A 71789-nucleotide genomic window follows, 5' to 3' on the forward strand; every position below is an offset into this window, starting at 1 on the left:
CGCTCTCATATCCTCATTTGATAGATGGAGGGAAAGTGGTTCCAGAGGGCAAATTATACCCATTTCTCCCCCAGTTAAGACTGAATTAAGTGAGAGAGAGTAGGAAACAAGAAGTAAATGAAAATATCAACGTTATTACTGATGAAACAGGACTGGGAAATAGGGCATAGATTTGTGCTAACAGTGGCTTCCTAGTACTTTCCCCCGCTCAGCACAGCCCCCTGATGAGCCAGGGCAAATTTGTGGAGCAGATGCCTTCACTCAGACTGCTGCCTCTCTGGCAAGACACTGGTCTCTGAAGGCTTTGGTCCTCTGTGTTTGAGCGAGTCTGGCAACTTCACGAAGTCCTGTTGATTGCTGATGGCCGCAGGTCCGTTTATAAAGCAGGGCCGATTTCCTAGAAGACAGGCTTCAGGATAATCATTTCAAGAGAACCTAGCCTTCAGCAGGCAGAGGGGGCTGGGGGTCAGGGCACTGGAACCACCTGCTGCCTCTTCTCGGTGGACTGTCTCCATGGACTTCAGGAGCATCATGGCCTTAGGCGTCACTACACCAAGGGTGGCCTCTGCACCAGTGGCTTTAGTATCACTGGTCCCACTGGATGTGAATCTGCATTTTAACATGGTTCCCCACATAGCGTGCATGCACACTGAAGTTTGGGAAACTGCTGAAACTGTACCTAGGAGCTGCCTTATCCGTGTAGGAGAAGCTTGTTTTTCTCCTGCTTGCTCCCCACTCTTAGGAAGCCTTGATTAATATTCTCCTCCCTGCAGAGGCCTTCCTGCTCTGAAGGCTGCTGACCACCCCTTCCTTCGATCATCATTATATCAACAATTTGTCCGTTATTTGGGAGCAGTGAAAAAAGCCTTCTCAAAACATGCCCTGGAGCTCATGGGGCTTATGTGATAACTTACTCAAACCAACCCGATACTTACTTCATTTCCCCGCATAGTCCACTCCAAAGTGTTTTTAAAAAGCAATTTTCTGAAACCTTTGGATAGGCCATTTGTTTCAGTATGAGACTTTACCCCAGAGGGATTTGTGATTATAACTGGAGTGAGAAAACTCTGTTATTAGAAATAATATTTGGTCCTAGAAAACTCTAGAGACTTGGGTTGAAAGGAGGGTGGTAGAAAGGGCAGGAGGAGTCAGGGTGAGGATGGGGAGAACAAGGACTCTTGCTGTATCCCTAAGTTGCCATTTTTGTACTTTAACAAAGAGGCAGAGAAATCCAAGGAAAAATAAAGGTTCAGAAAGGTGCTGGTTCTAGAGCTACACTGTCCGGTATGGACATCAGCTACATATAGCTATTAAAATGAATATATTAGTTAAATTTACTAAAATTATGTTCAGTCATCCTAGCCACATTTCAAGTGCTTAAAAGCCATATTTCCACCATCAAGGAAGTTCTTTTGGGCAGTGCTGTTCTAGAAAGTCATATAAGGTTGACATACTGGCTGCTGGCATGTAGTAGTAGTTTTTTCTTTTTAAGATTTTATTTATTTGAGAGAGAAAGCACAAACAGGGGGAGGGGTAGAGGCAGAGTGAAAAGGACAGGGAGACTCCCCACTGACTTAGGGTTCGAAGTTGATGGCCAAGAAAGCACTCTTGAGACGTCTTTGGTGCAAAAAGGGTGGTTTTGTGAAAGCACAGGGACAGGACCTTTAGGCAGAAAGAGCTGCACCAGGGTCATGAGGAGTGGCCCATTATATACCCCCAAGTTGGGAGGGGGTTAGGGGTAGTATAAGTCTCTAAGGAATTTGGAAGCAAGGTTTCCAGGACCTTGAGGGGGCTGGCTGCTGTTGGGAAAAGGTCATTTATTACCATCTAATAAAACCTTAGTCATGAGACCCTTCAGATGTGTATCGGTGGGCCATATATGCTTGGTGGATGATTGCCAACAGGTATCTTGGGGGGCTTAGAGATAAAAGAAATTTCTAAAGGAATTTTTGTATGTTAAAGTAGACTTACATGATCCTGTCCAGGAGCAGGAGGCCCAGCGGTTTGGGCTAGGATTGCCTTTTGCCCTTAGCAAAGTATTGACATTGAGACAGTTGAGTCCCTAGGGGAATGTCACTCTGTCTGTTTCAAGGACTTGCCAATGGGCAGTAGGTAGTAAGGAAATTTAATAATTTCTCTTTTGCCTTTGTTTCCCATATCAAGGACCTGAGCTAATGTCAGACTGACTAATCAGCTGAGCTGCCCAGCCCCCTAGTAGTCACTTATTTCTAACTCAAAACTGAATTGTACAAGAGGAGATCTGAAGGTCTGCATGGTCTTCCCTCGACATGGTGGGCTAAGTGTGCCTTTCAGCTCTGTGATGGTTGGAAGACAAAACAAGGGCATCTGTGCTCATTTTGTTGAAGTGATAGGGAGCTGTGGGCCTTGTACTGAGCTCGAAGACCTGGTTTCATTGTCTTGTGTCACACTGTGTGTCACACACACGCAATAGGGAATGTTAGTGGTCTCATTATGTAAGGACAGTCACTGACTAGGAAGTGTGATTGGGCACCGGAGAGAGGGAGAGAGAGATGGTGTGGTTCTGGATTAGGCACAGGGCTTAGAAGTTGAAAACTCATGCATCCTTACTCAGTTAAATGCAGCAGCAGCAACAAAAGCAAAGACAACAATAACAAAAATGCGCTCTTGTCTCCCTGCCCTTTAAATAACTTGCATATTATTCTCTCTAGAAGAAAACTGGCATGGTGAGCAAGGTGGAGGTGAGTGTGTGACTTATTTATTTATTTTAGTGAGCATGGACAAGGCGGGGAAGAGGAGGAGAGATAAGCAGACTCAGCGCTAAACATGGAGCACATGGGCTCGATCCCACGACCCTGAGATCATGACCTGAGCTGAAATCAGGAGTCTGACACCTAGCCGGCCAAGCCCCCCAGGCGCCCCAGAAGTGAGCTCTCTAAACTGTATTAGAATATGAAGCTGTCCAAGTTTAGCATTGCTTTTGAGGTTCAATTTTAACGGGTTCAAAACTAATCTTGAGGCAGGCTGATTTACATAACAAAACCTTAGTCTGGCCTCTCAGCAAAAGGGTATTTTCAAACATGGAGGTATTCCCTTTCTTCTAGAGCTCAACAATTTATGTAGGGGTTTGCACATATAAAATATGTCTGTACATTGCCTGCCTAAAATGCAAAGCGCCTTGTCTTTGCAGTTTTTATCCTCTGTTGATAAGCTTTTTTCTTTTGACTCATTTTGCAGCCCTGTTGGTTGCACACAAGTACAACAGCATCCCAGAATTCACTCTGTGCACGGGGCTTTGATAGCCTTTTTCAGTGTATTTCAAACTCCGTTGAGATCACGTGGACTCGGTGTGATCTCAGGTGCAAACTCACTTACTCAGCAATACTGAAGTGGACGGGAGAGAAGGAATGCCCAAGTCAGGCTCCGCAGCGGAAGACGAGATTAGGGTGAGGACAAGGGTTATGGGGCCTTCACAGTGCAGCCTACTTTTCAGTCTCGTGTCTGCTTGGCCATCTCAGGCCCGGGGACATGGAGATTGCTGCCAGAGGACAGTTTTCAAGCGAGCCCAGCAAACGCCGATCCATCTGACAACCTGGGTATTTCCCCACAGCGCATCAAAGAGAGAGTGATTGTTCTCTGTATTTGAGAGTCCGTGTGGGGCATGCAGACCTGTCTAGGCCCCCTAGGACGTTTGAAAAGGGCAGAAGAAGCTCGTAGACCTTAATTTCTACATTTCCTCAACTACACGAACAGGGCATATACCGTATCGCGAAGCTGGAAAGCAGCAGGAGGGCAGTTCTGGGGCTGTCTCAGCACTGGCAGAAAAACAACACCCATTCCTGCAGTGCGGAGTGGGGTAAGCATGCCCACACACTGCTCTTTGAGGAAGCAATCAGACAGCTCTAAGATTAACCGCCTACGGCTGCAGCCACAGCACGTGGGAGGTTCCGCGCCGTGCTGTGTCCCGGGGCCAGCCGAGATGTCCACAAAGGGATTCCAGTCATCACAGCAATACCCACACCATGGAACACTGTGCGGGCCTCTGTCCTGCCCTCTCACCCCTGTTTCGGGCTGGTCTTGTCTTTGTCCTCTCGCTGGGCCCCATTCAAGTCCAGCAAGGCCAGCTTCGGCTTGCCTTCCTCCACTCAGCCTTCCTCTGTCCTCCTCGGTGCTGACACGCATTTGGTTTCATGTATTCTAGACCTCGTTTCTGCCCCTGCCTCATCTTAGCTCTTCAGCTAGATCAAGAGCTTCTTTGAACCACGTCTTCTCAGGGATCTTCTGGGAAAGATTCTTGTGTATCTAAGTATCTTGCTCACTCTTTTTCTTTGGATCTGACTCTGTTTCTCTGCCTCTGTGGGTCTCTTTCCCTTCTCCCTCTTGTCTCCTGGCCCTTCTGACCCACCGACACCAGATCCCCTCGTCAGCAGATGAGTCTTAAATCTGGAAGTCACCTATGACTTCCACTGCACTGAACAGAAGGGGAGGGGAAGAGGGAGTCATTGAGGAGAAATTTCCTGGGAATGAGAGCAAGCTCTATTCCTAGAGTCACAAGTCCTGGCTTGGAGTCCTGCCTCTGTATAGTGTCAGGCTGTGTGACGTGGGGCAAATGACTTGATGTCTCTGAACTTCTCTGTGTGAGAGGCAGCTGTTCTGCTCTTGTGGATTGTCTCGAGAGTCTGGTTAGTGTGGCTTCTGAGCTCCTGAGCGCCCACAGCAGCACGATGCCTTATCACCCATGCTCTTCATGACTTCTTGATCGTGGTTCATGGAGAAAGACACTGGAGAAAGCCTCGTGCCATGTTCAGAGCCAAAATACTGTTCTGCGGAGGAAAAGGGGCCTGGGGAGGGGGCGGTGGGGGGGACTGTGGGGGAGGGCCTGCAGATGCGTCATTCCACAGTGTCTTGACTCAGAAGTCCTTGGCATTGGTTTGTATCCGAGTGAGTGGATGTGCTGACTAGTTGTCCTTGGTGAACCAAAATACGTTCCTTTGTGGGATTTAAACAAATTAACAGGAAGAGCAGTGTGGGGGATGAGTGTGGAAACACATTTCAGTTTGCATTTTCAACCCTTCACATGTATGTTCTGAAAGTCACGCTCCAAAAACGTGCCCCTGTCAACTGCACAGTTAGCTGGGTGGTGACCTTCCTCCCTTATGCTGATGGGGGAGATAAGGGGGAGACGTCTGTCCCCCGAGGGGCAGGCCGCAGAGCGGGAAGAGCTTTGGATTCGTGCTGCCTCTACCACCAAGCAGCTGGGTGACCTTGGGCAAGTGACCTACCTTCTCTGAGCACGAGTCTCTTGTCTTGTAAAGTGGGGGTCTCCTGTGAAGATGAAATGTGAAGTGTCGGGGCCCCCACAGGTGTGGAGCAGGCCTCCAGTCCCTGGTAGGTATTATCGTCGCTTACCACGTCTAGAAACGGGAAATGGGACCAAACCGCTGTTACGTTGGGGTTTTTCTCTTAGAGCTGAACTTAATCCTAATACACTTATTTCACAAATAGATTCCCCACGTTTCTTAGGACAGGCATCCAAAGTTACAAGCCCCAGACTGCCTACACGTGGCCTAGCCTTTAAGCCTGTTTTGTATTTTTCCAAAATAACTCCCACTTTCTCAGTGAACATTTCCAGCGGGAAGTTTTCAAGTCCACGTATCAAAGACCTATCTGTCTTGGTTTGGGCCTGTGGGACTCAAACAGAAATGGAGGTGAGAGACGAGTTCTTTTTATTTATTTATTTGACAGAGAGAGACACAGCGAGAGAGGGAACACAAGCAGGGGGAGTGAGAGAGGGAGAAGCAGGCTTCCCGCTGAGCAGGGAGCCTGAGGCAGGGCTTGATCCCAGGACCTTGGGATCATGACCTGAGCTGAAGGCAGACGCTTAACAACTGAGCCACCCAGGCACCCCAAGAGATATGTGTTCTTAAAAAGAGGTCACGTGTCCCTCTTCCCTGTTTCCCCACTGTTTTTACTCACAGCACTTAGGACATGAAACGCATGGGTTTGGTTTCCCATACCAACCAACTCCCTGGTTCTCTCGACACCAACTGGGTGTCTGGCAATTCAGTTCAGCTCTGACACTACCGATCAGGGTCGGCATCCGATCCTGTGGGGTGAGGACTCTGTCGCATGAGACCACCACCACCTGATGCCAGTCACAAGTGCCGGGCTGTCACCTGCCCTTCTGACCCACCTGGCTGCACATCAGGGGTTCCCCTGACCCCCTGTTTTGACAATTTGCTAGAATAGCTCACACAACTCAAGAAAGCACTTCACATACTATTACTGGTTTATTATAAAGGATATGATAAAGGGTACTAGTGGATGGCCAGAAAAAGAGGTACGTAGGGTGAAATCTGGAAGGGTCCCAAGCCCAGGAGCTTCTGCCCCCGAGGGGTTGGGTTACCCCACCTTCCCAGCATGTGGATGCATTCACAATCTGGGAGCTTTCCAAATCCTGTCATTTAGGAGTTTTTATGGATGTTCCATTACGTTGGCGTGATTGATTTGATCATAACTGATTGCATTCAACCTCCAGCCCCTGCCCCTCGCTGGAGTGTGCGGGGGGGGGGGGGGATGGGCTGAAAGGTCCACTCCTCTAATCACATGGCTGGGTCCTCTGGCAACCAGCTGTCCACCCTGAAGCTATCTAGGGGACCACCAAGAGTCACCTCATTAGCATAGACTCACATATGGTCTAAAGGGGTTTGCTATGAATAATAGAAGATGCTCCTATCACCCTTACCACTCAGGAAGTCCTAAGAGGTCTTAGGAGCTTGTGCCAGGAAGTGAGGACAGGGCACAGTCACCTCTGTGCTGCAAGGAGCTGCTGAGCAGGGAAGCCGGGCTGGCAGAGAACAACATAAGAGGCTACTAGGTCCCCGACACCAGGGAAGGCTACGTTAGCCCCCGTTTGACCTCCTCTGGACTTCCCGAACATGCAGAGATAGCCTTAAAGAGGCTGATGATGTCTCCCAGCGCACTACTGAAGAGGTCAGTAGGTGTAACCAGGTTTCAGCACCCGATGAGGGTGGGCCAGTGAATGAGCGAGAGAAACAGGAAGAGGAAGTAAGCCTTATGGGCCAAATGTAGCAATATGGTCCACGAGATGAGGGCGGGTGGTGGAATTCCTGATGTGGGTCCCATACACCAATGGCCTCAGTATAATTCTCACTGCGGGGATTGTGTTGAGTTGTGCATTTGGGGGCAACTGGCCATCAGCCAGAAGAGACTCAAACACTGCAGATGGGAGAGCCTGTTGAGGAAAGAGCTGGTCGGATGGGACGAAATGAGGCAACAGCCTTGTGTTAGTTTCCTAGGGCTGCCAAAGCCAAGTTCTGGCCCAATGGAAATGAATTGTTGCGTGGTTCTCAGGCTAGAAAGCCAAGATTGAGGTGTTGGTAGGGTTGGCTCCTTTTGTGCCTCTCTCCTCACTTCTGGTGATCTACCAGTGATCTTTGGCATTCCTTGGCTTGTAGACACATCAGCCCTATCTCTGTTTTTATCTTCATATGGTGTTTTCACTGTGTCCAAATCTTCCCCCTTGATGAGGACACAGCCACATAAATTAGGGCCCACTCCACAGTGACCCCATTTTACTTGCTCATCTGCAAATTCCCAAAGATATTCCCAAATAAGATATGTACAGATACTAGGGGTTTGGACTTCAGCATCTTTTTTGAGGGGGAATACAATTCAACCCATAACACGTCTTCTTCTAATACTTGGAGGGCCGTCACGTGAAAGAGGCTTTTCTCCCCCGTGCCCTCAAAGGGCAGGAAGCAGGCCAGGGTGGCAGTTCCACGGAGACAGATGACAGAGGCGCTGGGCTGTGCCTCAGGCTGTTCTCTGTGTAGCTCCATGCTTCCCTCTGCTCCCGCTGGTACCCGAGGGCCATTTTCTTCCCCCACCCCTGGCCCCATCTAAGCAAAAACAAAGATGCAAATAAATTATTGGCCAAATAATGTATCCTCTGAACTGGAACATTTCTGAGCAAGATGGTGGTGTGCGTGGTGGGAGCAGTCAGCAAGGGGGTACACTGACTCAAGTATGAAAGTATCAACAGCAACAACAAAAGCAAATAAAGACTGGCTTTTCATGATCCCCATGCACGTTGGTAATAAGTAATTCCAAACCATGGCAGTGATAACTTATTCCTTGAAAAAATGTTTTGTTGGCTTAAGTCATAAACAATTGCTAGGTTACTATTGTCGTAACATACATGTAAGCTTCAAATGAGCTTGTTTTAATTTTTATCCTTTATTTTTTTTTAAGATTTTATTTATTTGAAGGAAAGAGAGAGAACCATGAGGGGCAGAAGGGGTAGCAGACTCCCCGCTGAGCAGGGAGCCCAATGTGGGACTCGATCCCAGGACCCTGAGATCATGACTTGAGCCAAAGGCAGACGCTTAACTGACTGAGCCACCCAGGTGCCTAATTTCTTCTCCTTTAAGAAATAAGTATTATATTCTACCTGGAAGTTAATTTGGAGAGCATCCTGTTCTAAGGTTGGCCTCCGACCCATGGGGACTCAGTGTACACATTCATTTGGAGAAGTTTGCAACTACTCAGTCATTCAGGCTTGGTGAGCTGTTCATGTCTCCAACCCCTGGGTGAGTCGTCCTGCTTTTATTTATTTATTTATTTATTATTATTTTTTTAAAGATTTTATTTATTTATTTGACAGAGAGAGAAATCACAAGTAGGCAGAGAGGCAGGCAGAGAGAGAGGGAAGCAGGCTCCTTGCCGAGCAGAGAGCCTGATGTGGGGTTCAATCCCAGGACCCTGAGATCATGACCTGAGTCGAAGGCAGAGGCCTAACCCACTGAGCTACCCAGGCTCCCTGTCCTCCTGCTTTTAAATAATAGATTTGAAATGAACAATGATGGTGTGATGATTATAAAGACAAAGAAACAGAACTTGAGTCACGTTAAGTCTGCCATTCTTCAGAATGACAGAATAAATTAAAACATCTACTCTCTTTGATTCATTTGTAGCACAAATGGTTCATCGAACACATCTGATAATTTCCAAATTACCTGTTCACATTTAGAAACTGTTGGTGTGGGCTCGTGTTCATTGTGGCCGACCCTCTTGAGGTGATGCTCCTGTCTGGGTCATGATTTGATGCAGGAAATGGCATCAAGCTCTTCCAGCAATCTCCCTATTAAACTCCCTAAATTAGGTAACTTGTAACCTCCATAGGTAAAAAATCTTTCTGAATGTCTGTGATATCATAAATGATGCTGATCTCTTCTCAGATACTGCTAACCTAAGAGCAATTAAACATTTTCCAGGCCTTATGAAATTATCTGAGCTTTCTATATATTCCATACTTTTAATTATTGACAACATCATTGAAAATTGTTCCTTGGAAGGTCATGTTTAGTTAGGTCAAGTCCAATGTTGCGGGCAGATGAGAAGTTGGGGGTGGCATGCTTGGCTGAGAGTGTGGGCTCTGTTGCAACTGCTAAGTGTGAACTCTCATTTCTATTAATTAAATTAAGATTATTCATCCCAGTGATGGGCTGGGGCTTAAGGAGTTTTAATACACGTTCCATTCAGAGGAGCTGGAATACACCAGGGACTATGGAAGGAGGGACCTACATCCTACAGATCTGGGCATCCTATATCATCTCCGCCTTCCTCATGGGTGCCCAGTTCTCCCGCCTCTCACTGTCGGTCCCTCGGAGCCTGCAGTTCCTCCATGTGGCCATGGGAGGGCAACTCCAGATCCTTGGCAGTGGGCAAGAGGCAGGAAGCCTCTGAGAGTGGGGCTTGGGGCTGATGGTTTACATGCGGGATGGAAACCCCACTGAAAGAGAGTTCAGTCTGCTGTGGCCGAGGAGGCAGGTGGGGATGGCATCGTGCACCGGGGAGCTCCAGAGAGCTGACAGAGCAGGAACCTAGATTCCCCGGGCCCTGGGCTTTGCCAAGTCCTGACTCTTTAGGTGCTGGGCTGTGGACAGGTGCAGGAGTCCCAGGTAAGATCCCAGGGCGAGGGGTATTTGCCAACCACTATACAAGAACTTCAACTTTCTGCCAACCAGTACAGTTGGGAACTGCTCAAATACAGATCCCTGTCACAAATCTCTAAGCAAAGCCCAACAGGCACGATCATCATGGTTCATACCTCGCAGTTATGTTCCCTAGAAAATGAACAATCCATTTCAGTGTGCTGTGAATATGAGTGCTTGGTATTGTTCTCTCTAATCTTTTGTACTGAATGAAAAAAATTCTCAGAAAGAAAATTTAGACCATCTGAAACATTTCTGGAAGATTCGATTGTGTGACATCTTTTTAAAAAACAGCAAAAACAAGTACACCTGCTAAGGGGTCGTTTGGCACCAGTGGGTTTTTTAGAAAAATTGCAAATTAGGTACATTTTATTTTCAAAATTCCTCATTCCAGTTTCTTTCCCCTGTTACCTCTGTCCCCGTGGCCACTTCTGTTCCCCACTGTCTGCCCTTGACCACCCCTGACCTTCTGTACAACACGGCAGGTGATTGACAGGTGTGCCTTATCTCTTTCTCTTATACCCAGACTTTGGCTATCTTATTTTTACTTTGAATTGCTTCTTGAAGAAACAATTTTCCTTGAAGATATCTGAAGGACATGAATATCCAAAGTTTTGCTCTGTAATAGCAAAGATTTCTTCTTTTGCTATGAATTTAGTGGCTTTTCAGAAATTGACAAAAGTCAACACACTACATTCATAAAGGCTCAGCAGCTTGTAGCTCTGTTTTTCACACACCAAGAAGTAAAAAATGGAATTCAGTGAGCATCTCTGTTGTTACTTTCTGACCAAATTATATGTTGAAATTGACTACATCCAACTTACATGGAGTAACGAATTTATCCATTGCCTGAGTCCAAAACCGATCAGAGAAAATAATACCGAATGAGATGATTCAGTGAGCAAAATAAAACGCAAGCTAGGGTCATAAATAAAAGTGTTTCAGCTCTCTGTCTCCATGCTGCCTGTGAATCACACAGCCCACCTCCTTTTCTCCCAGCTCTTTTTCTCCTTTTACTCTTCATCTTATCTCCTAGACCGGCTGCTTTGTGGCTTGGTTCCTCTGATGTGCCTTCTTTGGTCCCTTCTGCCTGACACCACCACCTCCTTTCCTATTCCCCATAGGCTTCTGGAAACCCTCCAACGTTATCCCTTCCTGGAGCGTTTGTATTGAAAAAGGAGACAGTGAGGCAGCTGGAGAGGGCAACGTTCCAAAGAAGTGAGGACTACGGTGTAATGAGCACCTCCTGGGTGTTGGGGTGCAAGCATCACCTCATTTCATCTCCACCACAAATGGGTTCACTTCCCCATTTAACAGGTAGGGAAGTGGAGGTTTTGGGGCTAGAGCAGGTACAGTTACTGAGTCGAGGACACAATGCTGACGGTTCTCTGGTGGGGCTGCTCTTAAAAGCACGTTTGGTAGGATCTCTAGCCCTGGCCCGTTCTCAGGACCGTGCCCCTTCCTCTTCCCTCCTCTCCCTCCCTCCACCTGGGAGCCAGATCCCTCGTCCCTTGCCCACGTTGCCCTGGCTGCGGTGGGTGGCAGAGGAAGGGCTCCCCGGGGCCCAGCTGCCCATCTGCGGCTTGAACAGGAAAGAGACAAAGGTCCCATTTGAGGACTGCTGTCTGTTTCCATGTCTAGTTGCTGAGCCACCAGGAGGAAAAGCATTTGAAGTATTTCCACGGGAAATGGTAGCCAACAAAAGCGCCGTTGGGTGGTATTCTAGTTAATTGCAGGAAGGCGGGCAGCCCTCCAGGATATTACCTTTCTTGGGCTGGAAAGTGTTTCTTTGAAAAACGTTTTGGTTCAGCCGAGGCCTCCTAAGTTTTCGCAGATTTGCTTGTTCATAACTACGAAGAGAGTCACCAAGTCGGTCCTTCGGGGGCTGGGAGGGGGTCCGGAGGGAGGCAGAACTGGGCGGGAGAAAACCACTCTGATGACAACTTTCTGCTAAATGATGGCTGGAAAACACTGGATTATATTTCCCAGCCGGTATCAATTCCTAAAGGGGGCCCATTCCCCCGAGGTCCGCCTCCCCCAGACGGAAACAGAATCAGCGACCCTGAATGAAATGTCTCATGGCCCCGTGAAGGGGAGAGGGCAGGAAATGAAGAGAAGCCATCACTCTTCTTATACACACTTAAAAAAAAAATATATATATATATATATATATATATATATATATATATAATGAAAAGAAAAGCATTTGCAAAGGTGCGTGAATCCAAGTGTGTTACTCCTGACACATTGGGTTTCCGTGTGCTTTTTGCCTTTTTCGGGGGAATGCTTCAGTTCACAGCAGCCCCGGGAAATGAGCAAGGCCTCCATCCATCTCTGCACCCGAGAGATGAGGATGCCATGTTCGTGACTCACAGTGCTGGTCGCCCTGCACATCCCATAAGTCTGTCATGACCACGCCCTCCTCCTCTGTGCCCCGCTCTGGGCTGCTGGCGAGGACTTTGAGGTGGCTGCTGTCTAGCCGTGGATACACACTCCTTGCTTAAGTGGAATAGTCCAGAACAGCCCAAGGTGAGCTGGAGCCCACGTGGCGCTCTGAGAAGGGAGGGCTGAAGGTGGTTGGAATGGGAAGCCTGGCAGGACCTCTTGTAGGAGGTGACCCTCCTTCCCCCACGGGGCTCTTTCCATCAGAGCTCACTGAAGTCTAAGGGCTGTTCCCAAAATGGAATACATGCATTCTTGTCAGTGAGTGTACGTGTCCTCTGCACTACTTGTTATCAATTCCAATGTGAAGGCATAGAAGTAAAAGGTCAACATGTCATTTCCCTGACTGCCTGCAGTTCTGGTCCCCTGTCCCCAAGATGAACACTCAACATTTCAGGACGTTGCTTTTTATCGTTTGGGACATTTTCATCTGTATACAACCTGCCTGATCTCTTCCCTAAACACTCCTCCAGGTGTGTGCCTCTCCTCCACCCTGCTATGCCTCTCTCTGTCCCTGCAGGGCACCGTGAGTGCGGGTGTATTCGCTCCCTGGCTAGCTACCTCTCTGCCAGGTGTCTCTGCACCGGCTCACAGCTCCTGTGGGCTGCTTCCCCAATTCTCTGCATTCCCACCACCGCCTCTTCCCTTTACCTTAGAGCAAGCGTGCGCGTGCGCTCACCCTGGGCGCATCCTCATGCCTTGCAGGTTCCCTCAGCCCTATAAAGAACCCTTTTTATGAAATGCTCCTCAGATCACCCCGCTTCAGGTTTTGTAGGACCTTGACTGACAGTAGGGACGTATATTGTTTTGCAGCCTGCATCTACAGATGGATATGGATGTGTGTGCGTGGGCAAAACGTAGCAGTGTATCTATCTGTGTAGCTGTCCCTCCTGCTTTTTAAGGTGAGCACAGAATTCCACTGAGTGGAGAGGCACTGTTTATGTCATCAGTTCCCCCACTGATAAACATTTAGGGTTGTGCTCAGTTTCTCTCTGGTATCATGGCATCCCCAAATATGTATATGACTTCTTCCAGGAGCCTAAAACTTGGCACCGAGTCACTCCACTTCTCGTCGCCTCCGTTTCCCCATCGGTCCAAGGGGCACAGCCTACTATATGGATCCTTGGCCCTGCAGGCGGGCGATGGCTGGGATCTTGCGGCCTCATCTTCTGCGTAGCTGCTGTTGCGAGCGAGGCCGCGCGGGGACAGGGGGCAGCGGTGGCAGCTCCCCACAATGCTCATTCCCTGCGAAAATAGTACTTTCTGGAAGAAGCCCCGAAGAGAGAACCAGCTATTAGCTCTAGAACTGAAACAGAGACGAAATGAAGATGCAGAGAACTGGATGATTCTCACAATTCTGAAGTGTTCTGGCGGAAAAGGACGTGTTCTTGGGGAATCTGGGGCGCTCCGAGGGGCGACGGGGCCGTCCGGGAGGGGGCGTGGGCGGCTGAAGGCCCAGCGCTGGGTCCCGGCCCGCAGTTCTCACGCTTCTGGGCTGGGGGAGGCCGCGCCTGCCCGCCCCAGGGCCTGCCGTGGGCGGCGGGCGAGGGCGCGGGGGCTGGGCGGGGATCGCTGCGGCGGCGGCGGCGGCGGCGAACTGCTGTCCCGGGCCCCCGCGGAGCGCGGCCTCAGCGGCCCCGACCAGCAGGTGTCGCTGCTGCCCCAGAGGACGGCCGCGCGCACCGCCCAACCGCTCGGCTCCCGCCTGGTGGGGTCTGCTGTCCGCAGGCACCGGGTCAGAAGCCTGTTCGCCCCCACGCCCCGACTGCCGCCTGCGAAGAGCCGTGGCAGCCCTCTTCCTCCTCCCCGCCAAGAGGCTAGGAAGGTGCTCTCAGAAGAGAATTCCTTGCGGGTTGGCTGCGCGCTGCGGTGTCCCTCGCCCACTGGCCAGGGCCTGTTCAGCACGCCGGGCCCCAGGGCACCGCTGCTGCCGGGCTCTGCATGGAGCGGTCGGGGTGCTCGGATGAAGGGTGTTAAGGACTGCAGAATCCAGCGGGGGGATGGACAACTTGAAGGGGAATTTGCAAGTGTAACAAAGAGGGACCTAGCCTGGGTCCGACAAGCCCAGTCCATCTCCTTCCGGAAAAGAAGAAAAACCGGCTGGTTTTTCTTGACTCCAGAGGCTGTGCTAAGTAAGAGTCTGTTCTAGGTTTTCAGTCATTCCTCTGAATAATAGGAGAAAAGGAAGTAGCTCACCTGAATGGGGTTAGAGGGTGACTGATGGTGTCGTTTCCTCAGCACTTGGGAGGCTGCTGGGATGCACGACTTTGGTGCTAAACCTTAGGGATCTCTATGCGGCTGAGAACACCTTGGTCATCCTAATTGGGTACCAGCCAATGTTCAGGCTTTATCTCATTTAGTCCACATCAGTGGTAGCATGGTCTTCTCTATTGTTCAGAAGAAGAAACCGAGGGTCAGAGAGGCTCCACAAGCTGGCCAATGTCTCCAAATGGGGAGGGAAGAGCTGACATTTGAATGAAAGTCCCTTTAACTGGTGTTCTTTCCATGTCACTCCATGGTCTCCTGGATGCCTCCGAAGTTGGGAGTAGAGAAGCGACTTTCAAAGGCAAATCTGGGAGGCTCAAACAGTAGGCAGCTGTGTGGGTCGTGGGCATAGATAATTATAACCTGTACTGTGGTGGTTGCCTGAGCTGGGGCAGCAGCCCAGGAGCTCCTCAAGGGCTTGGAGTTGCGAGGGAAGCAACATGCTGGAAAGTGGGGGGAGATGGGGACTTGTCATGAGTGCGCAGGTAGCAGAAATGTGTGTGGTGGGCCAGGCCAAGGGGGCACTGCTGGGGCTGCTGGGGCTGCTGGGGCTTGGGGGAAGATAAGACCAGGTTATGTCAGCTGGAGAGGGGGCAGACCACACAAGGCCTTGGTAACTTCATCTATGTCCTCAGTAGCCCGGACAGTTTTTGGAAATATCCTTTAGTATAAGAACAAAAACCCCAAGCCTGGTGGGCTCATGACTTCCGTGTGCTGAGCTGGGCAGGACCAGGTGCGTGGGCAGAAGGAGATCCCGAAGGAAGGTCACCATTCTCTTCCTTGCGAGGCTGGTTACCTCCACGGTGCGTCCTGAAATGATGTCGGGTTCTGACAGAGAAGCTAGGAAAACACTCGAGCTCGCGTGAAAACCCAAATGAAATGATCCATAGGGTCCTGGATCCATCCGGTAAAAGCAACTCTTGTCAACCCAGGCTGAGTGCTGTGCTCAGGCCCAGTGTTACAGACAGCAGCCCAGGCTTTCCTGTCTCTGTCTTTGAGAGCTCCCAGTCCTACAGCTGGCAGACTCCACAGCAAGACACTGCAAGCAGGATGAGTGATGCAGGAAAAATGCACCATAGCATAGCTCTCAGCAGCACTGCTTTGCAAGTTCAGACCCCACAAGCCCCCTCAGCTGGGTGCCTTTGTGCAGTGCATAAACTGCACAACTGTGCATGGCTGTCCTGCAGATGGAACCCTGTTTGCATCAGGGGTTGAGAAGCCCTTTGGGAGAGAAAGCATCAAGAGGGAAAAGAGTGTCAGGCAGGAGTGGGTTCAGGAGTGAAGCTGGAGTGTGCTCAGAGTGGTCACCTCTGCCCGGGAAGTGCCAAGGAGAAGTTACTCAGGAAGACAAGGAGAAGGAGGGGCCTCCTGGGCAAAAGGAATAGCATGTGGAGAGGCAGAGAGGCATGAAATCTCCAGGCTGCCTGGAGGGTAGGGTGCAAGGTGGGGATGGTGGGCGACAAGGTGAGCCAGGGCCAGATGGCAGAGGCCTGGGTGTCTCTTCGTTGTTCTGTAGTTGAGGATGGGGTGAGCCGGACTGCAGAGAAGAGGGCAGCAAGGTGGGCGGCAGGGTGGGGAGGAAGCGCTTTTCTGTAGGCTCCCTTCATATTTAATCCCATCCCACATAAATGCTATGCCCAGAAACCTCCAGCTGTAGCTCTGAGCTCCACCTTCTGCCCATCGTGCCTGTTCCTGCTGGGAGTCTTGGGAATAAAAGCTGGGAACCCGACTCTCAACAGTAATGCCACGTCTGAGGAAAAGAGTTCTGATACCACCCGTGTGTCTGCTGGGAGTAACGGGGGGCAGAGAGTGCCGGGCGGGGGCTGGTACTTGATAGGAGCCAGCCCGGTGCTTGGGCTGGTCTGGAAGGACTCCTGGTACCTGCCCACGGCTTGTGTAGATCGGGCTGTGGGCACGGTGTCCACCCCTGTGGAGGGCCCCGGGTTCCCCTCACCTGCAGAACAGCCCAGTGGCTCGCACTCTCCCCATGGCCAAGGCATAAGCTTCCCAGATGTCGTGGGCGGCTGTATCTTGAGGACCCACTCCTGCCTCTTGCCCACGTGCATACCAGCTTGGACCTAAGTTTGGTTTTCTGTAGCCAGAGAATTTAGCAATTTTCTTTTTTCTCTTGTGTTCTGGTTTCTCTTTTGGAAGGCATAGGAAAGAGGCTGGAAAGGGCCCCTTTGACTGACGCAGATCTGGAAGGGCTGAAAGTATGCAGACAATGGTTGGTGGGCCAGGCTGGCTGTGTCCCACAGGCCTAGCCCCATGCTGGGCTGCTCTAACAAGAACTTGAACTGAGGTGCAACTAGGTGTCTCAGTTGGTTAAGCCAATGCCTTAAGGTCATGATCCTGGAGTCCAGGGATCGAGTCCTGCATTAGGCTCCCAGTTCTGTGGGGCGTATGCGTCTCCCTCTGACCTTCTCCCATTTCATGCTCTCTCATTCTCTCTCTCTCTCTCTCAAATAAATAAATAAAATCTTTTTTTTTATAAATAAATAAAATCTTAAAAAAAAAAGAACTTGAACTGAACCATGACCCCCAAATTGGAAAACACTGCCCTGATTCACTGAACCCAAAACCGAATCCAAATATTATTATTTTTCGACTGAACTCTGAATTGAACTGTTTTTTTCTTAAATACCTACCCAGTCAGTTTGAACTAGACACAAACATGTGTGTTTTCTGAAACTATTGAACCTGAACTTCAAAATAATCTCCTATCCGAGGGCGAAGTGAGACTTACTTGCTTGAGAGTGTCCTGTTCCCAGCAGGCCAGCAGACTCTTATGGCAAGAGTCGTGCTCATTTGTTCAGCATTTTAACCTTATTCCTCAACTTAAAATGTAGTGGAATGTACAGATCTTAAATGTGCAGCCTGATTGGTTCTGACAGATGCGAGGACCTGGACCCGGAGGACTGATACCCCGGTCAAGATCTGGAGTGTTCGCATCTGCCCAGACATTTCCCTTTGCCCCTTCCCGGTCCATCCCAGCCCTATCAAACAACTTCTGTTCTCATTCCTGCCTCCTTCTGCTTCTCATTTGAGGCTTAGAAACATCCCCCAGCTCCCGCCATCCTCACCATCCTGGAAAGATGGAAAACAAGTAGGATAATACCCATTTTATGGATAAGAGAACTGAGGCTCAGAGAAATGCAAATGGCTTGCTTGAGTTCACGGAGCTAGGTGGTGGCAGAATTCAAATGACCCACGTTTCCAGTTTCCCAGCCGAGTGCCCTCCCTCTTCTGTTTCCAAACAGCTGCTGAACTGAGAAGTGGCTTTGGTGCCTCTGTGGGCTTTCGAGGGCCTCTGGCTTCCAGGGCACGGTGGGAATTGCTTGCCTCACAAATAGAGTGGTTTCACCTATTTTCAAAGATCTCTTGGCAAAGAGGGCCCAGCATGTCCCGGCCCGGGGTTGGGCCGCCCCTGCACCTAGGACCTACTCGTGGGGCTTCTGCATCCCCCCGCGGTGGCAGCATGCACTGGGGTGCCTGTTCCCTGTCTCCAGCCTGCCTGTGTGTGGCTGTCTGTCGGTGTCTCTGGCCGCGGGTGTGTAGACGAGCTATATCTGACCCCCGAGGAGAGGTGTCTGTCTCCTCCAGCCGTGGAGCTGGAGAACATTGACCAGGTTCCCAGGCTGGTTTTCCTGGGGAAACATTTTCCAGAGCCTACAACAATGTTGCATTTGATTTGATTCTTTCCCCCCTTTGCAGGCCGATTGTGTGGTTTGGGGTGTTTTGCTCCTAGTTATAATCCAATAAAGAGCAGCTGCTGAGATTTTTCCAAGAGGGCTGCTTTCAACCGCCCTCGTTGAAAATGCTCTAATTTATTTCAGTCGCTTGTGGGAATAGCAGGCTCAGCTCAAAACAAAGGCGTCCTGTGCTGATGTAATTGCCCCGTGAGTCTCTCGTCAGGGCTCCAGGCCTGCTGATGGTCACTGAGGCGGCCCAGGGAGAAGACTCCTTTCTCGATGGTGTGGCCATTATCTAAAAGAACCTCTCTTCCGAGCCCTTCGGGGGGGTGCGGGCCCCCAAGCCCAGAGAGGGGCAGGAACCAAGGTGTTTTTCGTGGCTCGCCCATGTCCTGTGGCTCACAGGGATCCATTTGCGGGTCCCTCACACCTTCATGTGAATTAATTGGATCATTTTTCTTTCTGCTTAATATGCAGTCAAGCCTGCCCACCAAGGGGCTTTCTCTTGGGAGAAAGAACAGATTGAGAGATGGAATTTTGGCTAAACAGACCTGTAGGGGGGCCCAGGTGGTGGCACCTGTGGGAAGGCATTTTGGGCACTTTGGTATGTGGTGGGGAGGGAAGAGATGCCAAGGGCAGGGGTCGACTTCAGGAGTCCACCTTTTCTCAGCTCTCCGAGCTGGTCTCTTCTGTCTCCCATTCTGTCCAGGCACCACCAGACCCCTGGCTAAGATGATCATAGGCCACCTACTCACTGACTCGGTCCGACTGTGCGTGGATTTCTTCTTGTGAAGCCCAAGGGCCTCCTGGACTCCAAAGGCCAAAATGGCGGCCCCTGTGGCGGAGTGATGTGTGAAACATTTGTTGCTTAGTCAGCTCATAGATAAGACTCTGATTGAATTACACTGGGTTGTGCCACCTGTTTGGTGATAACTGTGTTTCCAAGGGAGGGACTCTGGGTGCGTGCTGTGGGGCTGGCTGACTCAAGGGCCCTGTTTTCCATTTTGTTTGCAAAGTGATTTCCATAGAGCCACAGAGCTCTGTTTTCTTCAAGTTAGAGGAAGTCACATGCTGGTGAGCATTTGCCTGGGAGGTGACCTTCCTCCCCGATGGGCCCCCCTCTCCCCTAAGGCCATTCCTTCCCTAGAACCACCTGGAAGGACAGAATGAATCAAGTGGGCAGAGACTTGCTCAGGCAAGCCCGCTTCCCGCCATGGAATCCCAAACACTCTACAAGTACCGATTTCCAGGATTCACAGACTTTAGAGATTCTGGTTTAGTCTACCTCATGTGGGACTCAAGCATTTTTATTTTTATTTTAAAAAGTATGTAAGTGTGCATGTTCATTTGAAACCTTTAGAGAATTAAGAAAATATCAACCCATAAGGTTTCCATCCCCTCCAACAGTCACATTGAACGATTTTGCAAACTTTCCAGTCTTTCTCCTTGTCCATACCGTCTTATCTGGAGAAGTGTCACACCCCCACTTTGGTGTCCTTTCCCTTTTGTGCATCACGAGTATTTCCCCGTGACATTCAGTGTTTTCTGAAAGCATGTTTTGTGCAGGCCACACATAAGGGAATCTTTGTCTGCATGTCTGTTTACTTCCGCCAACTGGGTTTTGGGTGTGTGACAAAGCTCGAGAGTTTGAAATACTTAGCTTTGCGTGTTCCCTTGTGCTGGGTCCCACTCCCCCCAAATCACCCACCACCAATGGGGAGCATTTGCCCATTTATTTTCGTAGTTTTAACATCACAAAAGCAGCACATGCTCAAGGAGACCAAGTCCAACAGTGTGAAGGTGTGTGAAACCAAACACCCAGTCCTTGGGTTTCCCCAGCTGAGCATGTCCCCCCGTGAGGACCCTGCGTTAGGGATGCACCTCTCATTTTTAGTGTTACTAAGTTCCCCAGCTGGTTCTACTCCGTGGGAAGATGAGGAGCTATTGTGGGGGACAGGGTAGGCTGGGAATCTGAAAGCTGAGTTTCTGTCCTGGCCCCATCACTCACCAGCCCTGGGGATGCGAGCATGGTAAGAAATCCTGGACCTCACCTTCTTCTTTGCAGTGGAAGGGTGTTGACATCCTTGACGGCTGCCTGCCCAGAGATTGTTCTGGAATTGGATTTAGCCCCACTGAGCAAGCAAACAAGCAAACAAGACAACATAAAACCCAGCAAGAGGGCTAGTTAAATTTGAATTGCAAATGAACCATGAGTAATTATTCAGGAGAGATATGTATTTCATTTTATTTTCTCTGGCAACCCTACCTGGGCTGGAGCATGTGGAAGTGAGTTGGAGATAGGCTCTGGCAGGATGATTGCTCAGGGCCCCAGCAGGCCCTGTCCTTTTGGGTCAAGAGGGCTCCTTTTTCCCAGGGAGGTCAGGGCTCATCCATCCTTGAACTTGAGACAGCTCCTCTAGCACTGACAAAGGCAGGAGGGCAGAGGCCCTGGAGCAGCAGGGGTAGGGAGGGCGCACTGCTGTTTCCTGAGGACGTCCTGAGTGCCAGGCAGGTGGTAAACACTCCAGTCTCCACGTTTACCCTCTGTTTGTAGGTGTGAGCCCTGCTTCTGACTCCCTTGGCCTCCCAGACCTCACCTGCACCCAGACCCCATTCGGGACTCGTTAGGGAGTATATTTGGAAATAATTCTGGGGCTTCAGCCATTGGCTTTCTATGCTTGTCTTCAGGTAAGCCCCGGGTCAGGAGTGGTTTTCCCCAAAGGCCTTACTTATCCAGCCTCCCCTTGTCTCCTCAGATCCCACCGAGGCTCAATCTTTTGTGCAGGTGTGAGTGGACAGCAGCAGGGCTGCCATTTGAGAAGGCCTTGGACCCCAATCTTTATCTTCCCTTTTGGGGTGACTCACATAGAACTGACTTTCCTGGGCATCTCTGGGCAGATGCTGGGGTCTGCCAGGTTGCCCTTCCTCTTCTGGGGCCCCTTCCTGGGCCTCCTGGGCATGGCAATCTCCTGCAGTGCCCTTTGACCCCTCTGTGGCCCGCCTGGCATCCCCCAAACACCCCACAGACCTCTTGCCACCTGCTAGCCACAGCTGTGGGGCTCAGGACATTGTGGAACCCCGTGAGATACAGATAGATTCAGGTCAGAATGACAGAATACCATATAATTCTGCTCTAAACTGGATGCTGTTTTAACCTGTATGCTCTTAGAGATCGAGGATATTTTAGTAGAAACAAGCGCACAGGGAGGGCAACACTTATATTCGGAAACATTCTACACTCCGAGAGTTATTTCAACCAAGGGCAACATACCTGATCCCAGGAACTGAGTCTGAGAACCTCCGGGAGCCTCACACTCTCCCCGTGGCCCCAGTGTCTCCATCCCGTGGATGTTAGTAATGCAAGGGAGAGAACAACTCTCTGAATGTGTTCTCTCTCCTGGGTAACCACTGTGTTACTCTGTCCCATCAGTACTGATGGTAACAATACTTTAGATTTATGCAGCATGGTATATTTTTTCTGATCCATTTTATTTTTTAAAGATTTTACTCATTTATTTGGGGGAAAGAGAGCACAGAGGGAGAGGGAGAAGGAGAAGCAGTCTCCCTGCTAAACAGGGAGCCTGGTGCAGGACTCGATCCTGGAGCCCTGGGATCATGACCTGAGCAGAAGGCAGACGCTTAACCAACTGAGCCACCTAGGCACTCTTTTTTGATCATTTTAATATTTGAAACAACACCGAGGAAGCAAAAGCCTCTTCTCTGCCCCCCGTTTGGTTCCTCTATTTCTCTGTTATCCACACAGAGCAGTTTGGGTTATAATTTTCCAGACTTTTCCATCTGTACATAAACATGTCTGGGTGTGTTTTGTTTTTGACCTAGTTGGCATCACACTACACATATCGCAATTCTGCTTTTTTCACTTAGCAAACAGCGAGCACATAGACCTCGCTTATCCTTCTTCAGGGTCTGTCCTGCCCAGTGTGGCCTCAGCTCTGTTCCTGCAGCAGTCCCCTCCCGACTGACGCTGAGGGTGCACCCAGCTCTGCTTCTGGCCGGCACCTAACTGGTCACAAGTTGACCTAGAGAAGCTCTTCCCCGTCTGGCATCTGATGGGTGTAGGTCAAACATCATCCCTCTTCTTTACAGACGTAAAGCCACAACACAGATGTGCCAAAGTCCTGGGGCCACGCAGCTAGTGAGGCACAGAGCCTGCTGGCCTTGGGTCCCTGCCTGGGGCCCTCTGGCTTGGAACCCGCTTCTTACGTGTCAGTGTGCATACGCATGCCCTGGGGATGGTGTGACGGTGGGGAGTCTGATCCACTTGGTCTGGGGAGGGCACCTCTCTGCTAAGCTCCCACTTGGTGCTCATGCTACTGGTCTGGACTGCTCTTGGAGCAACGAGGCTTTGGTGTAGGGTAGCTTTATTAGTGTCTAGAAGATGTTTGCAGTGTGGGAGCCTTTGCTGAGCTCTGGTCTGGTGGGCACTTGGACCACAATCACTGTACCCACGATGTTAGTGCCGGAAGGGCCCCAGGAGACCAGCTAGCTCAGAAGACTGAAGCTCAGGTTGGGGAGCCAAGGCTGAGCCACCTGCCGGGACTCAGGATCCCACGTGGGTCTTTTCTACCCAGGATGCCGGGGACTGGGGACTGGCAGCTGGTAGCTGTAGGATCCCAGTCCCTGTCCCCTGTCCAAGTTCCTTCTTCCTATATCTCACCATTGTGGCAAAGCTTGGTTTGAGGAACTGACCAGGGAAGATGGATTGGTTCTTAGACAATGAAGGTGTCAGGTGTGGCCCTTCTATGCAGAGAGGTTCTTTACTGGGCTTTTTTTATTTTTTATTTTTTTTAAATTTATTTGACAGACACAGAGAGATAGATCACAAATAAGCAGAGCAGCAGACAGAGAGAGAGGAGGAAGCAGGCTTCCTGCTGAGCAGAGAGCCCAATGCAGGGCTCGATCCCAGGACCCTGAGATCATGACCTGAGCCGAAGGCAGAGGATTAACCCACTGAGCCACCCAGGAGCCCTGGACTTTTTTTTTTTTTTTTTTTTTTTGAAAGATTGGTTTGGCATGTCATGATGAGCACTGGGTGTTATATGCAACAAATGGATCCTTGAACACTACATCAAAAACTAATGATGAGGGGTGCCTGGGTGGCTCAGTGGGTTAAGCCTCTGCCTTTGGCTCGGGTCATGATCTCAGGGTCCTGGGACCGAGCTCTGCATCGGGCTCCCTGCTCAGAGGGAAGCTGCTTCCCACCCCCACTCCCCGTCTGCCTGCCTCTCTGCCTACTTGTGATCTCTCTCTGTGTTAAATAAATAAATAAAATCTTAAAAAAAAATAAAAACTAATGATGTACTATATGGTGGCTAACTGAACATAATGATAAAAAAAAAAGACTGAAGTGAATTTAATGACAAATATTCCATACTGATTGCGGAACTACTAGAATGCCATCCAGTGCTTTTCACTGGGCCTAACTTCCAGGCCTCGTCCATAGGAGGGCTGGCCACTCTCTGTGTTTGGCAGTCAACGTTCCTTCATCTTGGCTGCACCCTCCCAACCGTGGAGCCAGCCATCCACCCATCTATCCAAAATATCCTTTGCTTTCCTACCATGAGCCAGGAATGGTCCTATGCTCCTTAGGGAGATTCAAAAATGAAAGAATCAGGCCCTCACCCTCAAGAGAGGGAGAGAAGTCAAGATACAGATAACTCTTAAGAACATTGCTCTCACTGTCCCAGTTTCCAAATCATACTCACATCCTCCATTTCATTTAGTCTTTAAAATCAGAGTTTGGGCCCTTGGGAGAGAAGGTGGCTGGCCGGAGCCACCTGCCCCCAGCGGTCACACCCCCATCACCTGGGATTTAGTTCCGTGTGGGGAGGCGCTGAAGGCCCTCAGTGATTGGGGCCCTTGGAGGGAGGAGGGTTGATGGGACAAGGGGAGTTGGTGTGAAAGGTCCTGTGAAGGGTTCAGGTTCAACATGGGAAGAGGCTCACAGCCCAGGGGATTCAGGATTCTAGAAACGTGGAGGTTTCTAGAGGACGGAAAGATCTGTCTGTTCCTGGGCAAGTGGGATTGAGGAAGATATTGGCCCAGGGTCATGCTGCATCCAGGGCAAAGCTGAGGCAGGTGCACTTCTCCCTGCCCCGTCCCTGTACAGCTCCTCCAGCCGCGGAACCTGAAGGTCCCTGCTAGACCCTGGTTGGCAGACCCATGCTGGGCTCTGCAGGCCTCTTCTGGCTGGTATCCTCCTGCTCCTCCTCCTCTCAATTTAGACTTCAATTGCTTTTTTAAGCCATGACTTTGGGTTAATAACCTTGAACGAGTCAGGTAAGGGGTCAGCCCCTCACTAAGCTGGTGGCTACTCCAGTAAAGTCTCTGAGGGCTTTGAGGGGAGGGGGCGACTGACCATCCCATTAAGGTCCAATGGATGTCTGGGCAACCGGGGGCATGAAGATGCCGGCTGGGCATGTTGAGAGGTGGGCGGCTGCTTAGATGGCATGTGCGAGGTGTTTGGCAGAGGGTGGTGCTTGCCCCGAGGATGTGGGTGTGGTGAAGAGAAGGGGGGTGCCCCAGAGCAAATCCTGCTCTCCTCACACGCACTCCCCGCGGCCGTGCATTCAGGCCTGCAGGTGGGGGCTTGTCCAGCGGCTTCCGTGGGAGGCGGTAGGGGGTGAAGTGGTTTCGTTGGTGTTGACACCCCACCTCCCACTCAAGCCTGGGGTGGTGCTGGGGGGGTGGTGAAGCCAGGGGTGGTGCTGAAAGGGGTCCCCACCTGGGGTGCTGATGGGTTCCAGCTGTGCCCCTGACTCTGTGAGCTGCCAGGTGGAGTTGGGGGTCGGGGAGGCCTGGCAGACCTTTGAGTTCTCATGTGCTGTGTAATGAAAACCAACACTCAGCCCATCCCAGAGTTTTCCCCAGGCCTCCGGCCTCACGCTTCCGGGGTTCTCAAGGGTCTCTTCAATACGGAGGTTTCGCCAGCACCACCTGGAGCGCCACCTGCGGTAGGTGCACAAGCCCCAGTCCAAGGGCAACACGTACCTCCCCTCGCTGGCTGCCCCCTGTTCCCCAGATGAGGAAGGCCAGGCTGAGGGAGGCCCAGGGCCACAGGGCCACAGGGCCACGTCGGGTCTGCACGCCTGGAAGAGGCAGCTGGGCACCATGCAGGTCCGCCTGACCCTCCCTCTGACGCTTCCTCCACCGTGGTCAGATTTCTCGCATTTAGGCTAGCGGGCGGGGGGATGCGCTCACCGTGATGTGCGCGGTACCGCCGGCGCAGGTTCCTGTCTGGTGTCTGTAGCCATTCTGTAGCGGATGCCCATAGTCTCTAGGCCTGGGACGGGGAAGGGAAATGCGGAGTTGGGGTCGCCTGCCGTCTCTCCGTTTCCAGCTTCACGGAACCTTGGACTTCCGAGAGGGAGAAAAGAGGGTATTACCACGGGTGACTCCCTCCTGCCGCCTGGGTCCTGCTGCTATTTCACACTGGGGAAACTGGGGCGTGGGAGGGCGTGGTTTGCCCCAAAGCAGCTTTCAGGAGGGTGGCGAGAAGTTCTAGCTCCACGGGAGTCTTGCCTGATAACTACGTATCTGGCCCCAGTCATTCCATGCTCGTTGGGTTATTTGGTTTACTTAACCCGTGTGTGCGTGTGCATGCGTGTGCGTGTTGACATGGTCATAATTCGTGTACAAGGGTGTATGGCGCCTGAGGACTTAAGCTATTGATGTATCTTGGAGCAGGTGGGAATCCTTGGGAATGAAGGTTTCGTGGAGGCAGGAACTGAGCTCTGAGTTTCCTATAGCCCTGCATCGCGTCCGGACAATGGGCCACTTGCCATAGCACAGATGTGCATCTAAAACATGTGTGTGTTATTAGGTTTTCTGAATGCCCATAACTTAATGCACTCGGGGAAAAGGGATGGGGTTGGTTCCCCTGCAAAGAGAGAGATCTTTTTTTGTATTTGGGGCTAGCCCTTCTCTAAAGTGATCTCTGCAGGAAACACTTGAAAACTGGATGTCCTAAAATGAGAGGCATCATGACAATAACAGGGCTTCTCGTCATTACGGGTGCGGTGTGGACTCTGGTGAGGTAGGAGTCCTGGGTTTGGGGCCGTGACAGTCTTTAACTCAGGGTGAGTTGTGTCACTCTGGGGCTCGGGGCCAATGTGTCCTCTGAAGTGAGGCAGTGAAGCCCGCACTTCCCAGATTTTCCTGTGCACATCAGTTCCCTGGGGATCCTGATGAAACGCAGGCTCTGATCTGGTAGATCTGAAGGGCTTGAGAGCGTTTCTAACCAGTGCCAGATGAAGCCGCTGCTGCTGCTCCACAGGCTACACTTGGAATGGCAAAGCTCTAGAAAGTTGCCAAGAGTCCTTTCTTCTCTCTTTTTTTTTCCCTAGGGAGGGGAGGGGCAGAGGGAGAGGGAGCATCTCAAGCAGGCTCCAGGCTGAGCGCGGAGCTGGACTTGAGGCTCGATCTCATGACCCTGAGATCATGACCGGGACCAAAGCTCAGAGTCAGACACTTGTCACTTAACTGACTGAGCCACCCAGGAACCCCAAGAGTCCTTTCCATGTGAATGTCCCAAACTGTGGTTTTGAAGTGGGCAAGCAGAGCTGGGGTCCTCCCGTTTCAGGGGGTTTCTCAAGCACACAGCTCTGGACTCAGACGTCACACACACACATCATAGGAGTAGAGACAAAGGCAGAAAGGATGGAAAAACGGGCGGTGGGCACTGTGTGGCTGGGAGCAGACACAGGGGGAGAGACTTGCGCACAGAGAGAGAGAAGGAGGAAAGCCTCGGACAGCACAGGTGGGGAGCGGAGGGAAATGGGGGCATGGGGAGAAGGGGAGGGTCCCAGTTCTGCCTCCTTCAGGGGTGGAGTGTGCTGCTCCAACCTCCTAGTCCCCTGGGGAAGGGGAGGATACTGCTTCCAGCTCTAATCACGGCCGCTCGAAGCCCTGAGGGGGTCCCATTATTTTATTTATCATGTTTATATTTGAAACAAGATTTTCCCTCCCCTGCCTTTCTCCTCCCCATCATCAGACTCAGGCCGCCATCCCAGGCCCAGAAAGGAAGGACGGACGCCCTCCTCCGCCATTAATCAGAGCTGAGGCCAGCGGTGCGGTGGTGAGCACCGGGACTGCAAGCTACTGTCTGACTGAGCATTAGTCATGCTGCACGTTACGTTCTCTAATGAGAAAATTATTCCAAATTGCCTCGAGGGATGGTTGTGATTAAACTATTTGCCTTGACTTCCTCTGCTAAATTGAATGTGCATGAGTGCGCGCGCGCGCACACACACACACACACACTCACAGAGTCACCCCAGTCAGAGCTGCTCGCCCAAAGCCTTGGGATAGGGGAGGTATAGCTTCTGAGTTCCAGAGGCTTTCCAACTCCCAACCTGCTCACAGCTTGCCTTCTCCTGCTACATTTTGAAGACAGCTAGACCCGGAGGAGGGAGCGGGAACATTCGTGAGGCCATATCATTACAGCAAGGCCCCAACTGACCACATTCTGAAGGGGGTTCAGTTTCTCTGGGTGAGCTTCTCCTGGGTGTTAGATGTCTGTCTCTTAAAAGAAGAGTAACTTTTTTCGGGGGGCAAGAATCTGGGGCTCTTTTCGGATCCCTCTTTATTTTCTTGACTCTGTAACTCCAATTTTATTTGGAACTCCTTCTGATGCATAAGCTGGGCCAAGCCATTAATATGCAGTCCCTATTTGCTGTTACAGGTTTTTGAAGCATATTTCAAAAGGGAACCAAAATGTACCATTAAATGAGTAATTCATAGGAACTAGAAAGTTTTTATACAGAATTTGTAACATAAAAAATCTCCCCAAGACTATGCGTGGTCTTGGTTATTGGGACACAAACATACTGCTTCTCCAGTTGCTTCCTCTTTAAATCCCAGCCAGATTTCAGGGTTTGGCACAAATGTTCCCTTCTCTGGTGTCCCTCTCTGACCATCACCTCAGTCACAGTTGAGCACTTCCAATTCTGGGCTCCTACCACTTTGTCTTTAGTTGATAGAATTCGAGGAACATTTACTGAGTACCAGATAAGTCAGCTTTTGCTAAGTTATAGTGGGTCAACCGACAACCCCAACTTCTCAGTGGTTCATTCTGGGATCCAGGCTGAAGGAACAGGACCAAGAGGGGGGAAAAAGAGAGCAACCTTGGGTGGTTCTTAATACTTGTCTTCAGATGTGGCACACATGACTTCTGTTCACCTCCTGGGGGCCGAAGCAGGTCATGTGACCAAGCCTGAAGTCAGAGGGATGGGGAGGAAGATTTCCTCACGCCAGGGAGTGCTACCACAAGCATCTCCATTTACGAGTGTGATGTGTCCTGGGTATACCAGGAAAAATTCAGCACCCTCAGACTTATCTGGAGTAGTTTTGTGTCTGTTCTTAGCATTCTATCAGAATTCCCTCACCATGGTCATTATCACATGTAGCGATTCTTTTTTCTCTTTTTTAGACAGGTTGTGTGCTGGCAACATACGATTCTGTCAACCGCTCTCCTCTCTCAGCTTCTAGAGGAGTTTTCTCCTGGTTCTTTCCATGCCTCTGGACACCTCATCTCTGTCTCTCTGGACCCATCTCTTCCCCTATCTTTTACATTCCTTGTAGTGTTATGTTCCCTTTGGGTTGGGAATTCTCTTCCTTGGAGTTGATGTCAACTTCCCCTTGTATCTCTGTGGTCATAAACTCTTTTTCCCTGAGAAAACTTGGTCCTCCTCTTCTGTGGCACATCCAATATGGCCACATCTTCTTTGTAGCTCCTCCTATCAAGAAGTGAAATCCACTTCTCCTCCCCTTGAATCTGGGCTGGCCTTGGGACTTTGTAAGAGTCTGAAGCCGAGGCCTGGGAGAAGCCAGCTGCCAGGTGAGGAAGCCAGTCTAGCCTGACGGAGGGTGCGAGGTGGGGGAGAACCGAAGTGCCCCAGCTGACAGCCAGTGCCAACCACCAGGCTCAGGGGTGAGGCCAGCTTGGACTTTCCAGCCTAGAACCTCTTCCAGCTCATTATGGCTGAATGAGTAGCTCAGACAAAGCCAGCAGAAGATGCATCCAGCTAACCCCTAAATCACGAGCAACTGTAAACCTTTGTTGCTTTAAGTCCCTAAGTTTTGAGTGTTTGTTATGAGCAGTAGATAAGTGAAGTATCCTATACTCCTAGACTGGGTGGTGGCAGTGCCACCCAATCAGCCTTCTAACCTTAAAACCTGGGAGTCATCCTGTCACCTCCCGTCTTGCTCGACTCCACATCCAGTAGGTCAATAAACCCTACAAAAGTGATCTGGGTCAGGGGATGGGAGTTGTTCAATGAGCACAGAGTTTTAGTTTTGCAAGATGAGAAAGTTCTGGATATGGCTTGCAGAACAATGTGAATATGCCTAATCTATTGAACTGTACACTTGAAAATGATTAAGATGGTAAATCTTATATGTATGTATTTTACCACAATTTAAAACAGTGATTTAAGCATCTTCTGGTCTGCCCCTCTTCTCAATATCCACTTTCTGTGCTGCCTTCTTCCTGAGATATGGCTCCATCCCTGACACTTACTTTATTTTTTATTTTTTTCCTTTTAATATCTAATATATTATTTGTTTCAGGGGTATAGGTCTGTAAATCTTCAGGCTTACACAATTCACAGCACTCACGCTTACACATTTCCTCCCCAGTGTCCATCACTCAGCCACATCAACCCTCCCCCCGCTGACCCCCAGCAACCCTCAGTTGCTGGGGTTTCCTGAGATTTTCTGAGTTTCCTGAGATTAAGAGTCTCTCATGGTTTGTCTCCCTCCTGATCCCATCTTGTTTCATTTTTTCCTTCCCTACCCCCCATGACCCCCCACCCTGCCTCTCAAATTCCTCATATCAGAGACATCATATGATAATTATCTGTCTCTGATGGACTTATTTTGCTTAGCATGATACCCTCTAATTCCATCCATGTCCTTGCAAATGGCAAGATTTTGTTTTTTGGATGGTTGCATAATATTCCATTGCATATATAGACTACCTCTTCTTTACCCATTCATCTGTTGATGGACATCTAGGTTCTTTCCATAGTTTGGCTATTGTGGACATTGCTGCTATAAACATTTGGGTGCATGCCTGACACTTACTTTATTTTTTTTTTTAAGATTTTATTTATTTATTTTACAGACAGAGATCCGAAATAGGCAGAAAGGCAGGCAGAGAGAGAGGAAGAAGCAGGCTCCCTGCCGAGCAGAGAGCCCGATGCGGGGCTCGATCCCAGGACCCTGAGACCATGACCTGAGCCGAAGGCAGAGGCTTTAACCCACTGAGCCACCCAGGCAACCCTGACACTTACTTTAAAACCCAGTGTCACCCCCTCTGCCCTTCAGGGTAAAATCCACATCTGCACCAGGAAATGGAAGATTCCCTGTCTGCTCTCATGTCCTTTACCTCCTGCTCTTACTAACATCCTCCTACTGTCTGGGTGTGTTCCAGGCCCTTCCTTACGTCTACACCTCCAAGCCTTTCCCAAGAAATTCCTTCTACTAGCATGTCCTTAGTGGTTTTTATTCAACATTAACAACATCTGTTAGGTCTTCATAGGATCCCATTTTTAAATATAAGTGAAGTTACCAATATATTCCAACTTTGATTTTTTTTAATCCTTCGGCCTAATATTTTAGTTCTGAAAATCTAACCCATGGAAATAATACCAGTGCCAAACAACCAACAGATACCTTGGGGTGGATGGCTGGGAGCTGATGAGAAGGAAGGGAACTAGAAGCCATGGTTTATCATGACAATTATGTGTCATCACATAAACACATGCTGTCATGTGTAGCATCGGCAGGTGTCGAATGCCTGCCTTGCAATGGTGTCTTGCTGAGCACTTCAAGTCGATATCGCTCACCCTTACCACACCCCCTGAAGGCACGAGGTATTGCTTACTCTCACCATGTTACAGATAAGGAAGTTGAGGCTCAGACAGGAAAGGTAGCTCCCCCCTGGTTTTACTGAGCTGTCATTGACACACAGCACTGTAGAAGTTTAAGGTGTTCAGTAGAATGATCTGAAAAGGTAATTTTGGAAAATAGACACTTTATGGAAATATACATACGGAGAAGTGCACACATCATCTATAGAGAAAGCTGTCACGAGAGAAGAGATTGGTTGAGGAATCATATGCCGCCAAGACGTCAAGCAGCAGGTAGCACTGCTCGCTCTGTTAGAAAAAAAAAAAAAAAAGAAGAAGAATTAGATCTGGTGATTGAACACCTTGACAGCATAGTGCAAAGTAAACACATCCATTGACTACCACCCAGAACAAGACATAGAACACTGCCAGTGCCCCGGAAAGCCTCTCTCTTTCTCCCCTGCTCTCCTTCCCAAAGATAACCATCATCTGGCTTTTACCACACAGGTGAGGTGGTTTGCCTGGTTGCTCCCTGAATGAAGGGACCAGTGTCTTCCTACTGCCTATATAACATGAGCCCTCAAAGCACACAGCTTTGGGTGGCGACAGGGGGGAGAGGCCTGACTCACAGCTCTGCTCCGTCCTGGCCTTGAATTTGCTGGTTGGAGGCACAGACATCTCTGTGTCTGGGGAGAAGAAGGGCCTGTCAGGGGAGCAAGTCTTTTTTTGTCTGCCCCATCGAGGGGCTTGTCTTTTAGGCATGTGCATGCTCGTGCGTGCACACACACACACACACACACACACACACACTTCCTGGTGATCTCTCTATAGTTTGAAGTCCACTTGCAACTGCAAACCTTCCTGATAAATGTTTGATCTCCCCCGGAAAGCGGTTGTGAACTCCATGTAAGGAAAGCTTTCATAGTGACCCACCATTTAAGCCTGAAGTCAAAGCCTTGTGTGTTTTCTTTCCTTTTCTTAACTGGAAGGTTATGTGTTTCTTAGCTACTGGTCAGACTGGATGAGACTGCCAAAAAGCTTTCAGGGAATTTCCTCACCGTGTTACAAATTTATGAGTCATATGAAAAACTGGGAAAGGCTTCAACTAGCTGCCTCTCATTGACTCAGAGCCTTTTTTACAACACCTTGGTTCTGGGGCCTTGGATAGAGCCAGGAGGAGGGTTTATGATAACTACAAATGGCCTGACATTGCCTGGAAGGAGGCTGTGTTGAACTCTCATCTTATCTCCACTCTCCTGTCCTCCCCAGCAGAAAGCTATAAAAGTTCTCTCAAAACCTTCAGACACTGAAAGGCCAACCACCGAGGTCCTACTTGTTTCATGAAGGCTGGGCAGATGGATAGGCGGGTGGCTGGATGGATGAGGGCAGACCTGGGGACCTTCTCCTTCACTTCTGCCTAGACAATCAATGGGTTACTCAAACTTAAGATGCCTGAAACCGAGTTCTGATCTCCCCCTAACCCATGCTGTCCTCCCCATCTTAAAAAAAATGCTCACTTCCTCTGGGCCAGACCGTATTTGCCAAAGATGGCTTTGAAAATGTCCCCGATGCGCCCACCATGCTCTTCTGTGATGTGACATTGCTGCTCTTTCATCAAGAGGTAGAGTTCATTTACCACCCCCTTGAAAGAGGCGAGGTTCTGCCGCTGTTTTGAATAATAGAGTGTGGTAGAAGCAACGCTGGGCCAGGTTGGAGCATAGACCATAAGTAGCCTGGAAGCTTCTACTTCCTGCCTTGCAGGAGACAGCCACCACGTAAGAGGTGCGGCTACCCAGGGACTGCCATGTTGTGGGAAGAGAAGGAGAGAGAGAAGAAGGAGGAAAAGAAGGAGGAGCGGGAGGGGGAGGAGGAGGAGAAGAAGGAGGAGGGGGAGGGGGAGGAGGAGAAGAAGAAGGAGGGGGGGAGGGGGAGGAGGAGGAGAAGAAGGAGGAAAAGAAGGAGGAGGGGGAGGGGGAGGAGGAGGAGAAGAAGGAGGGGGGGAGGGGGAGGAGGAGGAGAAGAAGGAGGAGAAGAAGGAGGAGGGGGAGGGGGAGGAGGAGGAGAAGAAGGAGGAGGGGGAGGGGGAGGAGGAGGAGAAGAAGGAGGAGGGGGAGGGGGAGGAGGAGGAGAAGAAAGAGCTGCCGCCATTTTGGGGGTAGATCTGCGGGCCTGGTCTCCCCAGCTGCTACCACATGGAGCAGAAACAAAATACCCAGCCAGCTTTTTCCTAAGTCCTGACCCATAAAAACATGGGCAAAACAGATGGCGGTTTCAAACCACTAAGTTCTGGGGTGGCTTGTTCCACAGCGGTGGGTAACTGAAACACCATCTTCCCGGTCGCCAGACCAAAAACTTCCCAGAGCTGTTCTTGACTTTTCTCTCTCTCTCAGACGCATATCCCACCTGGATGCAAATTCTGAGGGGTTCATTTTCAGACAATACCCAGAATCTGACCACTTTTCATGACTCCTTTGCTGTGTCTCCAGGTCACGCTGTCACCTCATTTCCCCCCCGGATGATTACAGCAGCCTCCTGTCACCCCTCTGCAATCTCCTCTCTGCACCGTGGCCTAGAAGGAGCCCGTGAAGCCCAACTTAGACCACGTCTCTCCTCTGCTCAGGATCCCCAGGCCCTCACTGTACTTGGGCTCTGCTCCCTCTGGCTACCTCTCTATCATCATTTCCTATTTCCCTCCCCATTGCTTGCTCTGTTCTAGAAGCACTGGCTTCCTTGTTGCCCGTCCATCCAGCATCAAGCCTGCATTTGTTGTTCCTTTTTACTGGAACGCTCTAGTCCAGATGGCTGTGTGACTCACCTGCCCCCTCTATAAAACCCCACACTGGTTGGCACTTAGGGATGCTCCTCTCTGCCCCCCATCCCTCCATATACCCACTGCTACTCCTTCCCTGCTGCTCTTTTCTCTATGACATTTGTTACGTGATGGCCACAGCACTCCAGCTGTTCAGTTCTTGTCTCTCTTCTCCATGGGGTGTGAGGTGTTACCCCATGGGGGCAGATTTTTGGTTTGTTTGTTCACAGACATTCCCTAGAGCCTAGAACACTGCTGGGCACATCATTGGAGCTCAAAAACCATTTGCCCAATGCATGAGTTGAACTTCTGTGAGCCTGAGCTTCTTAACTCCAAAATGAGGAAAATTATAGGTCCTTTTAGAGGATTGTGAGGACAAGTGAGGAGGTTAAGCACAGCGCATGGCATTGAGGCTGGGGCAGAACAGTGCTCAGTAAACCTCAGGTCCTTTCCCCACATTCCTACTTATCCCAATAACCAGCTGCTTTACTATTCTATTCTAGAAAGGCTGGGAAGAAATTATATGTGTAAACTTGTATCCATTAATAAAAACATATGAATTTGTAAAATATTAATATACTAAAGTGTATTTAAGATACATATTATATATGTGAAAAGATATGGGTAAAATCCAAATCCATTTATAGTATATTTAACTTGCTTTGTCTAGCATTATGTTTTTGGTCTTTACCACCTTCTAGAATGATCTCTTCTGTAAGTTAGCAACTATGTGATAGAATGTGTTCTCTGGGATCTGTCAGTCACTGACTCTTGTCAGTGACTCTGGCTGGGTCTTTTTGTCTGTGGTTCTGGCTGGAGCAAATATGATTGGTCCAGCTTGTGTCAGTTGTTTGTGCCTGGTCCAATCAAGGGCAGTTGGGGGCAGGAAAGCAGGATTACACACAGAGCAGGTCCCATTTAAGCCACCTTGAGCAGATGTTCTGGGCAGGGCAGTGCCCAGAGAACAGGGCTTGGGTGGGGCAGAGACCTTATGATGTGTCATTTGCACAATGCTTCCCCATAATTGTCACAGGCCTGGGTCCTGCTGATGGGGGCATTTCCCCCGATCTCATATTCTAAGGTCTGGGAACAAGTCTGTGTCCCCCAAAATATGCCCTTTGTAGGCCACTTCCTGTCTCCTTTCCCCTTCTCCCTCCAATCTGGAGGCTCATCTCTTTGGTCTGCCTTTCCCATCAGAGGCCTTTCCCTACATTCCTGCTGGAGACTGGCAGGACTGGAGAGCAGGGCATTTAGAATAGGGTTTATGGGCAAAGGTGGGGGTATAGGGGACACATAAGGGATTGTGGCATCCCCAGAGATGGCATAGGGTGAGCTGTTAACACTCTCATATCCAAGGGAGGCAGGAGGGTTGGTTACTGGTACTTGAAAGGACAGCCATCTAGAGAAGCAGAGGGTTGCAACCAGCCCAAGGTGGGGATGCAGGGAGGGAAAGAGGTGCATGGTCACCCCAGCCTCACTCTCTCCTGTCCTCTGGCTCCTGCCAGGCCCCTCATTGGTTGAAGCCAGAGGACAAGTGGGTCATTGATGTAGCCCCTGGGGGATTCCTAGAGCAGGGGGAAGGGTGGAGGGTAGATGGGTTGTCATAAAGGAAGGCCCAGCCACTTCCCTCTGTACTTTCTCTGGCTGTCTCCAAGTGTGAGTCCTTCCCTGTACTGAGTGTTGCAATACTCTTTCAGATAACGTCCACCCTTTGGGGCAGGGAACACTCTTGCTGTTATCTTTAGGAATTCTTGAGTCATAACTGATGATTAATTCATTATGCAAAGCATAGAGTTTGGGTCATTTTTCCCTAAGCGTATGCTTATACTTGTTCCACTAAAACTCCAGCTACACACACATGCCATGGGACCCCTTCTGTGATGTTGTCCCAGTCCTGGGAGGTTGTAGGCAGACAGAGTGTTGTTGCCGGCAGAGACCTTGGAGCTAATTTCCTGATAGCCCAATGGTACCATTCTCCTGGTAAAAAAACCAGAGCCCAGAGAAGGGAAGTGGCCTGCTACCAGGAAAAACTACTTACTGCACTCGCACTGCTGGTCACCAAATGTGTGGATGTTTCCCCGCACCCAGTGATTTTTGGACACCAGATGGGCATGTGACAATTCCAGTCAGTTCTGACGCTGTCTCCCTGGAGTCAGCATCAGATCCCACAAAAGCTCTGTCCCACAAGATTGCCCCCACTGCAGAAGCCCATCCCAAGCCCCAGGCTGTCATCTATGCTTCTGACTGACTGGTTTTATATCAGGGATCCCATGATCCAATCCTTGGGTTCAGTACTTTGCCACAACAACTCATGGGACTCAGGGAAACACTTCTGTTTGTCAGTTTATTTTGTAATAAAGGATGTGCTAAACACTGATCCAGAGGAACAGCCAGAGGAAGAGACATGAAGTGTGAGCTCCAGTGAGGGGGTGCAGAGCTCCTGTGCCCTCTCTGGGTGCACCACCCTCCCAGCACCTCCATGCATACAGCAACCCAGAAGCATTCTGAACCCTGTTCTTTTGGGGGTGTTTATGGAAGCTTTATCATGTAGGTGTGATTGATCATTGACTCCATTTCTAGCCCCTCTCTGCATCCCAGAGAATGAGGATCAGGTCTGGAAGTTTCAGCCTTGGGATCATGGTTTGGCCTTCTGGCAACCAGCCCCCTACCCAGGAGCCCAGCAAGAACAAAAGACGCTCCTATCATTCAGGGAATCACAAGGGTTGTAGGAGCTCTGTGCCAGAAACTGGGAGGAGAGACCAGTTATATTTTTGCTATGATGGCACACCTGTACAAAGCCACACAGCCAGGCTGGTGGCAGAGATGGGACTTTACTGCAGCCCTCCTGACCCTATGTCTGTGTCTCTTTCTACTTTGCCCAGTTATGTGGGGGATAGAATGCTATTAGATAGGCAGAGGACAGCCAGGCCTGTCTTTCCCTTGTCCTCTCTGTTCCCTCCTTGTTTTGTCTCATTTGTTCATCCAGTCTCACTCCCTAGGACCTAGTGGGTGATTGGTATATGTCACACACTGGTTTGGTCAGGGATTATGGCAACATTACCAGTACCCGAAATAGCCAGTTCTTTTCTCCTTCTGGGATCATGGAAGACTCACTTCCCACTGAGGAGGTATCCAGAAGGGAGGAGCAAGCTTGCATGTGTTAAGGCTGAGAATGGGGGGCTGCTTGGTACCACTGAATAAGCCACGTCAACTGATACACAGCTCATGTTTGGAAGAAGAGAGAAAGACATTTCTAATAATGGGATAGAATTATAGGATGGTAGAATAATGATAACATGGAGGCGGGAGTGATGGACCCCGCACAGTCCAGAGTAGCCCTGGGCAGCAAGGCCAAGTCAGATGTGTTTCTCATGAGCAGGACAGTGCTCAGTCTGGACTACAGCCCTAGCTCAACCGCCAGTCTGCTCTGTGACCTGGAGTGCACCACTTTCCCTCTCTGTGCCTTGTGTATACAATGCTGGGGCCAGACAGGATCATCCCTAAGGTTCATTACTGCTCTAAAATTCTGTGTTTTGGAACAGATCTGGTGAGTCGATTTCCTGACATCTTGGTCTGTGCTTCCTCCCTCCAACTGGCTCTGGACTGCCCCCTTGTGTGTCAGCGGGGTCCACATTGCCTCATGGAGATGAAGACTGATGGAACAGGATGCAAAGGGAAGGAAATACTTGCTGTTCAGGCTGTTGACTTCCAAAATAATGGTTGTAAAAGCTATAATTCGGGATTTGCTGGCCAAGCTTTGAGGAGAGAAGGAAAGGCTCTTGAAAATCTTCAAGGGGAAGTCCTGAATGACAAGTAGAGAAGCTCTCTCTTTCCTTCCTTTACCTCCTTTTTGCCCTGCACAGGCATTGTCCCCACTTCCCTTCTCCAAGCCATCCCCACCACTTACTTGCCAGATGAGTTTGAGTAAATGATGAGTTCAGAGGTCCTCAGATTCCTTCTTGGCTAAATGGGGCCATGGTAACTTCCTCCCCCCTGGCCCAGGGCATCAAGTGGGGAGTGGGCACAAAGTACTTGGCCCAGGCATACTCCACTGTGGGCACTCACCAGCAACAAGTCCAGACCCTGCCTGGTACCTGCCCTCCCCCAGGGCGGCCTCCATGGAATTTGATTCTTGTAGATCACCAGTTCTCCCAGGCCCCAAATATCCCACCTTGGTTCCAGCTACCACTCCCTACAAGCCTTCGCCATCCATATATCATTACCACACCCACTGGGACTAGGAGGTCCTTGCTTTCAGGGTCACGCAAGTGCACAGCCTGAAAAAGGAGCACCTCTTTACACGTTGTATCCCTCTGGCCTCACCCTCCACCTGGCCTGTCCAGCCAATGTGTGGCTGGTCTGGGGTAGACAAGAAAGCCTCTAATGCAAGGGTGCTCAAACTTCAGTGGTCAAGCACCTGGAGGGCTGGTTAAAGGGGTTTTGTTAAAGCATAAATTGCCAGTCCGAGCCTCAGAATTACTGATGCAAGAGGTCCGTAGTGAGGCCCCAGAATGTGTATTTCTAGCAAGTTCCCAGGTGACACTGAGGTTGCTGGTTCAGGGACCACACTTGGAGAATCTCCAGAATTGCAAAGTGGCACCAAACTCTCTCGAGGGCTGCATGGAAAATTCAGGGATGAGCCACTTCCCTCCCCGTGTTGATCTAGTCTTCCTGTTCTCTGGATTTGCTGCTCTGGCTGCTGGTCATTCTTCTGCAGCTCCAGAGCCCGGAGATGTTTGCCTAATTTATGGGAATTGGCAGACACTCAGAGGCTGAGGGAGGACAGAAAACTCCTAACATACAGCACATCTGACTCTTGTGTTTGGGCGTTTTTTATTGCTCAGTGGGGAGAGCGTACACGTGGAAGGCCTGTTCCCCGGTTTGCCATAAAACTTGGTAATGGAGTGCAACAGGGTGGTTATGAGTTATTCAGGGGGCTGCCCCCTTGCCCACCCTGGAGCAAGCAGGAGGTCCTTCTGGAAAGGGCTGGAGCTGGCACTCAATGACGATTGGTGGGGATTTGTTTGCTCTGTGGGCTAATTAGTATTATTCCCTTAGAGGGAATGGAAGGCACGCGCCTCCTCCTCCTTGCTGGCTGCATCATGGACATGATGGGAAGCCTTCTTGACCATGTGGTGGCCACACTCTACAGATGGCAGAACAGCGGATGGCCGGGGCTGGGTCCTGTTGAGCACAGGTGCCACCCCAGCTCAGAATTCTACTTCAGAGAGAAACAGACGTCTACCCTGATGTTTAGGCCACTCTTGGTATGGTCTCTGTCCATTGCAGCCAAGTCTATATCTTAAATAATAGGCCACTTGCTCACAAGGAGCACTGCCTTTCCCTGAGAGTCATTCTTCTTCAATCTCCCCAAGCCATTGGAGCATTGGAGGTTAGATGAAGTCCTCCTCCTTTCCACTGTGTGGACACTCTGAGTATGGATCTGAGGGGCATGTCCAGATCCTGAGCAGAGCCAGAGCAGGGATTTTCAAACCAAGGCATGCATGAACACACAGAGGTTTGGCTCCTACTCCACATCCAAACTGGACAGCTTAGGATTTTAGGGTGTGAGACCCAGAAACTGCATTTTAATAAACTCCCCAAGGTGACAATGGCCTCAAGATCTGGAAACTGATTGGTTAAGTTTATTTATGCTTCAGGACCTCCTAGCCAGGGTTCCTAACATGGCCTGGCCCACTGTATTTATTCAACAAGTATTTACGGAGCACATTCCTATAATATGCTGGGCACTGTCACGGAGCTCACCTTCTAGTATGAGAGACAGACAAAGAACAGCTAAACACACTCACAGGTAATTTCAGGTAAGGCTACCTGCTATGAAGCAAAAGAAGACAGGGTAATCAGGATGATTTAGATTGGTTGAGAGGGAAGGCTTCTCTGACCAAGCGCCATTCAGACCCGCCTGAGCAACAGGAAAGGGTAAGCAATATGGACAGTTATAATGTTAGTTACATAACGTTATAATTGTAACTATATAAGTGTAGTTATATCATGTGAGTTATACGCTGAGCGGGCATAACAGATAGACTTCCAAAGTCAAAGAATTTAAAGAGTAAGATATTTCTTTGTTTCTCACATAATCCTTCAATGTTGGTATTCAGGCTGGTGGGATGGTGTTCCTTTATACAGTCATTTGGGGACTAAGGCTAATGACTGCTCTGTTATCCTCAAATGTTGACTTCCAAGGTCTTCCTGGTTTCACCTTCCCGTTTGGATAGAAGGTCAAAGAGCTTGGGGAAGTGTGTTGGGAATTTTCTATGGGTCAGTCTGAATGGAACCGACATTACTTAGGCTCATGTACGACAAGTACAAAGCTGGTCACGTGGTCATCCCCACTGCAAGGGTGCCTGGGAAATGTAGTAAGGTCATGTGCTCGGGAACCAGGAGAAGACGGATTTTGGGGGACGGCCGGTGCTCTCTGCCAGAGGCAAGGGGAATGGCACGTGCAAAGGCTCAGATCGGGGAGTGAGTTTGGCGAATTCAGGGAATAGCAAGGAAGTCCGTGTAGCTGGAGTAGTGAGGTGGGAGGAGGGGGAGAGCAGATCACCAAGGAGACGCAGGCAAGGCCTACTGCCGAGGTGTTCTCCCTCTCCTGCTCACTACAGTGAAGCTTTAAAAATGCCAGTCTTTTTGAGCATAGCATCTTTCCAATGTACACAGAAGTAGAGAATCGCATAGTAGACCCCCAGCTACTCATCAGCTTATCAGTGTTTGGCCAAACCTACTATAATTTAAAAACAATATACAAATTACTCAGGCGGCAAGAAAAGGGGGTAAGTCTCTCACAGTCCCCTAATTACCTCACACAGTCTCTCAGGGAAAATTCTGACAGATATTTGGAAGCATTTTGGATCTTAAGAAGAAAAAAAATACGATAATGATCCAATCATTATTGTTATCTTTATCAGAATTTCTAATTTTTAATATCAAACAAATCAGGTATAAATTTTTAAAGGTGGAATTACCTATCTTACTGTGCCACAAGTTACCTCAAAGCGGAGTGGCTTAAACTGACCATAGACATTTATTATCTTTCAGAGTTTCTGTGGTCAAGAATACAGGAGTGGCTGGGCTGGGTGGCTCTGATTTGGGGTCTCTCATGAGCATGCTCTCAGGATGCAGATGAGGGCTACAGTCTGATGAAAAACCTGCTCCTAGATGGCTCCCACACACAGCTGACAAGCTGGTGCTGGCTGTTGGCAGTAGGTCTTAATTCTTCACATAAGACTTTCCCTAGAGCTACTTAAGCACCTTCACAAGGTGGCAGTTGGCTTTCTTCAGAGTGAGTGGTCCATGAGGTCAAGGAGAAAACCACAAGGCCTTTTGTAACCTAGCTTCAGAAGGTCCACACCACCCTTTCAGGGTATCCTGGACTCACATGAATCACCCGGTGAAGGGGGAAGTATAGGCTGGCGTGCAGAGTAGGAGGCAAGGACCACTGCAGGTCATCTTGGACGCTGGTGACCACTGAGGCCTAAGTTAAGTTCTTTCCAATGATCTCTTGAAGACATAACCCTTTCAGTGAGCCCTAGAAGGACCAGTTTTGGAATCAGTGCCTAGATATGAATAAACAGAAAGATTTCTGATGACTAGCTGAATAGAATAGGGGTATTTTCTAGTTAAGAGGGAACTTAGAAGTGATGTATTTCTACACTCCCATTTTACAGAGGAGGAAATTATTTCCAGAGAGAAAAAAATGGCTTGTTTTAGGCTATAGGGTGAGTTTGTGGTTGGATAAAGATGAAAAGATCCAAGCTCTTAACTCCTGGACTTGCGGTGCTTGGGATAGTTAAGGAACCTTTACGTTTGGAGTCCAGACGTCTGGCCCAAGGTCTCCACATGGGTGACCCCTTGCCCAGCCTCTGCCCCCTGAGCTTGGTCATTGTCTAAACAAAAATGTCATCCTTTTGGGACAATGTTTAGGGACAGTGTCAAATATTCTCAATAAAACTCAACATGCCCTTTAAAACATTGGATTCGCTGATGCTTTGTATAGCCCTATTCTTTTAATTTATTTTGCCCCAGTCAACGGTGTTGGGTGATTTAAAGCCATATAACTTTATTTAGTCAGCTTCCTGGACCTCTTAGACATGCTGTCCACGAAGCAGCAAACTCGGGGCATCTGTGGAACCCCAGATTTGTGGTTCTCTTACACTTTTCTTTTGTTTTTTAGTTGCATGCAACAGAAACCTCACTGACTAGCTTAAGTCAAGGAAAAAAGCTAATTTGTTTCAAAAGACTAGGGGATACCTCACAAATCAAAGGAAGGCTTGAACAAGTAAAATTGGGAACAAAATGGGGCAGCCCTGAATGGCTCAGTAGCAGGAACCAGATCGTCTTCTCGGTTGCTTCCCACTGACACAATCCAGCCCCAGAGATTTCCAGTCCCTGTGTGTTGATACGGATATCAAAGTCCTGGGAACCAGAATATCTCTGACTGCCTTTGGGTCATGTGTCCTTGAGGATCAGTAAGCTGTGGCTGGTGGCCAGGATCAGGTAAAATAGACATGGCCTTTGGGGCCCACCTTGAAATGCCTGGCTGTGTCCACCCCTGAAAGGGGAGTTCCAGAGGCTACCAAAGAGGTGTCTAAGGTACTCTGTGAAATTCCACCATGCCACAGGGCTTAGCCTTGAATAGTGTACAAAGTCATTCCTACCACTTCACTAGGCAGGAAACCAGCATCCTTAACACCACTATTAACTCACTTGTTTTCACTTATTTTAAGCTCAGAGCTTTGGGACTCAGGCCAATACCCTTTCCTTCTTAGGATTTAGCTTTTCATCTGTAGTGAGGGGTTTGTCCCTTCCAATTCTAGTACAACCTGCTGGCTGTACCACTCAGGAGCCCTTTTCTTCTGCCTTGCTGTTGGAGATTCCCTGGTTGGGCCTCACACTGCACATGTGAATACGTACAGATCTATGTGTGTGAATTAGGTCTCTAAGAGGGTGTTACCCAAAACTGTGGAATCAGGTACTCTCTAAACTACTCTGGTGTATATTCTCTTAATGAGAATGGATCAGCTCTGGGTTGAGATAATCATGCGACAAGGGGGAATCCTCTGGATGGATTGTTAAATTTTCCAAGCAAGAAATTCAAGGGCTCATGTATCTCTCTTTACGATCTATAATTGTTGGTGTAATTTAGGCTAGAACTGGAATTAGAAGTTTGTCCAGGGTTTGACTGATGAGAACTGCAGCAATAAGTGAGGGATGGGAAGAGGTAAGTGGGTTTGGGGTAGAGGCTGTGGGTAGAGAGGGAGAGAGAGATTTCAGTAAGTCTCAGAGGCCACTTAAGTGTTCACAAGTTCTTGGACTTTAGTGAGTAATCTTTGACAGGCTTATAGGAACCCTCCAATCTTCGACAACTGGGAAAACTCAAATCTACCTTATGGTTCATCCAGGGTTGTGGGGGTGGTGATGGAAATGGGGGTGAGGAATGTGTCAATGGAAAGGATCCATCCCCAGCAGGGAAAAACCTATCACCAGACCCCACAACCCCCAACTTTGTCCCCACCCATAATGTGAAGTCCAACTCAAAGATGGGTCCTGAACCATTTCCAACCTTTCCTTGGGATCCCAAGTCAAAATCTTGGAGTTACACAATGATGACCAGGCAAGCCTTCAGAGATAATAGCTTGATCCCAGTACTTTCTTTTCAAGTTCTCCCAAATCCCCAAAGTCATGTCTTTGGCAGGCCCACACTGGTAGGTAACTTTCCTCTCTGGGGTCACTAGTTTTTCCACTATGTTAGCTGCTGAGGAGACAAGCGTCTCACCCTCACACACCCAATCACATTCAGGGCATCATCACTTTTATCATGGAAGAGAATCTTTCCCAGAAGTCCCCAGCAGAACTTTCCTTTTGTTTAGTTGGTCAGAAGAAATGGGTCAAATGTCACTCTAGATTCAATCACTATCAAAGAGCCATTCAATTGCCACTACCAGTTCCGACTTATCCTGATTCGTCCCCTGGGGCCAGAGGTTGGGGGGCAGGCAGCCCTTCTCTGAGCCCATGGCTGCTCACTAGGTGTGTGTACAGTAATATAGTAGGTAGACAGGTGCAAGGTGGGGACGCTGGAGTGGGGACAGGACTCTGGTGGCACCCAGCTTGGCCATCTCATCTATATTTGGGTTCTTGAGTGACCTGCCTGTAATTGCAGGTAAATCGGTCATGGAGGGTTTTTAAAATAATTTATTTCTGTGTATGTGTGTGTGTGTGTGTGTGTGTGTGTAGCACACTTATGCACATGTATGTGACAGAAAGAGAGTTATGACCCAGGGCCTTATAATGTTCCTTCCTTAATTAGACTTGCGGAAATGCACCATTTCGCGTTAAAAGAAGTATAATGAAGATGGATTATAGTTCAGGGTCTGATTGGAAAGAACTAGGAACTAAGATTAATTAGCAGCAGCATGTGGTTTATTTTCAAGGTCATTTTTACTCAGCTTCCGGAAATCCTGGCTGAAAATCTTCAAACTCTCACTGAACTTTTCATGTGCAACAGGGTGGAGGGTTTTGTGTTCTTGTTTGATGACGAGAGATATTTGCCTTCCTGGAACACTCTCTGGGAGGCCAGCCCCTGTCACTTGCCATGTTGGGATGTCTGTGGATGGCCATCCCAAACTACACCGACCCCTTCCCATTCCTACCCTCTATGGCTTCAATGTGAAATGCTTTCCAGCTGACATTTATCAGAAAGCATGTGGGCGTCGGATCTGGGGGTGGTTTTTAATTGTACAAGCTGTTTAAAATCTCCTAAAATTCCTCAGCATCCTTTTTTAAAAAAATTAGTGCTTAAAATTCTCGAGGATTTTTCAGAACTGAGAACTTCAAAATAGCCCCATTGTTACAGTTTCTGTGCACTTTGGAAGGTTTAAGAACTTTACGGATAATTCTTTGGTTAGCTTTCAGCCTTTATTTTCTTCCATGACACCTTTGACTTCTCCTGAAAGGCTACTCCTTCTCCTTTCTAGCCAGGGACTATCATTACCTCATAAGCCCATTAGTAGATCCCTGTTTCTCTTGGGATAAAAGCTGAACTCCTCACCATGGCTCAGAGGGCCCGGCCAGCTCTGCTCTCAGACTCTCCCTTCCTCCCTTTATCCCAGGCACACTGGCTTTCTCTGGATTCCTTAAATAAGTAAATCCTTTTTTTCTGCTTCGGAACCTTCACACATGCTGTCCCTTGTGTATAGAACGTGCTCACCCCTTGATCATGGGACAATTCCCTTTTACCTTCCAGGTCTTGGTTTAAATATGACCTGCTCACAGTGGCCTTCCTTGACTTTTCCAGATGAAACCTCTCCTTTAAGTACAGACCACACCATCCTGTTTGGGTCTTCCACGGCACTCATGAGTTTGCCATTACTGTGCCTATTTCTGGGTATGCTTGACCGAGGGCAAGATCTCACCAGCATGTTCACCATTCTACCTGCAGAACAGAGCTCTGTGGGCTCTGGGTCAGAGCCGGTTGATCAGTGAGTGAAATCCTGCCTGTCTGGGCAGCTTTCCTGGGGCCACTCATCTGAGGTTGCCCCTTTTACAGGAATGGCTCCTTGCCCGGACTGATCCCTAAGGTCCTTGGAGCCAGTGACCAGGTTTGATATGTCTTTATACTCCTCCATGCCTCCTGCCTCTGCCGTCACCTTAATAAAGAGTTATTGATTGATTAATTAAAAGAACTCTCTTTGCAAGCAAGAGTCATCTGCTTCTGCCAAGCTAACCACTGTGAAATGAAGTAAAAAGTCATAGTTTAGAGATGTAGATTGATTAGGATACATTTGGCTGCAAGTAATAGAAGTCTTAACTTTTGGTGGTTTAAATAATAAAGATACTTAATGATCTCACATGATCATAGCAAACCCTTATGTCTGTCTTACTGCCTGCGAGCCTTTGCGCCGTATGCTTTCTTTATATGCTAAGTCCTAATATCCTTCCTAAGAGGGAAGTGCTACATGGTATTCATATAACAGGTGAGACAACTGAGCCTCAGAAAAATTAAGCACCTGGTCCAAGTTCAAGTGAGTGATAGAGCAAGGACTTGACTGTTTCTAAGTCGCTTTGGCCCCGGGGTTGACATTTTTCTGCTTTGTCCTGGCAGGTCTTGAGGTCTCGAGGTGTTATGTAGGAGCTCAGGGACATCAGCGTGCTGAGTCAGTGTCTCTGTGATTCCCTTGGCCTTCCTGTCATGGTTCCTATAGCTCTGTGCCTCTCTCTACTAGACAACAGTGTCTAGAGCAGGAAGCTGGGAGCAGTGGACACAAGCACTCTTTCTCATGCTACCCTCACCTGTTGCCAGGGAGGAAAGTCTCTTTCAGAAGTGATTAGAGAGTTCCTTTTGCATCTCATTAGCCAGGACAGAATCTCATGGAATCCCCACTCCAACCCTGGCAAAGGGAAATGGGGGGTGGGGCATGAATGGCCAGTTTCAGTTGACTGAGTTTTCATCTCTGAGGACTAAATGTGCTGCCACCTGAATAAAATTGGTTCTGTGAGCTGGAAGAAATAGGGAAATTGATGGTGGGTAGACCCCACCAAGCCTAGCCCAGCATATGTACTTTATTGAGGGAGTTGGGAAAGGTATTCGGGATCAGGAACCCATCCTTGCCAGAGGCAGGGCTTGGGTGATATCCAAGGACTCCAATTTCCTTTGAATCTTAATCCTCAAGCAAGCCCAGTGTTATTCCAGAGACGTGTGCATGTGTTTGTGAGTGTGTGTGTATACACGCAAGAGGGTCCAGGGCCCAGGCAGGGGACCATGGTTGGTGGTGGAAAAGGAGCCCAATGTGTTCTTCTTCCTTCTCTTCTGGCCTTGCTGGGATTTCAGACTTCACTGACAGACAGTATATATATATATATATATATATATATATATATATATATATATACATACATACACACACACACACACACACACTCATTATATATATATATATATATATATAAAATGAGTGGGACATGGTAGGGACAGCATCTTTCTGCCTAACTCTGGCCCTTAGTACCTGCTTGGGTGACCTGAGAATGCCTATTGTGTCCTTGCTGTGTTCTTGCTGTGTGTCACTTGTACCCATATCTCAGTTAATCTTCACTATTGCTCTATGAGATCAATGCTGTTATTATCATCCCCAGTTTTCTATCATGAGAAAAATAATATTCCTTGTTATCTTTCCTTTTATTTTAAAAAAATTTCAGAAGTTTTATTTATTTATTAAAGAGAGCAAGAGAGAGTGAAAGAGAGAGAGCACAGGGAGGGTGGAGGGGTAGAGATAGAGGGAGAAGCAGACTCCTGCTGAGCAGGGAGCCCGATGCAGGACTGGATCCCAGGACCTTGGGATCATGACCTGAGGTGAAGACAGATCCTTAACCGACCGAGCCACCCTTTCTCTTTAAAGGAAAGGCAGTTTATTAGTCTGGGAGTGAATTTAGAAAGAATAGTATCATTCTATTCAGAAACAGACACAACCTTCAAGCTCATTTCATCCAAGATTCTTATTTTATGGTGTTGAAACCAAGACCCAGAGGAGGATAGCAGCGTGCCCAAGGCCATGTGGTCAACTTACTCATTAACCATTGGAAGTTCCTATTTGCTACCATGGAGAATGAGAACACACTAGACTTCTTGCTGGGAAGGCTTTATAAAAAACCAAATCAATATGCTTAATATCACTTTTGTTCATCTCCTTGAAAAATGCAATGTGGCAGTAATGTCCACTGTCAACATTTTTATGAACTCTGTGGAAAATATGATGTTAAAGACTTTTGGTAACCACTTCATTAAACTTGGCTTTTTCTAGGCCACCACAAAAGGTAAATAAACCCTAATGAGTAATACACCCAGTCTGAGATCCTGTAAGCTGTACAAAGAACCAGTGCCTCAAAACACACTCATCTCCCCACCCCAAGCCCCAGGGGAGTCTGAGAAAGGTGATCCTAGCCCTGCACTGTGCACCAAGACCTTCAGACAAAGACTTATTAACCCGCAAATTAGATGCCAACTAAATAAAGCCAAAATTTCCATAGACTGAAAAGAATTGCATAGCATCAGTAATACTGTAAAGTTAGCACTCTGCCAACTGGCCTCCCATCAAAGCAGAATTCCTTGGTAACCAGTACACAGAGATTAATGGGGGCTGCTGGGCCTAACAATGACCCCAGGCCTTACTCTTTCATTCCTCTTGCAAATTCTACGCTAGATGTTGGGGATTCAATAGTGATTAAGACAAAGTCTCAGCCCTCAAGGAACTCATTGTTTTTTGGGAGGAATTGCAGTACAAGGAAACAGACTATAATCCTGGGGTGCAATGGGAACTTGTAGAAGGAGTAACTACTCCATATTGGGGGAGCAGAGCCAAAACACTTCCTTGGACAGACTGGAATGTTGAAGGAAAGAGCTCCCTTATAAAATATGAAGAACTTGGGTGTGTTTACAAGATTATGGGAAGGAGCCACTGGAAATAGAAAGGATTGAGCTCAATTATTGGCCTGACATTCCTAAGAAGGTGGAAGGGGATGGAGCCAGGTGGGAAGATGAGCCTTTGGAAGAAGGAGAATCCTCTCTGTGATGCAGATGAGGAAGGGACAAGGGTGGACACAGATGCAGACAAGAGTGTGGGGAAAATAGGAAGATGCAACTGCCTTGACTGAACACCTTATGAGTACATGAGGATTGGTGGGAAGGTAAAGGGCTTCACGAGAGTGGGAAGTTTAACAAAGCTGCTGGGTAGAACACCGGCATGGCTGATTGTGTTGTAGAAGATGTCTAATGGGTGGTGATGGGGGCCAGCAGTTGTCAAGGACCATGGGAGAAGAACAGTACCAAAATGGGTGGTTGGGTAGATTTCCCCAGAAGTACTCAGGATTATGAATATAGGAACAGTGAAGGTGGGGCTCAGTCTAGGATTAGTTTTTTTCCAGGTAGATCTAAGGGAAGGAAAATGGGGCAAAGGGATTAAGAATTTTCATAAGAAAGGCTGAAATAATTGGTCATGGGACATAGAGAAGGGAGTGGAGACAGAAGGAGTTCATATATTGCAAGAAATGAAGAAGTCAAAAGTCTGGAGGTCTCAAAAGGTTAAAAAGAGATGCTGTGAGGTTAGTAGAGGAAAAGTGCTGGAAGATACAGGTGATTGTTGATAGAGAATGGACTATGAGAACTTTGCTTCCAGGTAATGGTGAGTTAGTTTAATTAGACTATCCTGCATGCTGGAAACAACCAAGAACTCTGGATAAAATGCAAAAAGTCTTAAAAGTGAGAAGAGCTGACTAGATTGTAAGGAATTATCAGGCCAGCATTTAAGGGGAAAAAGAAGTCAGAGAGATAAGTGAGCACAAGATTTGTTTTTGTTTTGAGGGAATTTCACATTTTAGCAAATCTGAACTTTTGTTTTGTCTACCAAAATTGAAGTCAAAGACCAGCACAAAGTGCAATGTCGAATAGGAAACTTTCCTCACTGTAAGCTGGGCTTCCTAAGAAACCTTAAAGCAGGATGAGCTAAATTATCATTATTATTATTTTTAAAAGACTTTATTTATTTATTTGAAAAAGTGAGAGAGAGAGAGAGAGAGAATGAGAGAGAGAGAGAGAACACAAAAAGGGGGAGTGGCTGCCAGAGAGAGATAGAGGGAGAAGCAGACTCCCAGCTAAGCAGGATGAGCTGAGTTAAATCAACAGTGACATGGTCTTATAGTGGATTTGTACCATCTGGGTGATTCAGGAAAACTCAAGCCTCAATTTTGGATTAAAGGTGGGTTCTAGACTAAGGTTACCAGACACATATATCTATAAATAATTTTTTCAAATATGATGACTAGTACAGTGTCGAAGATAACTTTAGCATGGAAATAATTGAACATGTGTAACCTGTAGGTGTAACAGACCCATTGACTTCAGATACTTTTATTATCAGACACACGTTATGAAAAAGCTATGTTTTTTTCTGTTTAAAGAAATACAAATTAGCTTAAAAATATCTGCAGGGAATAGGAAACTACAAACAATGGCATAGATTGCAAAATCAAACAGAATTCTTAAAACTGAAAAATACAATAATCAAAATAGAGAATGTTCTACCTTCTGAGGTAGAGCAGTTACTTGCGTTGACATTGTCCAGAGGGTGGCCATGAGGAGCCTGTGGCTAAGAAGGGGAAGAGTTCTTCAGAGGAGTTGATGTGATGGAGGGCCTGAGAGGCAGGGGATTGGGTGGGTAGTTCATGTGACCTGCAAAGTCATCCAAAATTATGGCAGGACTTGGGGTGGAGGAGGGTAAGTGCCAAAGATATTACAGGATAAGAAGAAGGTTAGGAGATGATAGAGATGAAGAGAGTTAGAGTGGTCTTGCCAGATGAGATTGAAGCATCATGGTACAAGGGATTCTAACAGGAGTTAGAAGAAGTGATCTGGAAGTGGCATCGAGGAGTGCAGAGATGGAGGTCACCTCTCTTTTAAGAACTGTGCAAGAACTGTGCAGGATCTGGTAATTTACCAGTCAGCCTGACACAGTCTCATGTATGCTGGCAGAAGAAAGTCCTGAGTCAGAGGCAAGGGACAGTTTATTACTTACAGCACTTTCATGGATTCTTTGAGCTTCAATTCCTACCAAGTGATGCAAAGAGATTCCGGTGATATATGTGTAGGAAGTAGGTTATATTTCAGGAGAGGAAACCTGAGTTTAGAGACTCTGACTCTTTTATAGTGGACAGTAAGGTGGCCTGCCTTCTGTTCTGGAGAGAGACACCATCTCTATCGTTCAAGCCCAGTTGCTCTACAAACACTTTGAACAGAAAGTCTACAAACACTTTGAACAGAAAGAAACACTTTGAATGAAAGTAGTCAATGCATCTGCTGGCAAGTATATTGAAATGTGAAAGACCCTTGGCGATCTGTCAACACTGTCAAGCTCCAGGTCCACTGGATGTGAGAACAAATGGTTTTTACTTAAGAAGTCTCCAAGGAAGTGCTTTCAGTGGCTGGAAGGATTTTAGCTAGGGCTAGGAGGTGAAGCATGTTATAAACTTCTTTGAGGAAGCTAGGGATTTATGGCATTACTTCCTATCCAGTAAAAAAAAGAACTACTTATTGTATCATTAAAACTAAAATTTTGAAAAAAAATGAAATAAAATTTTGTACCGGAATTATGTGTGGTATATCATAATGTAATACAACATTGTTTTGCACTGTGATCCAGAAAAGTTTCACTGGGGGAGGGGCTGGCACTGGACCAGGAATGAGGAGATGTGGATGGTCCCATGGGAACATTTCCCTCCTTGGTCAGCATTTCCTCATCTGCAAACTGAGAAAGAAGGAGCTATTTAATAGTTTGGAGATCCTGTTTTAGCCCTAACAATCTATGATTTCCATACTGCAAAAATTGGGAACCCAAATAATATCACACTTAAAGAAATTCTCAATTCACTAGAAAACCCTACTTTCCAGCCAGGCTGGGGACAGAGTTTGGTTAAAAAAAAGATGATTAAAAAAAAAAAAAAAGCATGTGGTGATAGAGGCAGTGATGACAATGACCATGGACTAGAAGATGGAAGACGTGGTCTCCAGGCTAGTGATGTGCTTTACCTGGCTTTGGACACCAGAAGAATCCATGGATATTACGTTGCCTAAGGCAGTCAATTTGTTTGAACTTTCTGGAGAGGCTGACTGACCAACTCTGATTTCCTAATGCAGGCCTAGACGTTTAGAGCCTCAGAGAGGCAGTATGTGTCAGAGAATGAATGTGGGCTTTGGAGCCCAACAGACCCAGGCACCAATCCAGCCTCTGCCACTTACTGGCATGAAACCAGAGTGTGCTACTATTTTGTGGCCCGCCCACACCCCTGTCTTTTGGGAGCTGCACACCCACTTTCTGGAGATGGCCCATATCCCAGTTCTATCCACGTGGTTCTGCCCAAGTGGCACAACTCACAGGATCCCGTCTTCTGCCACAGTTGATTGGTTAAGGGGTGTGGGTGTCTAGCCCAAGCTGAACCAATCAGAGTCTTTCCCTGGGAATTCTGAAACTGGAACTGAGGAATGGTGTCCCGTCCTCCTCTGCCCGGGGAGGCTGTAGATGCCATCCCAGTGGGAACTCAGGCAGACTCACTGCCTGCCACGTGCAGGTTGCCAGTCTGCAGTGCCAGTGGAGGGAGAGAGAGAGAGAGAGGTCTGGTGGGATTCAAGCCCCTCCTGCTGGTTGCTCTGAGGCCTGGTTGCTGGTTGCTTTCCTATGCATGCTTTGCTTATTTTTTTAATTTTATTTTTGTTTTTATTAACATGTATTGTTTGCTTCAGGGGTCCAGGCCTGTGAATCATCAGTCTTACACAATGCACAGTGCTCACAATAGCACATACCCTCCCCAATGTCCATCACCCAGCCACCCTATTCTCCCCCACCCCACCCCACTCCAGCATGCTTTGCTTCTTAAATACTGCTGCATCTTGGGAACCCCAGAATCTCCTCTTGGGTACAACTGGCTAAGTTGGCTTGAATCCTTTGCAACCAAAAGATGTCTGACTCATGTAGGAATCCTGGGCAAGTGACCTCACGTTTCCTCAGCATCCTGATTTGTAAAAGGGCAACCACTGGGACAAGATATACAGTAGAGCTGCAGGACTAGCCACGCATATTAACTGACATAACTTAGGAGAACACCTGGCACCAGGCCTTGCCAGTGGGGGAACTCAATAAATGTTATTTCTCTCCTCTTTGGCCTTACGGGCAGGTAGGGTGCTATTTTTTTTTAAGCTAACGTTTATGGAGCCCTTACTCTGAGCCGGACAATGTACCTGGTGCGTAGAAGGATAATCTCCGTTAGCCCCCACAATGATCCCAAGAGGTAGCTACTGTTTATCTCCATCTTACAGATGAGGAAATAATGGTGAAGGGAGTGGATCTGGATCAATGGATCCGTTGTTCACTGGAGCTAAGGCCCTCCAGCCCCAGGCAGCCCTGCATTGTTTAAACCTCAGAGCGGGTGGATTTGGGCCATTGAAACATGGGAGTGAGGGCAAGTGTTGAGAATTTACTACCTTGACGAGAGGTGTAGGCTGGAAGCAGAGATAGTTCCGAGAAGGCTTGGTTGAGGTAACCATGAAAAGGAGAGCTGGGGCACGCAAGGGCCTATGCCTTTGGAGCTTTAACATCCTGGAGGAGACACTCCTTCCCTCAGCGGATGGAATCCTTAGCTCTCCCTGTGGAGCACGGCGGGTTCTTCAGAGGCCTGCCCACAGCGGGAGGGAGGGAAGGACCTACATTCAGTTCCCCTTGGCGCTTAAGGCTGCCTTAGGCCTCAAGGGACAGTCACTGAGCTTGGGCCCAGGACAGGCGGGGTGGGGAACCAGGGAGGAGGCTGAAGCAAGTTCCTAGGGAAGATGAGGAGCTCAACTGGGCTAGCCCCCGGCATGGTGACAGGGGGTGGGATGAGAGCTCTTTTAAAGATCCGTCTGGACTTGGTGACCAACCGGACACCGCAGGTGAAAGACAGTGAGAGTCAGTGGGCTTACCTCAGCCTCGAGATGAGGTTGTTTCCGTAAAAGACCGAGGAAGATTACTGAATTTTCCTACTGTTCAAAGGGAAGAAAGAAAGAAAAAACTGTCAAAACGAAATACCAGTTACTGGCATGGGTAAGAAATGGTCGTCCTTTTGGACTTTGGAGGCATGGGCTGCGTCCCCGTCTCCTACCCGCCATTTGTCACATCACCCGCACCCACAGCCGGTTCTCTCCGGCTGCTCTGCCGGCCCTGCAGACGCCAAGGAACGAAACCAGCCTGGTGTGGAGGGCAGGGAGGTAGGAACGGGGGAGACTGGTAGCAGGAGAGCCGAGTCCTGGGTCCGTGTTCCAGAGGCGCTAGGAGTCGGCTGTGTGAGCACAAGCGGCCCCTTGCTTCCCCCTGGCCTGTGCGACAGCAGCTTCCCCACTTCCTGGTGCGGCCAGAGGCCTGCTGAGTGGGCCTGGGGCCATAGGCTTTCCCCTCCGTCTGATACCCCAAAGTCTGGAAATAACATTTCTTTCTTTCATTCCTTCTCTTTTTTAAAAAAACAAGTTTCTTTAAACCAGTGGAGGAGACTACATACTTCAAAGTTCTTCCAGTGCTCACATTTGTGGATTCTCTGACCGTGTCCAGGCCTCGAGGGACTGTGGCAAGAACTACATGACTTCATCCTGTCGTAAACTGGGGTGCCCCCGTGGGAGGGCAGGTGGGCATCAGCGCCAAGAGGCCCCGGATGCGCTGACCTGGGTAGGCCCGGGGTTTCTGTCTGCATCTGGTAACCATTACCTCGGCTCTCAGGGCTACGCGCTCCCGGGGAAGCCTCCGCCCGCTGCTAGGAAAGACTCGATTTCGCTTTCAGCATAATAATTTAGACATCATAAGGTTTAGGGTTACCTGAAGGAGTAAAAGGGGAGGAATGTCATCTGAAATCGAGATTCTAATCATCTCTGGTGGGTTTTTGATGTGTTGGTTGGAGCCTGGCTGTTGGCCCAGCCAGAGCCCCCGGGGGCAGGCCCTGCCCAGAGGTGCACAGTGGGGAGAGGCTGCAAGGGGCTTTTACTTGGGCTCCTGGCTGGATTTGGAGACGTGGTTCTCTCCAAAGGGGGGTGCCGCTCACTCATCTCTCACAGATGGTTCAGTCCCTCCTTCTTGCCCAGTCTGGCGACCTTGGCTGGGTCTTGCACGGTTTGGCTTTCTTACGTCATGGACGTGATGAGCTCTCCCCTCCGGCCCACGCCCACCTTCATTGGCATCGCTGTGTCCTGTCCCACCTCCCCTCAGTGGCTGACTCCCCCTTGGTCTGTGGCCCCAGAGTGTGGCCATCGCCGGCTCTGCTCGGCCCCTCCTTCGGTGCCCTGGCCCGACTTCTGTGGGAAAGAAAACCACAGGGTCATGGTGTGCCTCCTGTTTCCTAACTCACTGGATGGACGAGCTCGAGGTGAAGCCATCTGGGATCTCAGACGCTAAGGCACCTTTCACAGCAAAGGCACAGAGCCTGTTTCTCCTCTGTTTAATCAAAACCTCCAGAAATAGGCCCTCACCATCTCCCCGTTTTCTAATGAATTAAATGCACACCTCTCAGTTTCAAATTCCAGACCCTTTGCAATCTGGTCCCAATCTACTCTTCCAGCCTCTTCCCTCCTCCACCACTGCTTTGCTTTGAGACGCCCGCAGAACCCTGAGTGTGCCCGCACCCCTGCCCCAGGCTAGCCTTCTGACCGCTCCTGCTGTCTGAGCGGCCACCCTTCCAGCTAAGGAGGGGCTAAGGCCACTTAGCCTTATGCTTGAGGCTCCTCCTGTCTCCCTTCCTAGTCTGCATCCTGGAGGGCAGGGACAACTTCTCTGTCCTCCCTATGTCAACCGGTGCATAGAAGGAGGACTCGGAGTTTATTGACTGAGAGGAAATGGGAAAGGGGACAACAGGTCTGGCCTTGGAGTGGTGGGAGAAAGAGGCCGAGAATAGGATGACGTTTCAGAGGACCCTGAGGGGTCTCCTGGACCCCTGGACTGTGGTTCTCTGTTTTCCACCGTGCGTCCCGTCATTAGAGCATGAAAGCAACAGTCCCCAAACTCATGGCCACCACCACAAGTGGCATTATTAAATTTTCTCCCCCATAGACCATAGGTTTGGGAATATTTTATCTGCCAAATGAACTGCATTTATTCGCTAATTTATTTCCCGATCTTTATCATTCTGAGACCCACGTAGCTGCCCCTTAGAGCTTCCGACCAGACGATCTGACCTGATCCACTGTGATGCCACTCGCAGCCAGAGCAGGGGAGCTCTGCACTTTTAGTTTCCCTCGGTCTGACTTCATCACAGACAAACACAGACTGTCTTCCGAGTTCCAGAAATAATGACATGAAGAGCCCCTTCATTGCCTTCCTGAAAGCTTACTTGGAAATGTCTGGTGTAAAGTTCCTTGTTTTCTGTTACAATGAAAGTCCTCTGGTTGGAGGAATGATTTAACATTGGTTCTTACCTGCACCTTAGTGAATGGGTTTCTCAGGTCTTACCAAGAGCAGGTTGTGTGTGTGTGTGTGTGTGTGTGTGTGTGTGTGTGTGTTAAGATTTACTTATTTATTTTTAGAGAGAGAGAGCAGGCAGAGGGGCAGAAGGAGAGAATCTCGAGCAGACTCCCACCGAGCATGGAGTCTGATGTGGGGTTGATCTCATGACCCCGAGGTCATGACCTGAGCTGAAGTCAAGAGTCTGACCCTCAACTGATTGAGCCACCCAGGCAACTTCAAGAGAAGGTTTTGATAAGGGAAGTGTTTGTGTGTGTGTGTGTGTGTGTGCGCACGTGCGCCCTCAGAGACAATGTGGGGACAATGTGGGGAGACTGGGCAGCCCAGGAAGATAAGTTTTGGAGATCTTCCCTTGTACCCCTAACTGGCCTTGACTGGGTCCACACACTCAAACGCAGGGTGAAGGGATTCTGAAGTCAGAGATTGGCAGACTCTTTTGGTCAAACCCAGCAGCCATCTTCCATTCCTACGACAGAACCCTATTTTACTCAAGAATGGGGTGTGGGTGTGGAAGCTAGCTCTGGCCAAGCTCACACCCCATTTTTCCCTGATGAGAAGAGAGGAGAGACTTCCTTTTTCCCTCCAGCCTGCATCACACATCATCATGTGAAGATGTAATGTTTGGATAGTGATGGCCATCTGTGACCACCAAGAAAAGCCAAGAGACTTACACAGAAAGTCCTGGAGCTCACTGGGGGGCTGAAAGAACCCAGACAAGAGCCACCCACCTCTAGATCTTTTGTTAGGAGAGATTATGAATCCTACAATTTAAGCAACTAAGATTTTGTTCCTTGGACCGTCTTAAATTTTTTTTAAAGGATTTTATTTATTTATTTATTTGAGAGAGAGAAAGAGCACAAACAGGAGGAAAGTGAAGAGGGGGAGAGAGAAGCAGCTCTCCGCTGAGCAGGGAGCCCAATGCAGGGCTCGATCCCAGGACCCTGATATCATGACCTGAGCCAAGGGCAGATGCCCAACCTACTAGGCCACCCAGACACCCCTGGACCACCTTACTTTAAGGCCTGTGCAGGTGTTATATCGAGTACAGCCCTCACCGAAGGGCCTGGCAGGGTCGGGGAGAGAAAGCCCTTGTCCCTTGTTCTGGAGGCAACCCAGAGTGGGCAGGACTGGGTGCTCCACGAGGGAGAGCATCCTGGGGCTCTGAGCCTGGCTCTCAGTGTGCAGAGCAGAGCCTGAGCTCATCTTAGCCACGTCCCCCTCGCCAACCTCTGCTCCCACTGTGCTCTTACCAGGCTCCTTGAATGGAGCACAGATCGTGGTCTTTTCCATGACAGTCTTGCACCTTCCTCCACTGGTCCAGGCCTTCTTTGCAAATGGCTTTCACTCTTGTCTAGAATTTCTGGTCTTCAGTCCTGCATCTCGAATTCTACACATTTCTCCAGTCGGCTCAGATTCCCACCCTTCACCCCTGCCCCTCTCACGTCAGGACTCCCTGGACCCGTGAGTCTCACAGGTGGTAATGAGAGCTGAATTTCCATTTGGTTGTACCTGTAGGGGATATGGCTGATGTCTTGCCCACAGCCCCTGGCACCGACCATTCTTATATACCGGTGCTGATCTGGTACAGCCCCTGTGGCTTGTGTCTGACAGTTTGGCTAGAAACACTGGGGCTTTTACACAAGGAACAACCCTCCATTGATGCCAGTGGGGTATAAATCCCCCAGCTCCCTTGCTCCTCTGCTGGGACAACTTTGAGGCATAGTCTACTCAAACTCTCAGAAATCCCAGTGGCATTGACCCCCAGATGCCCTCAGTGACAACCTGCTCGTTATTACACCCCAGACTGGCCTCCTTCTCTTCCCTGTCTCCCTTCCCTACTCTCTTACTGATGCTTCCTGGGAAGCAAGTAAACCACTTGGACAAAATCCTCATCTCAGGCTCTGTTTCTAGGAGAATCCAGCCCAAGGAATATTTTTTTCTCACTGCCCATAGGATCAAACCCAAATCCGTCACCTGCCACATCTCAATTCCAGCCTGATAGTTTAGGTCCTTCGGCAAAAGGGCAAACTGGCTAAAAATCTTTTTGCCCTGGCCTCCAGCCTGATAATTGGTGCTCTCTCCCACTTGCCCGGTACCTGGTGTGAACGCAAAAATATTTGCCTCACCTTGACCATGAGCTTTTGAGAGACAGGGTCTAGATCCCTAATTCTTTCTGCTCGTTGAAAGCACCTGCTCAGTCAGGGTAGATCAAGGTCCAGAAAATTCCTGTCTGTGATTCAGCAACCTTCTAACAAAGAGGAGACTGATTTCTAGGGAAGGTAGACTCCAGAGAATGAAGACCAGAGTTGCGCAGGAAGGCGGGGAGGGCGAGACAAGAAACCGAAAAATGTGCAAGTCATCAAGCCGTGGGGAGCCCTGCAAGTCATTAGATAATTAACCGAAGTGAAAACTCAGAAAGCCAGCTTGGGACACCGTGCAGGGGTGCAACTGCTTTGGAGTTGGATTGAATAAAGTATTTTTATTAACTTCACATTTTGCCTCTAATGTCTCCCCGTTCTATCTCATCCTGGACCCCTTACGTTCCTTGACTCCCAGACGTTGTGATAGGCAGTGGCAGGAGCCGCCCTCCCGTTGGCCCTGCACCCCTCCCACACCCACCCTCCCCCCGGGCCCCCTTAGCCCTGGCTCTGGTTTGGCTTTCTCTGTGCCCTGAATACCCACAGCTGCTCCTCTTCCTATCTTTGCTCCCTTTGGGGCTACAGATCCGTCCGAAGGCAACTCCTGAAACATAAAGTTTCCCCAACCAAACTGTGTTCAGAACACATTCACTGCCCAGGCAGTGAATGGTGTGTTATGTGGGGGACCATCCTGTGGGCAGAGCAGGTAGGCCAGGAGCCCGTTTCCTCAGTCTCTTATGCTGTCAACCTCGCCCTTGTTTTACATGGTCTCAGTTTCTTGGTCAGGAGCCTGGGACGACAAACAGCCGGTGTGTGGAGAGTACAGAAATCAGCAATGAAAGGTAGTACGCCTTTCCTGCATGCCAGGCGCTCTGCACCTATCGCTGGGTGTTATGCTTCTCGCCACAGGGCTGCCCGGTAGGCACCGGCTGAAGTGGGAAGGAACGTAGACCAAAGAGATCAGCGGATGTGGGAGTTCATAAACCACCCCGGGGTCCTGTCTCTAAAATCTGCCTTGGAGTAGAAACCCTGAATACCGTAGCACCCGTCTCCAGCTGCCTCTCTTCAACCCACTTCAGTGTCCCTCATCCTTCTCTGCCACCTGCATTCCTTCCCCAGAAAACACCCCTGTGTGGATGTTCCTCTGTCCAAACCCCCTTAAAACCTCTCCATTGTCCGAGAACTGAAGTCCAGAGAGAGCTCTTGTGGTCTGGCTCCTCTGCTTGCTTTACTGGAAACGTCTCCCCAGTCACCTCATGATCCCCTCTACAGGTTTCCACCAGGTCTCCTTTCTCTGCACATCTGGGAGGACCCCATAAGTCGGGGTGAGGACCCCCACCCCATAGCTCTCTTTCCTCTGTGGACTCTTTCTTCTTCCACGCTCAGTGCCATATCTGCTTCTGTGGAAGGGCTCCCCGGAGAGCAGACTCCAAGGCGAGGTTTGGGTGTGGAGTGTTTAGTGGGGAGGGCCCGCGGTGTTGGGGCGGGGACAAGGGAGCTGGCGTGAGGAGAGGCAGAAGGCAGGCTGCCTTGCTGGCCCACGACAGTCTTGGTGGACTCTACAGGGCTCTGCAGCGAGTGGGGCCCAGTCAGAGTCCAGCTGCCTTGGGTCACAGTAGGTCTCCCCAGGACCTGAGGTTGATGGCTGGACCTGGAGGTGGGCGTCTGGGAGAGGGCAGCTCTTGGCAGCTGAGGCCTGAGGGGCTGACAGCTGACCTCTCCCAGCAAGCTGTGGAGGCAAGTCCTTCCTTGAAGGGGAGTCGGGGTGGTATCTGACAATGTCCACCACAGAGGGACCCCAGCACCCCTAGGGGCATGAACTACATCTCCTCTGTTCCTCCATGCTCTGTACTGGCTCGGATTGAAGGGTTTATGGCATGGGGTTGGGCCAACCAGCTATCACTAGGGCAGAGAGTGGGAGGACGTGGAGATAGGCTTATCTCCAGCATAGAGCCCAGAAGAGGGTTACTAGGTGTGTGTGTGTGGTCTATCCAGGTGCCTTCAGCCCTGCAGTGTGGGCAGAGCCCCTGCCCTTGTGGAGCCCCTGAGCTGCATCATTCTACCCACGTGCGCAGCTCCTTCCCCAGTCCTGCCCAGTGCCCTGTGGGCCACTCTGCACTCAGCCCCTGGAGCACTCACATTTTGCCTGCCTCTGTGTTAGTTTCCGACCCTGCAATTTCCAGGTTTATCATCCTTTCTGGGACCTTCTGCTGGGTCTTGGATCCCAGGGAACCCCTCCTGGGTTCCAGGAATGATATAAAGAGGGGATGGAGGGGTTGCTATGGGCACTTGGGCTGGTGGCACCAGGCGACAGGCACTCGACGGGTAGTGAGGGGGTGGGAGGCTTGGCCTTCCTCAGAGTTTCCCTCTGCAGGGAATAGGCTGCACACAAAGCAGCATCGTTTTGGCTGGGGTTGGCAGGGGCAGAGGCAAGGCAGAGGGTCCCTCGGCCTCTGCCAGGGGGAGCTGGGGCTGGCGACCATGTAGAATGCATTTAGTCCCGAGAAGACATGGCAGTGCGGGTCTCTCAGAGCCGGCGTCCAGAGAGACCCTGGTCCTTGTAGGAGAAGATGTGGAAGCTCTGGGGGTGCCAGATGTGCCCCAAGTCAGAAGAAGCCCGGACCGAGTGCTCCTCACATCTCGGCAAAACCCCAGGTGGGGTGGGGGTCCCCGGCCCAAGCTCAGAGCCTCTCCAGCCTTCCATTTCTTCTGCCTTCCCTGCCCATCTGTCTGTGCAAGGGTCAGTCGTGCACTCGAGGGATTCCTGTGTTCTGTGGCTGCAGTGTCTGAGCCCCAGTCCTGGGACCGATGGCCTGACAGAGACAAATATGCTTTAATTAGGAGCCATACTGAAAAATCAGGGGCTGAAGCTGACACATCCATGTGGTGTCAACTGAGGAAAACCATGAGGTCCTCCATTCCTTCCTGAGATCCTTCCAGGCAGGAGGGCGCCGCCCTTCACTAAGCCCCCAGGGACACGGATGGGCCAGGTGAGCTACAGAATTGAGGTGTAAGAGGTGAGGTGGGGGGAGGAGAATTCTTTTTTAGACCGGGTTTCTCTTTGAAAATTTTCTGGGCGAGCTTGAGCCTATGGACCCTTTTCAGAGCAGTGTTTTCAAAAGCCCAAGATAAAAAAACCAAGGATTACCAAGTAAAGCAATTGCATTGACCTAGTCCTACAAACCGTGCTGGGGCTGTATGTGCATGTGTCATTACTCACACACGAGGCAGGGAGATCTAGCCGCAGGTCCTGGCGACGCCATTTTGAAGCTGTGAGGAGTGTGGGCAGTATTTCCAGGCTAACGTTCAGAACCCTCACGTGGAAATCTTGCTACAGCACGAAGAGTCCCGGGTGCTGGCCGCAGGGCTTGGGGCCCACAATGGAAGGAAACGGTAGACTTCAGGCACAGGTCAGGGAGGAGGAAGCGTGCTTCCGGCCATACGCCAAGCCCAGGTTGAGAGCCTCTGCCTAGTGCCTCGTGCACTTGTTGGTAGCTGGGGACTGAACAGGCGTAAGTCACCTTTCAGAGCCTTTTTTCTCACCCGTAATGTGGGGATGGCCACACTGACAAACTCAGACTTCCGTGAAGGCCAAATGAGATGCCGTGTGAAGAGGCACAAGCTTCTGGATGCTCAGGCCAGAAACCGACTGTCACCCTGGGCTCCCCCTCCTGCCCCTCCCAGGGCCCCCCAAACCCTGTTACTTCCACCTCAGCACTGTCTCCGCCAACTCCCTTTCTATTCCCACTGCAGCAGCTCTGGACAGCAACAGGCCCCCAGCCTTCAGTCCGCCATTGCCCACTTCAGATCCAGAACTCTCCGTGTGGCCAGAGTGGGGATGCTCACACTGGGTCACTCTCGCTTCAGACCTTCCTGGGCTCCCAGGAGGTTTTGGGGTTGGGCCCAGATGCCACGGGAAGGTTCTCTGGCGTCTGGCCTCCACCTGCCTCCATGCCTCCTGTGGGCCGCCCCTGCCTGTCTTTTTGGTCCCAATGGCACTGTGCCTCCTCACCTCCAGGACCGCCACTCGCTGCTCCCTGCCTCAGCATGGAGCCGTCCTCCCTTCTCCTCGTTAACTCCTCCTCCGGCTTCGTCTCAGGTGTTGGCTCCTCTGGGGAAGCCCTCACCGGCCCCGACTCCTGCGGAGTCATCCTGCCAAGGCCTCTTGTGGCAAATGCGAGTATTTTGGTCATGGTCACTGCTATACTGCGTGCCTTCCTCTGCTCTGCCTCCTACTGTGGGGTAGGGGTGGGTGCTGATCTCTGCAAACCACATTTCCCAGGTTCCTTGCCAGTTCCGGCTTCTGGTTAGGTCCCATCGATGGGAAGCAATGACAGGAGGTCAGGAGCAGTCAAGGTATCTCTCAGTTTCTGGTAGAGCCTTTGGCAGGGTCCCATGGCCTCAGCCCCCACTGGCTGGCTCTGGTTCTGGGCTATTGCTAACTGGGATGCCTTGCTATCCTCTGGGGTCTCTGTTTCCCTGACCAGACCCTGATTCACCTGGAATGTTTACTTTTCTCGCCCACTCCAGACTGTGTATCCCTCACCTCGGAATCCTCAGCACTAGCCAGCGGAGGCCAAATCCATGGGAGGCCCCCAGGCTCCTCTCTGTCCCACAAGCACCCCACGCCTGTTCCTGCCTTTGTGGTTTCATCTCAGCATTTTATGCTCCACATTCCTCTCTCCTTCCCAGGCCTGTCTGAAGTCTGCCCTTCAAGGCCCCTCTCAAATGCATGAAACCCTCCTCCAAGCTGAAGTCCGGCTTGTACTGGTTCTGGTGAATTCCAGCAAGGAGGAACACACAATTTGCTTTTGTTTCAAGGCGTGTTCATCCGTTTCCCCGGAGACTGTAACTCTTGTTGGCAGGAAGAGCATGATAATAGAGACAATAATAGCTAAAGGAGGCCCAGAGAGGCTACATAACTTGCCGAAAGTCACACAGCCACAAAGTGACAGAGCTGAGGCTGAGTTGGAGCTGCCTGACTCTGAAGACTGCGGGCATACCACTCTGCTTTCTCCCTGGGACTTGGCCCCACGGTGCCCTTAGCAGAAAGCACCCTCTGGGTTGCCAAGTTTGGGGAGTTTTCGTGAAGGGGACTGAAGGGGTCTTAAAAGGTGGGCAGAGCAGCTTGTTCTGGGTCAAACCTCAGTTTCTCACGCCAAGGTTCTTGGGCCCCAGGCCCCTGAGGTCAGACCCACACTCTCTTTTTTCTTTTCTTTTCTTTCTTCCCGTTAGCCTGGCACCCCCCAAGAACGGGCTTCGTATCTCAGAAGCTCAGCTCAGAAGTCCCTCCAGCCGTTTCTAACAACTTGCTGCTTCACGTGAAACCCCACCCGGGTAATTTTCCACTTCACACTGCAAAGAATAATAGCCAGGGGGCTCTTTTTATAGGAAAAACTCAAAGCTGAGCACCTTCCACTCCTGGGCAGACGGCAGAAGTCGGCAGGGTGGCGGGGGCCCGAGGAGCTGGAAGACATTACCTCTGCATATAGATTTCCATCCATCCCTCGCTCCAGCTTGCTGTGCTGAGTCTCGATATTTCCTGGCCATCTGAATCCACTTCGGACTCTTTAATCACAGGTCCCTGCGAATCTTTGGCCCTCCTGCCTGGCCTTTCCGGGAACTTGGCGTGGGGTGTTCTTGGGGCTCTCCTACCTGCTCGGAGGGATTTAACTCACACCTGCCTGCACGCCGCCTTCCCCTTAAGCCTACTATGTGTCATGCACGGTGCTCAGTGCTTTTAGATCGTCCGTTAAAGTTGTCACCATCTCCGTAACAGGTTGGTTTGTCAGAAGCGGATGCTGAGATGGAGTTTGGGGTGCAAGATGTTTACTAGGGGTGAACACCTTGGGAAGGGTTTGGGGAGGAGGCAGGATGCAAGTTAGGAGAGTACAGTGATGTGTAACATTTGTTGCTAGAGTGACACTTCAGTGTGTTTCCTATGCGACAAGAGAGAGAAAATCTGTTTTTGATAAGCAGGTAACAGGCAACCTCCGACAAGGTCTAGACCCCAAATGCCTGGCACGGAGCTTCGCCATTGTGGAGGCTGGCACGGTCATGGAGGCACAGGGACTCCAGTGATCTTTGAAACGTGCTTGGAATTTGTCTAAATGGAGGGGAGGGAAAGGTATTCTAGGGAGCAGGTATAGCGGGGTATAAAAGGAGATGGAAGTCAGAATTGACAGGGCCTGTGTAGGGAGCGGGAGCCAACTGGCCGGGTCTATGGGGAACAGGAGCCAAAGAAATGAAATGGAAATGGGGAATATGAAATTCAGCTTCATTCTCTTCTATTCCACAGGCTTCTTTTGAGTACCCACTATATGCCAACGCAGCTGTCAGGCCAGATAGGCCCGGAGGGAACAGGAGGCCTCTCTGAGCCCTCATCTGGCTGACAAGGCCTCAAGCATCAGCCTGTGTGCTGTGTTTTGCAATAGGAACCAAGAGGCCAAGCTGGTGGTGTATGTGCCCTGCCTGTGGGACTGCTGCTGGAAGGCTGGTGAGGTCAGCCCGGCCCGAAGGAACCCCCTTTCCCTGGGGCCAGGTAGCCGAGCTTTCATCCCCTTCAGGTGAGAAGCCCAGGGAGGAGATGACGGAGGAGACCTGCTCTCCACTCTTTACCTGCCATGGGAGTTTGAGGGGCTATTCATGTCCTTCGGGTCCCCAGGGAGGACAATAGTGAGGCTGACACCAGCCCTCCCTCCTGCGAGGTGCCCTCAGGGTGGGTGAGGCCTGGCTGGGAAGGGGGAGGACAAAGTGGGGGTCAGGAGGTGGGAGATAAGGTCAGGCTGGAGTAGAATGGGCCCCTAATCCCATGTGACTGGTACTCTTATAAAATGATGAAATTTGGACCCAGAGGAAAGGAGAAGGGGAAGACACAGGGGAAAGGACCTGTGAAGACAGGGGTAGGAGACGCGGTTTAAGCCGAGGAAGGACGAGGATTGTCGGCCCCCACCGGAAGCTGGGAAGAGGTGAGGAAGGGTTCTATGCAGTCTCACAGGGAGTGGGGTCCTGCAGGAACCTTGATTTTGGACCCTGAGCCTCCAGAACTGTGGGATGATCAATTTCCATGGTTTTAAGCCACACAGTTTGTGGTCCTTCGTTATGGTCCCAGGAAACAAACATACCCACCATCTAACATCACCCGTGTTTTGGATATTCTAACTCCCAGAGCGGAACTGACAATTTCAGGATACCCTCTGAGTCTAATGCATTTAGCTTTATGCAAGATCTACTCTGGGGATATAGTTCTTCCCTTTCATCTTGGACCAATGATGGACTTAGACTAGTTCCTATCCTGAACTGGTGCTTATGGGCTGCTGCTGTGTGAGGAAATGGGTCAGGCTGCAGTCACTGTGGTCCTGGGGGGTCCTCACCCCTCCTCCAGCTTCCATGACCTTGGGGGTTGGTCCCTCCTGCCATTGAGGCTGGGTGATCTGCCCTTAGGGATGGCTGTCCAGAGGCTCAGATATCTGTAAAATGTTTCTTACTTAATGGCTTGGGAAATGTACATCCAAAGCTATGAGATGTCCCCAGTCCTGGGACGGGAAGACTGGATGTACTGAGGACAACACGAATGATGCTCATCTTCGTAGGACACTCAGAGGACACAGTGAGTACTGTACAGGCTGAGACAATGACCACCCTGTCTTCCAGGGCCCAGGGAAGGTTACCATTTTGGCTTTGTGACAGTGCTCAAGTGTGTGTGCCTGCAAAGCATTCAAACAGGTGGCCCACTAGTGCATCTGTGCTGATGTCACTGTGACCTGTTCAATTTTAAGCTTCTAGAGCTGTGCTTCTCAGAGTGTGTTGCACAGAACCTGGGCTCATTGTGGTGTTAATAGAGGTTAGGCGGAACAATGACTTAATGGTAATATATTCCTGAGAAATATTGGATCCCACAGCCTTACACAGATTCCTCTCCTGCAGGACATCTCAGAGCCTTCAATATGCTAAAGGACATTGGGCATTGTGCATGCGTTTCCCAAATTCAACTGGCGGTGGAATTTTCTTCCTCTTATACATGGTATATCCCCTGGGACTATTTTCTGAAGAGTACTCCTTGGGGGTTGTTCTTCTAGAAACTATGCTAGTGGTCAGGTGATGTCAATGATGGTGATGATGGTAAAGATGAGGATAGTGGTCATGGTTCTGGTGGTGACATTCCTGTTTAGGACATTGGTAATGCGGGTGGTTAGTTTGGTGTAACTTTAGTAATCCCCTAAAGGAGAAGAAACTCCCAACTCAGACCTTCTATATATTGATGACACTATTAGGTTTTATGGAATTAATGACTCAGGCTAGTAGCAAGGAGATGGTGCCCCAGAAGACCAGGAATGTGCAACCCAGGGGGAGTCAAAGGGCCCAGAGCTAATAAAGCACTTAGCAACATGGGAAGCCCACTGAGGGTATATGCCTTTGTTCCTGGAGCCTCTACTGACATGAATGAATAAGAAGAACATGATTTGTGTGACCACAGGATTCTTAGCATGGTGAGTGGGTGGGGAAACCTGTGAAGACTTGTGAACCCACTAAGCAATGATGCTGAAAAGTGTGTTTGCTTCTTGCAGGCTCTGTCTCTTTGGATGGCCCATTCATAGCTCAATCCTACTGGAGACTATAAGATGACTTATGACCTCCCAGAAGGGCTGAGGGAATTATGAAGGCAGCAGTGAAGTGGCTGCAGGAGTTTTTGACTGTGGCAGTGGGGTTATTGACAATGGGAGTGGTGGGCTAATGGTAGGAATGATAATGGTGGTGGCAAAGTCATGGTGAAGGTGAAGACTATGCTGGTGATGAGGAGAGTGGTCATGGGCATGACAGAAGCCATGATGGTAGGGCTATAGTAGGTGGTGGAGGCTGTGATGGGGACACCCTGAGTTGTGATATTGGTGAGTCTTGGGGGGAATCATGATAAGCGCCGTGCACCAGTTAGACTCTAAGTGACTCTGTGTCCTCCTGCCTCACTTCCTTATGGGTAGGTCAGACTTTGTGAGATGCCACCCAGTCCGATAAGAACAAGACCTTGCTTCAGGAGGCATTCCGTTGTCTTCTGTGTAGAAAGTGGTCCTTCACTTTGTCTGTAAATCAGCCTCATAAACTTTCCACTTTGCACTTTGCAGGTTGTCAACCCCACAAACCACTCCTGCCTGGGATACAGAGCTTGAACAAATAAATCACACTTATGATTCATGTCAGCAGCAATGTCATCATTGCATAGGGCCCAGATCCAGGCTGACCTACCCAGGGGACACGGGCGGCCCCCCTCAATATTGTTCAAACCAAGCACACTATGATTCAACACTGAATTTCTAACAGAGGCCCTTATATCAAAGTGACATTTAATAGTGCACTTCTCCCTCATTGGAGTGGGGCCTCCCAGGGGGTGGTAGACATATAGCATCCCTGGGAGAAGGGGGAATGACTCAGAGGCAGGCTCATGCCCTTTCTTTATGAGAAGACCACTGTTGGGTCCCCAGCCTATAACTCACCCAGCCTGACTGCTGACATGGTGTTACTCTATGTAACCAGAGCACAGCTCTGCTCCCCTCTTCTTGCACATGCCCACTGCACCTGATTTTAAGGAGGAAATACGGCTCTGCCGGGGCCTGTGTCAGGGTGGCCCCCTATCTCAGAGGTGGTGAGATGGGTCACGGCTGCCTGGAGGTAGATGTTTTGCACCCACGTGACACATCCTGATAAGGGCTGCCCATTGATTTACCTCAAGCTCGCTCTCTGTGGGTCCTTGCTGTTCCCTGAGGGGAGCTCTTGGTCAAGGCCTTGCCCGCCTCTGGGTGGCTAGAGATTTCACAGCCCTCCACGATTTTCCTGGCACGTGTCTGAAGTCATGGGAACCATTCAGTGGAAGCCATTTCCCCTTGTTCCCTCACGTCATTATGCGATGGGGAGAATTGACAGTGGGGTTGCCCTTTGGCTCTTTTCTGGAAGGAATTATTGGTTTTATTTTATTTTATATATTTATTTTTGTTCCTTTTCTTTTTTTTCCCTCTAGGCATGAAATAACATTTCAGCCAGCTCTGGAAAACATCTGAGCTGGTTAGCAGTGTTAAAGCAGGCTGAACATTTCATTTGTAGAGATATCAGATATTTTCCTATGACCTTAAATGGTTAGAATTCCAATTAGCTGGGGCGTGGGGGTTGGGGAAGAAGCTTCTGTTTTGGCATTCTAGAAAAGAAGGTCTTGAGAGGGGAAATGTCTGTGGTTTAGCAAATTAAAAGTTCTAGAACACACTGGAATTAGATATTTTTGGTTTGGAATATAAATATATATATATGGAGAATATGTCAGAACTTGTGTATATTTGGGATTGCAATGCTAAGAGGATGCTTGCTATGGTTTCAATGATGCCGTGAGGAACAGGTGACTCACAAAATATACAACCATTCTGAGTGATTGAGTTCCAACTTGGCTTTTGCTTTGAAATATTTCTTTTTTTTTTTTTTTTAAGATTTTATTTATATATTTGACAGAGAGAGAGAGAGACAAGCCAGGGGAGTGTGAGAGGGAGTAGCAGGCTACCCGCTGAGCAGGGAACCCAATGTGGGGCCCAGTCCCAGGACTCTGGGGTCATGACCTGAGCTGAAGGCAGATGCTTAACTGATTGAACCACCAGGTGCCCCATGCTTTGAAATATTTCAAAACATAGTATGCTGAGAACTGAAGTTATGACAAGATGATTTTTAAAAGATGTTATTTTATTTATTAGAGAGAGAGAGCAAGTGGGAGGAGAGAGAGGGACAAGCAGGCTCCGAGCTGAGCAAGGACACAGGGTTTGATCCCATGAACCCAAGGTCATGACCTGAACTAAAATGAAGAGTTGGACGCTCAACCAACAGAGCCACCCATGTGTCCTGCGACAAAATTATTTTTTAAAGTTTTGGTTGTAGGAACACTGTGGTTAACTTCCCAGCATCCATTACACCCCAGATGGTTAAGCAGCCTAGGTCAGTCATGCTAATCCCATGCTAGGGATTGACTCAGCCCCAAGAAGGTGTTGAGCCAATTTGGGCCAATGAGATTCAATGGCAGGGGATGGGGTGCTTGCTCGGAGCTCCTGGGAAAGAGCAGCCAGTTCTCCTCCTACTTTTCTGGCTGTGAACAAGGCAGCATGGGCTCCAAGCGCTGTTGGCAGCTATTGTGAGGCCATGGTGGTGGGGGGATGGTATTAGGATGAAGCCAGCACAGCTGCTGACAGAGCAGAAAAGTGCAAAGGACGTGGGTTCTGTGGCTGCCCTACCTCTGGACTTCCTGTTCTGTGGAATGATAGAAGCCATGATTGTTCAAGCAAGGCTGGGAGAGAATTTCTGTTGCCTGAAGAGGTCCACCCTTCCTTTCCTTCAGAGTTCTCAAATGTAGGTTAAAGAGGTGAAATGCACAAAGTAGGATGTGTAAACTTTTTTTTTTTTAAAGATTTTATTTATTTATTTGACAGAGAGAGAGACAGAGAGCACAAGCAGGCAGAGAGGCAGGCAGAGGCAGAGAGAGAAGCAGGCTCCCCGCTGAGCAAGGAGCCCGATGCCGGGCTCGATCCCAGGACCCTGAGACCATGACCCGAGCCGAAGGCAGCGGCCCAACCCACTGAGCCACCCAGGTGCCCCAGGATGTGTAAACTTTTAAAGAAAGATACTCTGTGGTGGGAGTTGGGCAATCCTTCCTGTAAAGGGCCAGGTAGAACATACCCTGGTCTTTGGGGACCATATGGTCTCTACTATGGCTAAGCAAGTCCGCCATTATAGCATAAAAGCAGCATAAGCAGTAACTATATGAGTATGAAAAAAACAGATGGCAGTCCAGGTTTGGCCTATGAACTTTAGTTTGCTGGCCGCTGCTCTGGTGGTTTATAGAAAGGAGATATCCGTAGGGACCAGGGTCATGGGAGGATTCCTGGAGGTTGCTGGATAGATAGAGAATAGATAGAGACAGAGATAGATAGAGATAGGTAGAGAAGACATGGGTCAGCCACATTTCTGTGTGTGTACCATTAATGACCATGCCCTTCTACTGTCTGATGTGACTGTGGAAAAGGAAAGCTAGAGTGCATGTCAAGGGCACACCTGGCAGTATCCTTGGAGATCAAACCAATTCAACTCCCCAGTCCTCAGTGATCAGCCATGAAAAGATCAAATATCAGAGGGCCACACACAGAAAGATGTCCCACCCAGGTCTGCCTCCTACCTGGAGAGCCCGAGTAGGTCTAGGCATATAGAAGCTCATAGCAAACAGCTCGAGGAGTATAGATGTGAGGCTCTTCAAAGTAGAGTGTTGAGACCACAGTGTCCAGGTACACTTGTGGGTCTCCCGTGACTCAAGTGAAGTGAGATCTGGACTTTCCCAAAGTCTGAGGTCTCCTGGGACTCACCTATGGCGGGGGTGGGGGGGGCATAGTTTCTTGGAAAGCCTGGGCCATGATGGCCGGCTGAGAGCACTGCCTGCTAAGGGGTGACCCTGAGCCTGGGTAGGAGTGGTGACTATGTGGGCAGAGGGAGCAAGAAGGAAGAGAGAGAGAGAGAGAAGGCAAGGTGATTCTTTAGGACTGAGTGCTAGGCCATCCAGAGAGCCTGGTCCACACTCCAGGGGGTACAGGGAGAGGGTAGTTCATGGGGAGGAAAGGGGTGAGTGGAGGAGGCTGGAGTTCACCAGGGAAGGAGAACCTTTCTGAAATGTAGAAACCCACATACTCCCCACCCTCCAAGGCTACAATTTAGAGAATTAAAAATACTCCCACCATGTTTTCTCACTTTGATGTGTGAGCATGAGGCGATCTAGTTGGAGAGAGGAAAAACAGAAACCAACCTGCTGAGTAATATCCATCTGAAAAGAAATACAGACTTTGAAAAAAAAAAACTTGGAAAACTTGTAATAGAAGAAAATATCACTAACATGATAAAAGAATCTAAATAAAATAAATCAAAACTAAAAACAACAACAAAAAGAACTGGGACGACTTGTGGAAGCTTTCAAAGGGTGTTTTCTTCTTTTATTTCTTTTTATTTTTAAAGCAGGCCCCATCCCCAACATGGGGCTTGAACTCACGGCCCTGGGATCAGGAGTTGGATGCTCCACCGATGGAGCCAGGCAGGCGCCCCTTTTCTTTCCTTATTTTTCAAAGCCCAAGCAAGGGTTTTGGTGAAACCTTTGTCTCAGGCTCCAGAACAATTGAGCATATGCGTAGCTTCAGCTGGTGACTCAGGGAGACAAAGGAAACCCCCAAATGGCCTTCTTTCTAGTAATTGTCCCCAAACACTGTCCAGGGCTGGTTGGTGCCCTCTGCTTACTAATCACCACTCTGGTGCTGGCACCTGCCCACCCGCCCTGCTGACTGCCCTTCCCCACAGCTGCTGCATTTGCTCCCCAACCCTGCACCCCTGAACCCCTCATCTGTTCCACCATCCTCATGCTGCCCTGGCTCTGTCTCTGAAGCTGGGCTTTTAGGCCAACCTTGCATCTGGTTTCTTTTTGCTTCTTTCTCCCTTTGTCTTTCTTTACTTTTAGGAGGCGATGGTGGTTTTTATGACCCCCCTCTTTCC

The sequence above is a fragment of the Martes martes genome (genome assembly GCF_963455335.1).
Source record: "Martes martes genome assembly, chromosome: 6".
Lineage (NCBI taxonomy): Eukaryota > Metazoa > Chordata > Mammalia > Carnivora > Mustelidae > Martes > Martes martes.